At 34.4% G+C, this 52,080-nt stretch overlaps 2 protein-coding genes and 4 pseudogenes across 4 annotated transcripts; 5 read left to right on the top strand and 1 right to left on the bottom strand.

Moving 5' to 3' along the window:
- The first annotated feature begins 222 nt into the window (after window positions 1–222).
- On the top strand, window positions 223–4,471 carry LOC120151736 (annotated as a pseudogene).
- A 1,103-nt stretch (window positions 4,472–5,574) lies between these two features.
- On the bottom strand, window positions 5,575–7,720 carry LOC120151760 (annotated as a pseudogene).
- A 3,836-nt stretch (window positions 7,721–11,556) lies between these two features.
- On the top strand, window positions 11,557–15,974 carry LOC120151759 (annotated as a pseudogene).
- A 1,096-nt stretch (window positions 15,975–17,070) lies between these two features.
- Window positions 17,071–21,142, top strand: LOC120151762 (serine/arginine-rich splicing factor RS2Z33-like). Of its 2 annotated transcripts, XM_039164125.1 has the most exons (7): window positions 17,071–17,108; window positions 17,778–17,896; window positions 18,410–18,449; window positions 18,601–18,696; window positions 20,050–20,246; window positions 20,374–20,460; window positions 20,579–21,142. In XM_039164125.1, the coding sequence occupies exons 2-7, from the start codon at window positions 17,790–17,792 to the stop codon at window positions 21,018–21,020; spliced, it is 969 nt and encodes a 322-aa protein (XP_039020056.1). In that variant the 5' UTR covers window positions 17,071–17,108; window positions 17,778–17,789; the 3' UTR covers window positions 21,021–21,142. The 2 variants fall into 2 exon arrangements, with proteins under 2 accessions (XP_039020056.1, XP_039020057.1); XM_039164126.1 differs by lacking the exon at window positions 17,071–17,108 and having other exon boundaries at window positions 17,807–17,896; window positions 18,212–18,449.
- A 2,433-nt stretch (window positions 21,143–23,575) lies between these two features.
- On the top strand, window positions 23,576–37,392 carry LOC120151758 (regulator of nonsense transcripts UPF2-like). 2 transcript variants are annotated; one of them, XM_039164123.1, is made up of 18 exons: window positions 23,576–23,671; window positions 26,793–26,883; window positions 27,027–27,114; window positions 27,448–27,650; window positions 28,734–29,078; window positions 29,244–29,348; window positions 29,526–29,653; window positions 30,518–30,694; window positions 30,826–30,907; window positions 31,445–31,744; window positions 31,841–32,038; window positions 32,157–32,258; window positions 32,484–32,735; window positions 32,819–33,037; window positions 33,864–34,034; window positions 34,802–34,987; window positions 35,573–36,046; window positions 36,376–37,392. In XM_039164123.1, the coding sequence occupies exons 2-18, from the start codon at window positions 26,821–26,823 to the stop codon at window positions 36,874–36,876; spliced, it is 3,594 nt and encodes a 1,197-aa protein (XP_039020054.1). In that variant the 5' UTR covers window positions 23,576–23,671; window positions 26,793–26,820; the 3' UTR covers window positions 36,877–37,392. The 2 variants fall into 2 exon arrangements, with proteins under 2 accessions (XP_039020054.1, XP_039020055.1); XM_039164124.1 differs by having other exon boundaries at window positions 23,583–23,671; window positions 26,816–26,883.
- A 5,668-nt stretch (window positions 37,393–43,060) lies between these two features.
- On the top strand, window positions 43,061–44,645 carry LOC120151763 (annotated as a pseudogene).
- The last annotated feature ends 7,435 nt before the right edge of the window (window positions 44,646–52,080 follow it).

The following is a 52,080-nucleotide window of genomic DNA, read 5'->3' as shown; positions in this document are numbered from 1 at the left end:
TGAAGGGTTGCCCGGGATATCCCGGGTTTCATGAAAGTCCGCCCTTGTCTGAATCATTCAGAATGTACTTTAATGTTGAATCATTCAGAATGTAATTTGATGCTGAGTCAGTCAATACTGAATCATTAAGAGGTACGAAACAAAAACACTGAATATTAAACGGTTCAACATTCAACGCTGAATGATTTTATTCAGAACCAAACAAATAGCCCCTAATTAACTTTTTGGGTTGCTTTCCAGATTTTTCAATTCTCGCTATGATCTCAGCTATCAGTTCAATCAGGAACCATAATTGAGCTCATTCAAAGAACTTCTGTTTTTGGAAAAATCTTCCCAGAATTTTGCGTCTTCGTGAGGCAGGTAATTGGGTTCTTTTTCGTGTAGTTCCTTTTTTTCAGATTTTTTTAATTGAAACTGGTTGATTTTGGTTAATCTAATGTAAATAAATAGCTGACGGTGCAATTATTTCAGCTTGTAGTTTATTAATGATGTAATATTGGAATAAATTTATGACAGAATCATAGTGCAATAAATTATTTATGCATCATTTCTGGAAATGGGTGTTTTTAATTTGTAATTTTTTTTAATTATAGGCTATTTTCTTTCTAAATTAGGTTATAGGGTTTAGACCGTTTAGTTTGAAACGAATTTTCCTTTTCTGGAATAGAATTGAATTTTGATACACGTTTACATACATCAATGTTTGCTGCATTTTATATCCTGTGTAAGGGTGGACCTGGTGCCCGGGGTATCCAGGCAATTCCAGAGACGGATGATGCAGGTGATCCGAGACAGATGATGTTGAGCTGTCAGATTGCACCTTGATGGCGTTGAGATACCATGAATTGAAAGATCAACGCAAAGGCGGGAATCGATTGTGGCATGTTCTTCATTGGGGTCGTTTTGAGTATATTTCAGTCTTTTAGCAATAACTTTGGCTACATGTGTCAGAATCGCGCATAAGTCCTCAATCCGGAAAGCTCTTTTCGACGCGCACGCTCTCCACATGAGTTATGCTCCATGTGACCTTTTTTTCAACCTCAAATTCTGCTCCGAATCGTTAGATTTAGATTTTTTACTATTTATGGTAATATTTCGATTGTCAATTAAGAAGTCAATTTAAATCCGATTTAGGTCAGATTTTTTTGGAGATTGCTTATTTATTTCGAATTTCAATTTAGAGTGATTTTCGAGATTTTACTATTTTTGGCAAAATTTGAATAAAGACGATTTTTGGCTATATCAGTCTGACTTGTGGATTGATTTTAGATGGTTTTGATTTTATAATATTTTATTAAATCTTAAAGAATTTTTTTCTCTGATTTTTTAGGCGAATTTTCTCTTGTGAATCATCTGTTGAAGCGCCTGCAAGATAATCACTATTCTATCTAACGTCAACGAATCTCCATGATGCCCGAGATATCTCAAACAACTCCTCCACAAATGTCACTTTAATATAAACTATTGCAACTTTTTGAATTTTTATCCTAAGTCTACCTATAATCCTGTGGATAATTTCGTTCTACGTCAACTGTTCCCAACCTTGCTGTACTCCATGACTTTTTCTGTCTTTTCTGAATATGTTATCTGTAGAGTGGATGAATTTTTCTGTCGTTTACGAATCCATTATAAGTTGAGAGATGTGGATACATCCCAACGACTTTTGTTTCTTTTCATAGATTTAAATTGTTCATATATGCTTTCATCATTTCTTCTTTTAATATTTGAATAAAGGAGTGTGCTGGTTGATCCACTTGTAGCTTGTTGTGATGCATAAAGCGCGTTTATTGGGGAAACAAAAGAAAGATATAAATGCATATATGGGAGTTTTGGGTGTAATAATGAAAAAGCGAGTGGAAATGGTGCTGTGTTTCCTTCAGTTTTCGATATTTTAATTTTGCGTGCCTTCCATCTTTTATCTTGTTTCAGGTTTTGGATGGTTCTCACTTGTTGAAAGGGGGTTTGTCTGTGATTCCTAAGAGATGAGTCGCACAAAAAATGAGAGGGAAGATGGAATTTTCTATAAGGATCAGACCGAATCGTCGTTGATTGATGATGGCAACTGTGGAGGAGGAGGCTCAGGTGGCGGAGTTGTTCTGAAGAAAGGACCATGGACGACTGCTGAAGATGCAATTTTGATTGAGTATGTGAAAAAGCATGGGGAAGGCAACTGGAATGCTGTTCAGAAGCACTCTGGACTATTTCGTTGTGGAAAAAGTTGCCGCTTACGTTGGGCAAATCACTTGAGGCCAAACCTGAAGAAAGGGGCATTTACTCAAGAAGAGGAGCAGCTGATCATTGAACTCCATGCAAAGATGGGAAATAAATGGGCTCGGATGGCTGCACATGTAAGTGTTCAATTACTGTAAATGTACTAGTTTGTTTTAATGATTGATTAAATACATTAATTTATTGAACATAAAAAAAGTGTTAGATTACTACATTTACAAGACAAAGACTTTGAACAATTGATTGATTACTAGTTTGTTTTAGTCGTGCCTTAAAATGAATAAACCTCATCATTAGAATTATGATTATTTTGTCTTAGAAGTTGAACCATAGCAATTTATGTTTTCCAGAGTTCTGTGGCCACTATTCCACCTTGGAAATGCTAAACACTTGCGCAAAGCCTGAAAAAGTTTCACTTACCAAATTTGTATTCATCTGTGATCTGTCTTTTAGGTGTCTGAAACTTTTTCTTTGCGCTGTTTTTATTTTCAGTTACCGGGTCGTACAGATAATGAGATAAAAAATTATTGGAATACCCGGATTAAGAGACGTCAGCGTTCTGGGTTACCTCTCTACCCTCCTGAAGTGTGCTTGCAAGAGTTGCAGGAGAGTCACAGTACCGGTGCATTTAATGGAGGGGATAAAGGACCTCATGATATCTTGCAGAACAACAGCTATGAGATACCTGAGGTCATATTTGACTGTTTAAAGGCAAGTCAAAATGTCCTGCCTTATGTTCCTGAACTTCCTGATATGTCTACAAGCAGCATGTTGATGAAAGGTCTAGGTTCTCAATATTGTAGTTTCATGCCACCAACAATCCATCGCCAGAAGCGTCTTTGAGAAGCTACAACCTTTTACTCTGGTTACACTGCTGCCGTTAAATATGAATTCCCATTGTTTGAGCATTTTCAGGATGATATCTCGGACAAGGCTGCTCGATCCTTTGGGCTGCCTTTTCCGCTTGAACCAGATCCTGCAACAAAGAACTCCTTTCAATTTGGTGTATTCCCGGGTAGCCATGCCCTTCAAATGGCAATTTCTCTGCTTCAGAGCCTGCTTTCGAGGCTGTGAAGTTGGAGCTCCCTTCACTCCAATATCCAGAAACGGAATTAGGTAACTGGGGCACATTTTCTAGCCCGCCACCATTACTTGAGTCTGTTGATGCTTTTATCCAGTCACCACCACCAACCAGCGGAGCAGAGTCAGATAACCTTTCACCTCGTAATAGTGGCCTGCTAAATGATTTACTTCATCAGTCAAAAACTCTAAGCAGGGCAAAAACCCATGCATCTGACAAGAGTTCAAACTCTACAACTCCCGGTGATATTGTTGAAAGTTTCACTTTCAACATTTGTCAGACAGAATGGGAAAACTGTGGCGAACCTCTTTCTCCAATGGGTATTTCAGCAACTTCTCTTTTAAGTGAGTGTATCAGTGCAAGCGGTAGTTCGTTGGATGGACAGCCACCCGCTGAAACCTTTACTGGTTAGTACCTCTCTAATCTGGACTTGCTACACATGATTACATATTTTTACAAAAATGTAAATGGAAATCATACTTTGATATCGAATGATATTCCTATCAAGTAAAGTGGATTCACATATTCAATATTTTTTTAATCAAAACTATGGAATCCGCAAAAACTGGATTGGATTTTGGCTACTTTTAGCTATCCGTTATCATCCCTACTTTTTACTAATATTCCAAGTGTATTGTCGAGAAATTTTGATGCTCAACTTCTCTCTATTGTTTTCCTAGTGTTTAGTAAGTTGATTTTGGATTTTTTTTTTCAGAGTCGCATGTGAAATCAGAACCAGCTGATCATATTTTGACCCCCGAGATAAAAAACAAGTCTCCTATTCGGTTGGATAGTTGTTGCCATGATACATTACTTGCTTCTAGTTGGCTTGAGCAGGGTTGTGGTTACGATAAGGACCAAACGGTCATGACCAATTCCATAGCAACCCTTCTTGGTGATGATTTGAGTAGTGAGGACAAGAATATGGCAGCTGGAACATCTATCTCAAGTCAAGCATGGGGCCGTGATTCTTGTGCATGGAATAGTATGCCTGCTGTCTGTCAAATGTCCGAACTTCCTTGAGACCCGCTATCTCAATTGTATGAACTTGGAAGCTTCTGCTCTTTGTTTCATTCATCGAATGATTTGTTTGATGTGTGTAGTCAAGCGGGCCTGATCCAACAAAGTTCATTTGGGGCGAGACTAATATGGTATGAGCCATGAATGTCCGGTTTGTTGTGTTTGATGTTTCTTTTCCTGTTGAACTGTGAATGCGTATGCCGATACGGAACTCTTAGGTATACAAATGCATTCAAGGTGGTGTTGAAATTTTAGAATAATTGTGCAATTTCAGCATGGAAAATTCTAGTCCCATGATTTTGCTGTTTGATGAACAGTGTGTCTTAGCTGATGATGATTTGTGTAATATGACACTTTTGGATGAACACTATTGCTTCAGTTCCTCTCTTCTCATTCAGACAATCATTTGGTACCTTTCTGTACTAGCAGACTAGCAGCTGCTGTTTTGATTAGTATTTCTAACACAACTTGCAGTTATCCTAGTTTCTCGATAAATATTTTTTTATTAAACTAAAGATGATTATAAAATTTAAGTATTTTTAACCATCTGATAATAAATGTTCAATCATTCTCGCAATCACTGGTGTGCTCAAACCCGCAATTCATAAGAACTTCAATAATTCTTTTAACCACTGAGATAATTTGATTCATATTTCTCGATAAATATTTTAGATTCTCATATTCCATAATTTATATCAACTGGCCACAATTTTAATAAATGTCCCCCCACAACCTAATTTTGTAATACCAGCCCTTCACCCGTGGCCATCTCCAATCCTAGTCCTTCATCAAACCGGACCAAGTCTGGCCATCAGATAGTGATGAATCTTTCTGATTCTCCTGTAAATATAATTGCATACCCAAATACATGCCTATATATACAGTGAATATAATGATGCTCACGACATGTAAAAGGCAGCATATACGAATTATAATCCGGTAGTATAAGATAAATTTAATGATTTGATCAAACAATGATCGAAACCATACAGCTTTAAAACAAAAGTAGCTATTGTTATTGGAATCCATGCAAAATACTGCTACACAGAAAACCATGGCAATGTAGGATATTATATCAATAAATAAGCTATTTCCTGCTGAAAACATAAAGCTACGGGACCTCAATAGCATAACAGAATCCGGAATATAGGAACTAGGGAAAAAGGTGGGTTTCACTACAAATATGTTGTAGCTCGAGCAAGTTCCGAGATGCTAAGACAAGTTCCGAGTGAAGATTTTATTGTTTCGTGGCACTGCCAGAGTTAATCATGTGACTAAGCAGTGCTTTTATTGCTTCTGAAGTTTTCCCTCAATAATGCAAATTTTTTCTTGCATTGATTTACAGTCTTCCCTGGAACAGCGGTGGCCACCCGTTCCCAACGCTGAGGGGTTTCCTTTGGGAATGTCTTCAGAGCCTGAACCAGTGCTCTTTCTTGTACAGCTGACCATACATCTTGTTCTGAACTTGATGAAACACCATTGCTGGAAGCCACATCAACAGGACTACTTGCAGTTTTACCAGAGTCCCCGGGGCTGCTTGTCTTGACAGCCGTGTTTTCAGTCTTTGAAGGTGTAGAAACCCCTTGAACTTCCTCCCTAGTAGAAAGTGGAGAGGCAATAGACACTGCTGGTTTCCTCTTTTCTAGAAAAGAATCGAATGCTTTGGTAGCATCAGGCTTCTGGAGGAGGACTGTTTTGGTGGCTTTCAGAATTTCTTCCACAGATCTACCTGTACCAATGAACTCAGAAATAACCTCCCACCTCCGAGATGTACCTTTTGGATATTTCTGGGTTCCTTTCCTCAAAAGCTCAATCTCTTCTTTGGTCCAAGGTTTCTCCTTCTTCTCAAAGCTGCTTGATAGGATATTTCCATTGGACTCCACAGAACCATTCGGCTGTGACTTGTTCGTTTCATCTATTTTTTTCTCATTCGCTTCATCTATTTTTTTCTCATTCGCTTCCCTATTGTATCCACGAGCATCTTTAATTATTTTAGCCCGCTCTAGTGCTTCTTTGTTATCCATTTTATCACATAAACTTCTAAGCTGCTCAATGCCAAGGGTCATACATAGGCTTTCTACATCATCCTCGGAAAGATCAAGCAAATGTTGTGATAAAGCAGGTGCAGAAAGTGTTCGAAGGCGAGTTCTTTCTTTGCGGAGAAGCTTCTTCTCTTTCTCCTTTATTTTCTTATGCTGTAAAGAAGCTTCAGCCGCTCGTTTCTCCTCCTCCTCTTTCCGGCGTCTCTCCTCTTCAGCAGCCCTAGCAGCTTCTTCCTCCTGCAACTGCTTTGCACGAACCTTAGCTTCTTTTTTCCTCTGTTTCTCAGCTTTCACTTCTTCCTTTCTCCTAAGTATTCTCGGGTCTCTCTTATAGGCATTGTCAACAAGTGCACGTATCCGAGTATATTCCTCCTTCCTAGCCTTCTCAGACAGTTTTGCATTCTGCCTCTCCATCCACCTTTTATGGTCACGAGACTCAGCTTGTTCAAGGTCATACTCATCTGCATGAGGGAATTCCCTCCAGCTTTTAAAATAATACCAAAAATTATAGAAATTGTCGACATCTTTTAGTGGAGTACTGTCATCTCCCAAAGTTGGGATAGGTTGGGCCACTGACCATCGGCCATTCCTCATGAACGCTGGACCAAACACCTTGAAGAAGTCTTGTGGGGCACATTCAGTAGGAATTTCATCATCAAACTCATCAGTGGAGTCATAGATTCTTCTCTTTACAGGATCGATCAAAATCTCATATGCTTCTTGGACGGACTTGAAGTGATTATCTATTTCATCCTTCTTCGCCTGTTTTGCAGCCTCGGTCTCCTCTGCAAGAAGAAGATTTGCGAGTTTGTCAGGATGATATCTCAAGGCAGCTTCACGATAACTTTTCCTTATCTGATCCTCAGTGGCAAGATATCTCAAATGGCTCAACCCAAGCAACGCATAATGATCTTGCTGCTTGCCATCAGCACCAGATTTCTTTTTCCCTTTGCTGCTATATGAATCAGATGATGGCATATACATTCTCCTTATCATTACCAACTTTCTGGTCATCAACTTCCTCAGTATCCTCCTCTTCACAACCAAGGAGTTTAAGAGCAACATTATGAAAAGCAAGTCCAGCAGGTTCATATTTTGAAGCCTTAACAGGAAGACAATTTGAAGAGACATACAGTGGCTGTCCTTCCACAAGCTCCTGAGAATACGTTAAAAGCTGAATGCTTGTGTGGACCGCCATAAAAAAATATGGTGGGTACACAAAACCAAACAGGATGAAAAATGAGAACCGATAACCAGGAATAGCTTTTGTCTAGTCAGTACCTAGTTTAACAAGTTGCCAAACAATCTGCAAAAGTAGCAATCAGTACAGATCATGTTAAAATGGTCACAACAGATATATATATATATACACACACACACACGCGCACACACACACACACACTAACTAAAATGATGCAGCCAGCAGATAATTTCATGATATAAGCTGGGTGACTAGGGAATATATGGTTGACTAAAAAAACCAAACTGCTTCATTAGAGCTAGCAATGTATGAATAAAATAAAATAAACTGGATAAAAGTAATTTAAACCCATATATGCTAGATTTTCTTAATATTTATATCTTCAAGCACAAACCCCGAAAGCTCAATCCTTTCTACAATGAAAGTAATCACCCAAAACTAGATTCATTATTCTTGTATAAGAGCACATGAATCAAACAATTCAAAATAACTTAGCAAGCCACAAGAATCAAATTCAAACAGAATCTTAAAACTAATTTACTAAAGAAGCCATGTTTAAGCAGCGAATAAGCTCACAAAGCCTATAGCTACGGGAAATTGGAATGAACTGACTATCACTCCTTTTCCCTTCAAAACACTTTTCCCTCAATTTTCCAAACAAGATAGATAAAAGGCTTTTAATCAATAATGAACAAAGATACAACAAGGCATCGAAGGTTTGCAACTCGGTAAATTTTTACCTAATGGGTTACAAGTTTTTAATTTTATTATTGATTGGTTATTTTTCTATCAACTTGTTCAATTAGCTTAGCAAGTTGACTGATACGAATTAGAAGTTTAGAACAGAATCTTAAAATTGATTTGCCGAAGAAGCTAGGTTTAAACAATGAATATGCCCATATGGGGGATGAATGAAACAGGCCACCACTCCTTTTCGCTCAAAGACCCCTTTTTTTCTTTCTTCCAAACAAGTTAAAGAAAAGGCTTTTAATAACTTAGGAACAACTTCTATCAAAAAAAAAAAAACTTAGGAACAAGGATCCAACTAGTCATCAAAGGTTTGCAATAAAGTAAGAAGTTTTGACATGGTGAATTACAAGGATAATTCTTTCTTTGTTTTAATCATTGATTGGTTAAATTCAAACAATTAGCTAAGCAACTCAAAAGAAATAATATAATGGAAAATTGGAAACAGAATCTTAAAACTAATTCATTAAAGAAGCCAAGATTAAATGGAGAATAAGCTCTTAGGAAAAGGCAAAACAGACAATCAATTCCCTTTCCCTTCAAAAACCCAGTTTTCCGTCCTTCAAAACAAGAGAAAGAAAAATATTTACTGTGCCTGGAGGAGATGAAAATAGCGGAGTTGCGGTGGTGGTAAGCTCGAGTTCTTTCAAAATCTTCTTCATCTTCAATGCCATTGCTCTCTTCACCTCTTTGGCCGTTGTCGTCGTTCAAATTACATTGGTCCGAGGTGAAACCAAAGCTGAGAAACAGGTGGTGGAAGTGATTAACAAGTTGATGTGGTTGGCTTCTGTCTGTACTTCAGTTGCCTTTATGGCCTCCTCGTATATAGTGGTCGGCCGGAAACATGAGTGGGCTGCAATTTTGGTTACTGTCGTTGGGGGGTCTGATAATGGCCGGGGTTCTTGGCACCATGACTTATTTTGTGGTGAAATCGAAGAGGACTACACGGAAGCGGGGAAAGAATTCAAGGAGAAGCGGATCCAACTCTTTGCTTCATTCCGACTTCACTAATTCGGAAGTTGAAGTCGATAGGATTTATGCCCTCTAATACGCTCGAATCTATAGCTTCCGCCGCCAAACGAAAAGATGAACGTTAGAAATGATGCATAAACCGATGTTCGAGCTTCCGAAAGGCGGTCTTTCATCAACGATGCATCACTTCACGTGCAGAATATCAGAGCTCGAATATGACTCGAGATTTCTCGGAACACTCGCAAACGCTGCACTGCGGATGTTCGTCCGGCCTGGCATTATCACGAATCACCCAGTTCATCGGATTCGAACCAGGCGTATGCTTTTAACTCTTCAATAGTGTCAATATCTATCAAAGCCCTGGCTATGAAATGTATGAATGATTAACTTTTTGCTGGGACTAAACTGTATTATTAGTACAATAAATGCTTGTTTTGCAAATGATAAATACTAGTTGGACTAATCCACGACTATCAACGAATCGGAGTTATTTTACTTGCGCATAATTTTACTAAGAATTAATACCAAAATAAGTGCCTACACTTATTTTTTTTTAATAGGTGTCTAAACTTTTTTTAACTCATCTCGGTGTCTAACGTTTTTGTATTCTCCATTAGCGTTTTAGGTGTCTGGACGTTAACCGTAGTTAAAAAAACTCGTTAATTAACATGTGTCAGGTTCTGGTAATTTTAAAATTTTTATTTAAAATAAAAAATTGAAAAAAAACTATTTTTTATCAAATCTTGAAAAATTCAAAATTTTTAAAACCTTAATTTTATTCTCTTTGCCACCGCCTGCCACCATTAACACAGACAATCGGACGAACACCCAATAACATATGATCGACCAACCATCCATCCACAAACAAAACCCTCACGCTTTTGCAACCAATCAAACACCAAATCTCCCTAAAATTTTAAATTCCTAAACATAAATCGTTAAACCAAATACCCAAATTCCTAATAATAATCTCAAATTTATTATTAAATTCAACCCAAAATATAATTAATTGAACATGGGATGATGGGAAGAGCACAGGCGAAGGGAATGATGGGGAGAGCACCGGCGAATGAGAGGGGAATGCGGCGGACTGGGGGTTGGAATTTGACAGAATATTTAAAAAAAAATTCTCAAAAATACTATAATATGACACATGTAATCTAACGGAGTTTTTTAACGGCAGTTAATGCTCGGGCATCTAAAATGATAATGTAGAAAAGGCACCTAAAATTGGTAACATAGAAAACGTTTAACACATGGATGAATCAAAAAATAATTTAAGTACCTATTCGAGAAAAATGATATAGTTTGAGCACTTATTTTGGTATTAAGCCTTTAACTAATGGTTAAACTTTCGTCTGAAACTCGTATATTTAGATTTCTTTTGACTCATCGACGTTGAAGTATTTTCATCTAAATCCGAATTGAGAAAAATAATGTCTTGATACTAGGCTGATCAGACGGTAGAGATTAAGTAAAAGTTTTAACTTGAGTTTGTTAATTTAAAAAAAAACCAAAAAGAAAAATAAATTGAAAAGGGAGAAAAAGGATGGGAAAGAATGATATTAAAGTTTTAGGGGGAAATGAGAAATAAAAAAAGTTCAGAAATGCAATATCTTTGTGATGATTTAGGAACTAATAATAGACTTAAGGATCCATTTGAAAAACTCTAAAAAAATTAATTCATAAATTAAACGACTCTATATCAATAACTAAAGGGAAAACTACATGTTTAGTACTTAAATTATTAGTTTTGATTTGTTTAAGTACCTAAACTTTCAATTTTTTCAAAACCATAACTAAGGTTTAATTTTTATTTTGTTTTAGTACTCATCGTTAAAATTTAATGTGTTTAATACCTAAACTATCAGTTTTGATTCGTTTTAGTATTTGAACTTTCATTTTTTTAAAAACTTAACGTTAAATTTTAAATGTGGGTAACGAAATGAAACAAAGACTAAAGTTTTAAACATCGAATACTAAAATGAAACAAAAACCAAACTTTACATATGTTTTTGAAAAAAATGAAATTTTAGATACTAAAACGGATTAAAACTGATAGTTTAGATACTAAATGCGTAAGTTACCCATAATTAAACGTATAAACTGTAGTCCAATTCGGCCCAACCCATGATGTTGCAGAATCAACTGGATTTTATGTAGACAGAACAGCTATTGAAACGGCGTCGTTCCAAGGATAAGATATCAATTTATAATTATATTTATTCCCCAAAAAAAATCCTGAACCGAGAGCGAGATGAATATAGCCTAAAACCCAAACCGAAATCCCTAACCCTAAAAAACAATGGAGAAAGATAAACACGCATCCAAACGGTCCCGAGATCGCGACGGCAGGCACCACCGTGACTCCGATCGTCACCAAGACGACCGCGAATCCTACCGCCGTTCGGACCATAGATCTTCCGCATCGCGCCGTGACGAGCGCGAGAGATCCTTCAATAGGGAGGGTTCGAGAGATAGGAAGCACCGTGAGGGTTCCTATGAAGAAGTCGAAGCGAAGAAAAAGAGGAAGGAGAGAGAAGAGAGTGAAGAGAGAGGGGAGAAGAGGAGAAAACTTGGAGAAGAATACAGAAGGGAAAAGAGAGAGAGAAGGAGGTTTGGGGATAAGGCTAAAGAAGACGATGAAATTGAGTTATCCAATGGCGCCAGTGGTGGTGATCAGGTACACAATGTGAGTCTTTGAATTCATTTTTTTGTTAGTTTTATCTTTGCGATGTTTGCCTTCTATTGTTTGCTTGGCTGTTGGGAAACTGAAATGAAAAATGAAGTTTAATTCAAAAACTAGTGACAAATTTAAAGCCTTTAAGACTAAGCTTGTTATAACTTAGAATTTAATATGATTTTGTTTTCTATATCATTTTTCTTATGAAATAGAGAAGAAAATATTTTAATTAAGTAGCAAATATAACAACTTTGGTTGAAAACTAACCTTATTGCTTTATTGTTAGTAATCTAATCTGAATATATTTAAGTTTCTCTTGATTTTTATTTACTTGGAATGAGTATTTTCATAATGTTTCAGGGTAGGAAGTTTTTTTTAATGTTGTTTTCTGGGATTTAAATGGATATTACCAATGAGATGTGCTAATAAATGCTGTTTTAGTCCATTGTAATAAATGTTGCCCGTGAATTTCACTAGTGAAAGAGAGATCTAAAACCAAAAATTAGCGACTGTAAAGTCATGTTGTGGATACTATTTAAATGCACTGATTTGAACATCAAATCTCCTTGATAATATGCATTTCTTTGAAATTGCTACTCCCACTGTGAGTCGACTGTTGCATTATGGTATACATTCGGTTTAGATGGTCCTTGGTACTTATTTATTACATAAGTTTTTGACCTTGTTTATCGGAATTTATTTTTCCTAGTTCTTTCCTGGACTGCCAGTTTCATCGATTTATGGGTGGAGGAGTCATAGTTGTTGCCTTCTTACATTTGCGGATAATTTGAGGCTTGTAGTAAATAGAAGTTCATAATATATATGACATTATTCAATGTTGATCCAACTCTTCATTTTTCTTTAAGTATTTGTGTTGCACCATGTTTGAATTTTGATGCATACTGAGTACTGACCCTTTGGATACATGGAAATATTGGAAAAATTTAATATGCTCATGACACACACTAATGTCTGTCATTCACATCTGAGTTTGAATAACCTAGCTTTGATGAACTTTCAAGGAACTTACCTGTCTTTTGTTGTCCTATTATTAATGTTTCACCATTTTTTATAAATTTTATTATATACACACTAACTTAAGCATAACTTAGATATTAGCTAACATCACATGATAGTATGAGATATGAAATGTATAATAATGCACGATATTATTTGAACTGTAGAATGGCATCTGATTTCAATGGATTTATGTTGAAATTATGCTAGTTTAAAATTGATCTAAAGTTATATCATATTGCTGAAATCCTAAGTTTGTATGCTGATGTAATTTACTTTTTTCCATGCTTGAAGGGTGCTGCTCAGGCATCATTATCGAAGACTGGTCACCCTCCTCCTACCAAGGTATCTTCAATTTCTACTGCTGAAAATAAAGCATATAGTGTTACCGGATCTCATGAGGTTACTGGATCTAGTACAGATGTCTCTTCATGTAATGGGAAAAATGGTGCCAATTTCTCTCTTGATGCCTTAGCCAAAGCAAAAAAGGCTTTACAAATGCAGAAAGAATTGGCTGAGAAAATGAAGAAGATACCTGCAGTAAGTTCATCTCTCTTTTCAAAAAGGAAAAATTCCCTAGTTGTTCTAAATTAAAAATATTCATGTTGCATTGGTATTGTTATGTGTAGTTGAACAAAGGCCCTAGCTCGAGTTCAGTAGGTACTACTGGAAAAGTTCAGGGACAAGTCTCATCAGCCCCTCCTGCCTCTGCACCTGTTGCTTCTTCAATGCCATCTACTACTGGCATGGCTGCTGTTCCGGGCCTTGCATCAGTACCCAATTTAGAAGCTGTTAAGCGTGCTCAAGAGCTGGCTGCTAAGATGGGATTCCGCCAAGATCCTCAGTTTGCTCCTCTAATAAACATGTTTCCTGGACAGGTGCAAGTAGATGCTCCAGTTCCTCAGAAACCTACCAAGGCACCTGTTCTACGTGTTGATGCACTTGGTAGGGAAATTGATGAACACGGTAATATCATAAATGTGACAAAACCAAGTAATCTTAGCACCCTCAAGGTTTGTGAAATTCGTACTCTTGGTGCAATCATTGTTATTTTCTTATTTCAGTGCTATTTGTGTTACTTTCAAGGCTGTTATTTAACTTGAACCATCTGATTTTTCAGGTCAACATTAACAAGCAAAAGAAAGATGCATTCCAGATCCTTAAACCTGAGCTGGAGGTGGATCCGGAAGCAAATCCACATTTTGATCCTCGGATGGGAATTGATAAGAATAAGATTATTAGACCAAAAAGGATGACTTTTCAGTTTGTAGAGGAAGGAAATGGTCAAAAGATGCAGAGATCATCAAATTGAAGGTATTATTTGTTTTTATTTCTTGATTCTTCCATCAGTTTTATGGTCTGTTTATTACAGAATCAATTTGGAGAAGCGAAAGCAAAAGAGCTAAAGGCAAAGCAAGCACAATTGGCAAAGGCAAAGGCTGATATAAATCCCAATTTAATTGAGGTGTCGGAAAGAATTATAACGAAGGAGAAACTAAAAGACCCGATTCCTGAAATAGAGTGGTGGTAAGTTGATAATCCTTTAATCAATTCTATCACTTAGGAGACCTTGTTTGATTTAGCATGTCATCAAATTAAACCCGAAAAATCCTTCAGTTGGTTATTATGTGTGAGGATTGAGGAAGATATATTTATTGCTCAAATACAATTCTTTGTAATGGTTATTTTTGTTGTACTTTCTGCTTAAGCTGTAAACAGATGTTCAGAACTCTTGCCTTCTTGATTATGTTGTCAATATTCAAGCTGAGAGTTGTGTGCCTCTTCACCATGTGTATAAAGCCAAAAAACTTTACATTTACTTTTGGCATCATATGTAATTTCCATATTAAAAAATCTAAAGGAATCATTGCTATCTATGTTACTAGGATTCGGGTACAGGTGTTGGGTACGGGTATTTTTGTTCTTTTTAAAAGGTTTTTCCTTTTTATTTGTGGGTCCTTGGAGGCTTGGACCATGTTTGCATATCTAAGTTTGAATATTAATAGTTGGATCAACATAAATTACAACTGTTAGGTTATTTCATTCTTTTACATTACCTTTTTCTTATTGTTTTTGGTATATTTCAGGGATTTGCTTATTCTGGTTTTGGGCTCTTACGATGACATTGCTGATGGTGTGCTAAGTGAAGATAAACTGAAGAAGGAGAAGATTACGATTTATGTTGAGCATCCTCGTCCAATTGAGCCTCCTGCTGAGCCAGCTCCTCCCCGCCACAGCCCCTGAAGCTAACCAAGAAGGAGCAGAAGAAACTTCGGACTCAGCGACGTCTTGCCCGGGAAAAGGATAAACAGGAGATGATCAGACAAGGCCTGGTAGAACCTCCGAAGCCGAAAGTTAAGTTGAGCAATTTAATGAAAGTTTTAGGCTCTGAAGCTACCCAAGATCCAACTAAGCTTGAAATGGAAATCCGAAGTGCTGCTGCTGAGCGGGAACAGGCTCATGTCGATAGAAACATTGCTCGCAAGCTTACCCTGCTGAGCGCCGTGAAAAGAAGAGAGAAAGCTTTTTGACGACCCAAGTACGGTGGAGACAATCGTTTCGGTTTACAGGATCAATGACCTCTCACATCCCAAGACCCGCTTCAAAGTTGATGTTAATGCCCAAGAAAACCGTTTGACTGGTTGTGCCGTGATCTCAGAGGGCATTAGTGTTGTAGTTGTGGAAGGTGGAAGCAAATCCATTAAGAGGTATGGGAAGCTTATTCTTCGACGAATCAATTGGGCTGAAGCTGTAAACGAGAATGAAGAGGGAGATGATGATGAAGACGAAGAGAAACCGCCTAACAAGTGCGTGTTAGTTTGGCAAGGCAGCGTCGCGAAATCAAGTTTCAGCAGGTTCTCGGTCCACGAGTGCATCACCGAAGCAGCTGCGAGAAAGGTGTTTGCCGCTGCTGGAGTCGGCCATTACTGGGACCTTGCGGTTAATTTCTGTGAGAATGATTTTTGATGATTCTCTTAAAAAGGCTGCCGAGTTTAACAAGAACTTGGATTTTCTCTAATCATATGAATTGTTTGTATTAAGAACTACTTCATCGGAGCCCTTTTTTCTCCGATCATTGTTGTGAATTACTTCGAGTTCTGTCTGTCGAATGTTCGGATTCAGGTCGAATTTGAGTATCGTAATATCAATAGTTTTGTCTAAACCAAGTTCTACATGAACAAAATTGGTCCATACACTTCAAATATTCTAATTAGCTTTCCGACTATTAGTACCGTTTTAATTTATGTGTTTTATCAGTCTAACCATTTTCTTACCAAAAAATCAGTTTTTTGGCTATATCGTGCTAAGTAGAAAGTTTTCAAATTAACTTTACATTTTCTTACCATATGTAATTTATGTGTTTGAAAATATAATATCTCTTCGGCTATATCGTGCTAAGTAGAAAGTTTTCATTGAGAGATTTATCTATTAAAATTAAGTTTATAATGTGAATTAATTCAAATTAATAAAGATGAAGTTTTAAAACCGGAAGAACAATAAAACAAATATTAAAACGTCATATAAACCAAAACCAAAACGTCATATAAATCAAAACCAAAACGTCATAAAATATCTCATTAAATGAAAAGTATTGTTAGTGAAGTATCAATCGATGTATATTGTTGATGCGATGTTTTTATATATATTTTATTACTAACATGTTAAATGTCATGTTATTATTATTGATGATATATCATGTGTCACGTCACTTAAAATGATGACATAATATATATCATATTATTAATTAAATATATGTAAAATATAATATTAGTAATATATATATCAACAACATACGTTAATTAATAATTTTTTATCAAATAAAAGTTATTTTGATAAAAAATTAAAATGTTTGGTTAAACTATTTCTGGAAAAGAATAGGGGCTGGTATGACCATGGAAGATTAATTTTAAAATTAGGCCCTTTCTTCCTCAAGCCTATAATTGTCATTCCAGGCAGGGGTCCTTTTGTAATTACGTATCCTCTGATTTTTCAGCGTCGAATGATCCTTATCCTTGGGGCTTAAGAAACGCAGCGTTTAGTTAAGCTTTCTCGTTCTCTTCGAAAAATCTAGGGTTTTTCATCTTCTCCTTCCCCTCTATCTCCTGAAATTTAATCGTAAGCTCCATCTTCTACTTCTTTTTTAAATTTATACTTTAATTATTTCTTTTTTAATTGCCATTTAATTTTGAATTCTCATGCTCTTACGTCTCTGACTTCTTGGTTTTTTTTATAGATATGATAAATCGTCGAGCTTGTACTTTTTAAAATTTAAATTCCGACTTTTTCATATATTTTTCTTATGACTTGTAATTGTAGTTTAAATATGTACGGAATTGATGCTTTGGCCGATTAGCCTGTTAGAATTGAGAGCTGAAAAATTAAATCCCTTCCTCAGATTTGTTCCTTTTGAACCTTATATTTATTTAATTTTGCTTGTGTATTTATGGTATCCATAATAAAAGATAACAATAAACTATGGGTTTGTTTCGATATTGTTTGATTGTTAGCTTTCCACAGTTGAATTCTGTGTGCAATTGGATATGCATGGTTTTATTAATATATAGAAGGTTCCTGTTAGAGTTTTTATTACATTTTAGTTGTCCGTTAAATTGAAAATCTATTTCTATTATCTGTTCTATGATGGAAGCAAAAGCTTGAGCTTTAAGGTGACTTGAGCTTAAAGTAGATTGTTGATGTCATTAATGATGATTGGAGTGTTTTATCATGTAAATTTGTGTGCCTTCCCCCCCCCCCCCAGGATTCTAATGGCAACTTTTAATGCAGGGAAAGGAAAAAATGCCTAGGTATGATGATCGCCGTGGTGGCACTCGCCTATATGTTGGTCACTTGTCGTCGAGGACAAGATCACGTGATCTAGAGGACATGTTTAGCCGATATGGGAGGTAATGGAATCTTTTTGCTATGTTGAAGAGTTCGTGAGTTTATCCTACTTATTAGACTGGTTTAAAAGCTGTGTTCATTTGACATACTTTGTTCAAGTTTCCCCCCCCCTTAGTTTGAGTTTTCATGGTTCTATTCTTTTGCATTGAAGGCCATTAGGATTGATTCTGGGTGTAGTGACAATGATGTACGAGAAAATAGTCTCATTTACGAAGCCCTTAATGTAGAGCATGACCCCTGGTCCTATTCGAATATGAGTGAGAATGTTGCAACCCTCCATGAGTCAGTCTGGTTTAACTCAAATGATCTTGTTGAAGGTCATAACCTGGAGGTCTATGGTGAGAGGGTGACCTTGGTGGATTTGGCGAGTCTTTCTATAGTGTTATTGCGTGTTTTTATCGAAATGGCAACAATCTCAAATGTCGGTGTTTTTCGTTCATCTGTGAGGGGCGAACTATCAACCCTTGATAATTGTGTCATGATGGCCTTACTGTTTGTGGCACCCGTTTGCGCAGAGTACGTGATGTGGATATGAAGCGAGACTATGCATTCGTCGTATGTATTTCAAATCTCTTCCAATTTAAACTGAAAAAACTCTTCTTTGTTATCTATAATTTCTTCACCATATATTGAAAATATGATCTTTTTCTGTGGATCTTTTCTTTGTTCGTCTTGTGTGTGTTTTTGTCTGCCTCCTTGATAACAGGAATTCCGTGAACCTAGAGATGCTGATGATGCAAGACATTCATTGAATGGTCGAGACCTAGATGGAAGCCGTATCATTGTGGAGTTTGCCAAGGGAGTAAGTTTTATGATAACTTCACTACCATAAGTTTTCTAGAAGGCAGTGGATGCTATATGAAACCGAATGAGAAATTTAATATTATTTGGTTAATGTTTTTTAAGTAGTCATTTGCCTAATGCCGTCTGATTTTTGGATTGTGTGACACATTCAAGTTTGCATGTTCAGTTCTGTTGCTGCTTAGGGTGCTAGTAATATGTCTAAATGCTGATGTGGATTTCTGAAATCAGACAATGTAGACCTATAGATATAAATAATTAAAGCAGCAAAATATAAGATGCTTGTGGCTTGGTAATAAACTGATATTCTCATGGATATGCTTTATGATCATGAGTTTGATGTTTAAATTAAGTGTAAGTAGCTGCTGCTGCTGGGAAGAAAGAGATTAAAAGCCTTTTATGTAACCAGGCATTAGAATATCATTGTTGCCACTCGGTCTCTTTATTAGAAACTATAAGAAGATTGTTGTCCTAGACTTGACTCATTAGTAGGGGTGTGCAAAAAGATCCTATCTGATTGATCCGATTCGTTGATCCGATCTGTTTTTTGATTTTTGGATAATTCGGATAGGATATCCGGGGGAAAATTCGGATAATTGGGTTGGATACGGATTGGGTAAATTCCATTTTCGGATTATCTGAAATAAATTGGGCTTTTAGATTTTAAATTCCTTTAGCCCAATTAATAAGTAACCCTCAACTCATTAAAGCTCGGTTGCCTTGCTCATGTAGAGCAGTGGGAAAAAAATTTCCTCGTATAAGACTCACCGTATTATTTCCTGATGTAGGGTCATTGCTATAGTATCAAAAGGACGCTAAGAACACCGTGCGACTTCAATTTTTTTGGTGGAAGACGCATAGATTACCATGCGTCTTTAGTTTTGCCAAGATTAAATACGCATAGCAGTCATGGAGTCTGCAACTAAAGACTCCATGCAATCCTGGAGTCTTCTAAATGTATTGTAGCAATTACCCTACTCTGGGAAATAATGCTTAAGGTGGATTATTTTGGAATTTTTTTTTGAAGAATTTTACCATTATCCCATTGAAGCTCTAACCCAATAAAAATTAGAATATTTAATTATTTATTGTGGGTAGTAATTAAATATATATATAATATAGTAGAGGTATCAAATAAATTACATTAAATCACAAAATTTAATTTTTTTATGTCAAATTAAATTTTATATTCGGATCGGGATATTCGGATATCCAATTTTTTTGGATTGGATATGGATCGCTATTTTAGGTTTCCGAAATTTTCGGATGTCCGAATTTTTTGATCGGATCGGATCTGATATCCGAATTTGCACACCCCTACTCATTAGTGTATCTGATTTGAATCGCAATATAGGTGCCCCGCGGCCCTGGTGGAGCTCGAGATTATGCTGGAAGAGGTCCTACTCCTGGCTCTGGCCGCTGCTTCAATTGTGGAATTGATGGTCATTGGGCTCGTGATTGCAAAGTCGGGGATTGGAAGAATAAGTGTTATCGCTGTGGCGAACGAGGCCACATAGAAAGAGACTGTCAAAATAGTCCAAAGGAGCTGAGGTCATTTCCCTTCCCTCTCTTTTTGTTGGTCTGACCAGTTTGCTGCAAATTGGAGTTTTTTCCTACCATTTGAAAAACTTATATTTTGTGTACTTGGGAGTCAATTTTATTTGTTTTATTGTTGCAGCCGTAGACCTCGTAGTTACTCTCGCTCACCTAGTCCCCGACGTGGTCGAAGCAGAAGCCGCAGTTACAGCCGTGGCCGTAGTGACAGGTTTGTATTGAGCTCTACCTGCGTCAACAAGATTCTGGTTGAGATACGCAAATTGTTTTGGTCTTGTAAGCTGGTCGGGCTCATTCTTTTTTGTGTTGAATCTCTCGACCTTCCACAGTAGGTCAAGATCACCTGTGAAGCGAGAAAGGAGTTTCGAGCGTGATGATAGAAGATCAAGGAGTCCCAATCGCCACAGGCGGTCTCCATCCCCAACCCGAGGGAGGAAGCAGAATCCGGTGTGCGGTGGAAGAAGCCCCTCCCCAGCCCAAGGGAGGAAGCAGAGTCCACCGCTCGATGAAAGAAGCCCACAAGAGAGGCGGAGCCCATCCCCAAAGGATCACAGACATGCTAATGGTTCGGATTACAGTGCGAGTCCCAGGGGAAGTAGCAGAACTCCAGATCGTGAAGCTGATGCTGAGGACAGGCCTTATAGGGGATCCAAAAAGGAAAACGGCCAAAGCTGCAGCCCCAGCCCGCCCCCTAGGGAGGACCGAAGCCCAGTTTACGATGATGAAGACGACGATAATCATGCTTCTCCGAGACGCAGCGAGTCGAATTAAGCTGCGGTGGTTTGAATGGTAGGACCTGGTTACAATCTGTGTTTGCTAGAACTTTTGAGATCTTGATGTATATTTTGATGGATTAGTTTTGCGTTATAAGAAATTAAGCACTTTTAAGATTTATTAAAGGCTTAATATAAAATAAAAATAAGTGACTAAAATTAGGTATCTAAGTTATAGACCTGATGTTAAAACTATTTTTCGGTAAATTTAGATGTTTAACAATTTCAATGTTATATTTTTAGGAGCCTGGGTTGTTATTTTAAATTTTATCGTTAAATAACATGTGTTGTTTTTATATAATTTTAATATTTTAATTTTTTTTAAATTATCTAAGCGTTCCGTGTTATTCAAGGTAGAATTTAATGTTTGTTATAATTAAAGTAATTAAAAGTGTAATGTTAAAAAAATTTAACTATTTAAATAAAAAAACTGATATAATTTGAATATTTAATTTTGTATTAAATTATAAATGATTTTTTTTATATTATCTTGACAAAGATTATTCTATAACCGAACTATTATGATAAAAGTAAATATTTTATATTAGATCAAGAATAAGTATTTAAATTATTTTCTATATTCTTTGGTATTTTATTTATTAAAATACATGTATAATGTTAATTTCATTTGTTTTAGATCAATTATCCATTCAATAAATGTATGACAAATTATTCTTTCAATATATGAATGATATATAATTTAAAATTAGATAAAGTATATAAATATTTTATCGATTATAAGATGTTATTCTATAAAGTTTATTATAAGGTGTTATTTTATAAAGTTTTTTGATAGAACATTTATAAAATTTATTATAAAGTTTTATCAATTATAATGTTTATTTAGTTGAGTCTCTTGATTATAATAACGAATTGCCTGTCCAACTCAGTTGGTAGAGCGTAATGCTCTTAATCTTGTGGTTGTGGAATTGAGTCCCACGGTGGGCAATTCATAATTCTGACTGCCGGAGGTCTTCCACGGAAGTTGCTCTCAATTTGGTATTGGGGCAGCTTACTACCTTACTCCCCTCACCCCATTACATATTGGAATAGGGTCATCTAATTTTTTTTTCTTGATTATGATAACCTTATAATAAACTTTATAGAATTAGATAAAGTATATAAATGTTCTATCGATTGTGAGATGTTATTTTATAAGTTATTATTTTGTTGAGTCTCTTGATTATTAAAAGTTACTGAATAATCTATTAATTATAAACACTACTTTGTTAAGACATTCGATTATTAAAAATTATAAAATATTTACCAGATTATACATATGTTTTCTTAAAAATTGACAATTGTCTGAACTGGACGTTAATTAGTTGATTGGGATATGAACGTTTCGGGTTCAAACATCACATATTTTAATGATATAAACATTTATTATCAAATGATTAAGAACCTTAGATGGGAACAGAGAAGAGATTGTGAATTGTTTGATGCATAAACAAAACCAATTGAGCAGATATCATACAAAAGTTCCCTTCTTCTCTGGGAAAATGAAGTTCATCCCTTTTGTTCTTTTATATTTGTACAAGTTTTTGATGTGTTATTAAACCGTAACGTTTTGATTCGGTCTCATTTTGCGTAATAATTAAAGGGTTAACTACACGGATGATATTTTATATTTTTAATTTGATCGATTTTTAAATCAGTCACTGATTAAAAAAAAGTAGGTTTGATTCTTTACTTTATCGGTTCATTCTATTTTAATCTCGCTAGTTAGTTTAATAGAAATGTTATACGGCTTCGTCGTGATTAATCTTGATCGACTTGGGTATCTGACTTTGGTGGGTGAGTCTTCCAATGGGGATTTTCTGCATACACAATGACTTGAGACTTTACTTAAGTGATATCAAATTGGTTACTACTTGAACCAACCCCGTTGATTTATTTGAATATACTTTTAATAGAATTTTATGCTCTTAACGGGTCGTGAAATAAAATTTAAAATAATTTTTCAATTTAATTCGTTTTCTATAATATATTAATTCTAATATTAATTTTTTTTTAAAAATTAATGTTTCATGTCACTTAACTCGATCAGCTAATAATCAATTCGGTCTAATTATATTTTTATTTAAATATATATTTTAATAGAGCTCTCGAATCAAAATGTGCCCGTCGAGAAAAAGCTAAAGTCGGGTAGGTGGTAAAGGAATTGATGTTATTTTTCAAGGTGTTGGGTTCGAGGGTATGAGTGTTCAATATTAAGTGGTTGAGAGTTATCTTCGAACAGATAATATATTGCACTAAAATAGATCAAAACTGATAGTTTATGTACTAAACACGTAAAGTTCTTTATAGATACTAAAATGAAATGAAAATTAAACGTTTGGCATGATTTTAAAAAACTGAAAATTTAAGTACTAAATATGTAGTTTACCCATAAAAAACAAAGTCGGGTACCAGAAAATTCCAAATCGGATTCAAGTGCGACCCGATACCCGATTTCGAATGCCTTCGGAGAAAAAGCTTCAGTTTATGTATTTATTTAATATTATATTTCTTTGTTCTTGTTGAGAAAAACAATCGGGTTCGTTTCAGAAGATTTCTTCAAATGCCTCACACCTCATCTCCCTTCCTTTAATTCGTCTCTCTCTCCTTTACTTCGAATCATTCTTAGCTTCTTCCCCAAAGTTTCAGGTAAAACCCTAACTCTCTCTTCCCATCTCTCTAAGATCCACGGAAAGTTTTTAACCTTTTTTTTTTGGAAAATAAGATCCATTTTTTTATTATGTTTTTTAATTTAAATATAATGATTTCAGTGAAGTAAGATTCCATGATTTTGAGTTCTTTTAACGATTTATTACGATCGTTACTGTTAAATATTTTAATTGGTTTAGTGAAGTCGTGAGTGAGAAGAAGATTGATTGTAGGAGTAATTATGTGATCCCCCCCCTTTCAATTGGTTGACTATTTTTTATTGTTTGGAAAGAAGTGACGAGGAGTGGAAGGACGAGACTTTTGTTTACATTTTTTAGTTTGAGATCGAGGAAAGTGGTAAATAGGGGGAATGGGGTTTTAGAATTACGTGGTCTTGATTATTTTATGCATGTATTTTTAATGGTTATGAAGTGGTTTGCGCTTCCAATATTTTTTCTGATGTAAACATGCTATTATTTGTAGAGATATAGTTGGCGAAATAGGACTTGTGCTTCTGTATCTTGAGTCTTTCTTCACAGCTTCTGTGCTGGAATTTTGGGTATTATAGTTTATTACTATGTTACTTGGACTTATGATTAAAAATGTTACTTGGACTACGGCGTTTTAGTTTTGGACGCTTATATGCTCATCCCCCCCCCCCCCCCAAAAAAAAATATTTCCATGTATTTGAAGTGTCCTTGGAGGATCTTATCCACATTCCAATTCCACTTACAATTTGGATTTCGGACATTACCTTCGGACACGGATTTCAAGAAAATTGAAAACTTGGATAATCATGGATTTATAAAGTAGTAATTGAAAATAAATTGTTCCAATAGAAATTACCGTGTTATGGGGTTGGCTACAATGTTTTGTGCAACATAGCGTAGGATTTAAATGCTGGATGAGATTGTTTTCAAGAATTTTAGTTCCAAACTAGCCGGCTGGAAAGCTAATTGTCTCTCATTGGCGGGCAGGACAGTTTTATTAAAGTCGGTGTTAACATCCCTACCAATATTCTTCTTATCTCTTTTTAGAATGCCTTGTAAAATTGGTAAGAAGCTTAATTCTTTAATGGCCAGTTTCCTATGGGGGGATAATGAGGACAAAAGGAAGATACACTGGGTTAATTGGAAATCAGTCTGCACGCCTCTAAATTGTGGTGGCCTTGGTGTTCTTGATGTGAACATATCTAATCGGGCTCTTTTGGGAAAATGGGTGTGGAAGTTCGCCAATGAAAAAAATACTTTGTGGAAAAGTGTGTTATGTTGCAGGCACAAGGTAAGTAGTAATTCCATGTCTATTTGTAAGGTTTTTTCGCCCAAATCTTCTTGGATTTGGAGAGGGATTGCCAACAATTTCTTGAAGAACGACTCGGAGGGTGAACGTATCAGATCTAACTCCAAGTTGAAACTGGGAAATGGAAAGTCTATTGCATTTTGGACGGATTCATGGGCTGATGAGTCTCCTTTAAAATATCTTTTCCCTAGAATGTATGCGTTGTCAACAAATAAATGGGGTATGGTCGCTGAGTTTGGAAGTTCAGATTCGAACGGTTGGGTGTGGAACATCGATACCAGAAGGAATTTGTGTGACTGGGAGTTGGATCAGTGGCTGGATTTAATGACAAAACTGAAGGACTTTAAACTGACTGATTCAGTTGAAGACTTTCTTTCTTGGTCTGCAAGTGGGGATGGACTGTTTTCAGTGAAATCTTGTAGAAAGGAACTCGGCAAGGTGTCTGGGGAGTCCGATTTATGGGTAAAAGGGGTGTGGCAGGGTTTATCTCCTCCTCGTGTTGAAGTCTTCCTGTGGCAGCTAGCTCATCAGAAAGTGGCAGTGAGAGAGGAGTTGGTGAAAAGAGGTTTGCAGCTAGGGGATGAAATTTTATGTCCGTTTTGTAAAAAACAGGTGGAATCAGTTCAGCATTTATTTATTTCATGTGATGTTGTTTGGGAACTTTGGAACAAGATAGCAAGCTATTGGGAAATAGCCTTAGTCCTTCCAAAGGATCCACCTTCTTTGCTATGTTCTTGGGGTGAGCTGAGGGGGAAATCGTTGATTTGGAAATTTATCCCGGGAGTAGTATTTTGGTCGATATGGAAAGCTAGGAATGCAATGGTGTTCGATGGTTCCCCCTTGGATAGGATGTCTCTGTTTTTTATTGCTAGATTCAGGTTATCTAAATGGTTTCTAGCCAAGTATCCTAAGTGTCCTATTCAGGAGGATGTGCTGATTGGTGATCCATCTCTTGCAGATGGTATTAAAGCTCTCAACATTTACAATTTTCAGGTTTCTCGCTGGATTCCACCCCCTATGGATTTTTGAAGATGAATGTCGATGGAGCTGTTAGACTTGATGGCTCAAATGGAGGTATAGGAGGTATTTTGAGAGATTGGAATAGCAACTCCCTTCTGACTTTTTCAGAAAATGTAGGTCAGGGTCCCCCGCCGGTTGCTGAGTTAAAGGCTATTAAGAGAGGCATTGAAATCTATATGTCTTCTTGTTGGGTTAAGGTTGGAAGGTTGATTGTGGAAAGTGACTGTAAGTCGGCTGTGGAATGGGTCCATACACCAGCTATGGCCCCAGTTTTTATCCTCCCATTAGTTAAAGAGATTTCATCTTTTATCACGGACAGGGTGCACTCTATTAGACTGATTCCAAGGGTGTGTAATGGGGAGGCTGATAGTTTAGCAAAGATGGGAATTGGTTGATGTTTAGTCGTTTCCAGTGCGTTTTATCGTTTGAGTTTAGGTTTTCGGTTATGTTGAGTAGCTTAGTCTGTTGTGTTTTTTCAGTATGGTGTCTACGTTAAATCTTATGTAATTTCGGAGGAGTAATAAAGTTTCTAAGGCACTCTTTTCCTCCTTCTTTGATCAAGAAGGAGGTTTTTAAGGAGGCCTGTCATTCTTATCAAAAAAAAAAATCTTGAAATGCATGATTCTGGACAACCTAAAAAGATCCTTTTTGTTGCTACTGGCCTCTTTTTTTCTTTTTCAATTCTCTTATTTAAGTATTGTTTCTTTAACTGTTGTTACAAGCCTTATAGAAGGTTCTGTATAGCTCCTAAATTCATAATTTTATTATGAGTTTATTGATTATTGATATTTCAGTTATATAGGAACTTATTTTGATTAATAATAGATGAGATGGATCATCACGAAGATGAATCTCGGGCTGGAGTTGAACAGCATGGAAAACAAGGTGATGAGGTAAGATTAATGGCCTAATTAATTTCATGTGAATGGATGAATAAGGTTTACTGTCTGATCATTTGTTCTTGTTCTCAGAGTGTTTTTCTTGATAAGAAGTTACTTTGATACAGTAGACTTATATATTTTCCTTCCAATTTCAGGAAGCCGTTGCTCGCCTTGAGGAAATTAAGAAATCTATTGAGTGCAAAATGGCTCTCCGTCAAACCAATTTGAATCTTGAAAGGCCTGGTTAGTAAATTTTACTACATTTTAGGGTTTTTATATGCCCATTGCTCGTTATGGAAGTGGTTAAGTTTGTTGAATTGATTTGTATATCGTATAGTGATGTTAGCCCGTACTAGATATGCATGCATACATGATACATATATATTTGTAGATTTTCTTTCTAATTCATCTTAATAAGTTGTGATTATATTTTGGACTGGTTCTGTACAGCAGCCCTCATTATATTGCCATGGAAGCATTTGCATTTTATCTATTTTTTAACATGAATTCAGTTTCTCTGATATTGATACGTAAAAACTGTCAGGTAGATGTTAATATTTTTTCCCGTGGTTCTAGACTCTGTATTCCTCAGGACTTTGGATTCTAGCATTAAGCGCAATACAGCTGTGATTAAAAAATTAAAGCAGATAAATGAAGAGCAGAAGGAAGGATTGATGGAGGAGCTACGAAGTGTCAATTTAAGTAAATTTGTTAGTGAAGCTGTCTCTGCTATTTGTGATGCCAAGCTTAAGAGTTCGGATATACAAGCCGCAGTTCAGGTAGCTTTCATGAATAAGTTTGATCCAAAAATTGTATGGTTATATGTTTTAATAAATGCATATAGATTTTATGGTTATATGTATTATTTAATCGGTTAATTTGCTGCGAGTACATAGTCTTAGAAAAGATCTATGTTATTTTCTATCCACACATGCAAAGTTAATATTAGCATATTTGGTTTAGTTTTTGAATGTGAAAGTTTCTTATATTCTCTTCAGCTGAAAATTATGCATGGTTTCACTAGCCAAACCCAAAGACTTGGATGTCATAACAGTTTGAGCAAGGTGATTAAGCTGCAATCATGTAGGTCATTTTGATTTTAAATAAGAAAGAGGAACATTAGTCTTTTGCGTCCAAATGGGTTGTATTAGTTTCTCGAGTAATTTTTTATCTCTTTCAATTTTCTCGTGTGCACCTGTTGAGGTTTTGCTAGCAGACTTGAGTTTTAATGAAGATTCGACAATATAAGCTATGAATATTTTTTATTCTGTACAGTTCAAAGATCTATAGCCTGGTTCCTCTTATTATTTTAGTGGTCAATTTATTTGTATTTCACCTTGTCAAGTTCTGTGTCTGTCTGATAATATGCCCTAGTTTATTGTGTATATATATACACACATATACTATATAAGTATATAATAACCTCCCCTGGTTTATGTTAAGTATAACAGGATTTCTATCGCAATTGTCTATAACCTTCCCAGTTCCTTTTTATATAGATTTCTCTTCTTTTTTGGTAGTGTAACTTGTTCAATGTTTGCAAATATGTTGATGGATATAGGTATAGATTTCTTGGTATCATGAATGACATGCATTTCTGTGACATCTGTAACTGCATGTATCATTTAGGTTTGCTGGTTCTTTAATGTTGAGTTCTCTTCATATTCTATGACTTATGATTTTGCCTGCTCAAAGTTTGTAAATGTGTTGATGGATTATTCACATTTGTTCTCTGTAATATAAGAATATACTTATTTGCAACATTAATAGTCTATATTTTTCCTAGCTAGCTTTTTATTGTACACCAAACCATTTATCCTTTTTAAGTTTGTTGGTAATTTACTATTGTCTATCTGTCCAAGATCTGCTCTCTGCTTCATCAAAGGTACAAAGATTTCTCACCAAGTCTGATACAAGGGCTCCTGAAAGTCTTCTTTCCTGGAAAATCTGGGGATGATTTGGATGCAGACAGGAACTTGAAAGCAATGAAGAAGCGTAGCACTTTGAAACTTCTTCTGGAACTGTACTTTGTTGGAGTTATAGAGGAAAATGGTATTTTTATCAGTATCATTAAGGATCTTACTAGCACAGAGCACTTGAAGGACCGTGATGCTACGCAGACAAATTTAATTCTTCTTGCTAGTTTTGCTCGACAAGGGCGAGTGTTTCTAGGACTTCCTATTTCTGGTCAAGGAATTCAAGATGAGGTTTGTCTCTCTTTTTTGTTCTTTAGTTGGCCTGAAATTTGCATTTGTTTTATTTCTGTAAAGATATCATGATTTTCATTTTGAATTTTAGGTTATTTGTAGCTTTGGTTTTGATGATGAAAGTTTATGGTTTGACATGTTTTATATGTTGACACTTTGCTACAGTTCTTTAAGGGCCTCGGTATCACAGCAGATCAAAAGAAAACTTTTAGGAAGGCATTCAATGTATATTATGATGCTGTCACTGAACTTCTTCAGTCTGAGCATACAGTAAGCTTTTGCAATTGAAAATATTAACTTTAGGGGAAAATAAGTCATGAGGTTCTTATTTGAACTTATCCTTGGCAAGAACTTTTGTTTATACTTGATAAGTTTGACGGCTTGATTCTTTCATTATCTTTTGCTTTCTTTCCCTCTTCCCTAATTAATGGGGTTTTTCTTTTATAGTCTCTTCGCCAAATGGAGCATGAGAATAATAAGATTTTAAATGCTAAAGGAGAGCTCAGTGAAGAAAATGCAACTTCATATGAAAAGCTACGAAAATCTTATGATCATTTGTACCGCAATGTCTCATCGTAAGTTGCTTTATGATGTCAATTTCATGGACTTTTTATTTAATGGGAACTGGACTAATGGGTCGATTGATTGATATTAAGCTTTCCATGGTGAATATGGTATCTTTTGTTTTATTCTAATTAGTGTACATATTCATGTAATGCCTGAATGATTAATGATGTTGTGATTAACAAGTTTATGAGCCTTTTCTAAATAACTACCATTTGACATAATTGGAGCCAATTGTACTTTTCTGCACTTCAAAACTTAAATTATTAGCTGCTACTAGTTCTTACGCGCACTACATATAAATTAAGGTTTGGATATTAAATGCTTCCTCAGATGATTTGCATTGTGTGTACCTAAGATGGCTCTTCTATTATGAGTCTAGGGTTTAGATCTCTTATGACATTCAGATGAGCAATTGTATCAAGAATTGTGGCAAAAATGCTGGTTTTGGGCTTGATTCATTGTGCCTCTTTTGTGAACTTTTAGATTTAGTGATTTCTTTGAATAAAGATTGAAGTGCAATGGAATTGTGATGAAGTGTTTTTCTATTTGTCAAGACCAGTGTAGATACAATTTTTTTCACTTAATAGCAACTTTATGATGTTGGAACTCTAGACCCCAGTTTAATTAGGGTCGCTTATGTCCCACCAAAGTTAGCGGCTAACTTATCCCAGAAAAGAAAAAAATTGGTGGCTAAGATGATAAATCACTGTAAAACTGTCAGGTTGGTGCTATTCAACCCCTCTTCAAAATTTTTAGTTTTCCACTATTGAATTTTTGTATCAAGCATTCCTTTTGCATCACGAGTAAATATATGAGTTCTTTTTACTTGCAAAAGAAACCATCCATAACTGATTTTTTATTGCTTATTGCAGTTTAGCAGAAGCACTTGATATGCAGCCTCCGGTAATGCCGGAGGACAGTCACACAACTAGGGTTACCACTGGAGATGATGCTTCATCTCCAGCATCTGGAAAAGAGTCTTCGAACCTTGAAGCTATATGGGATGATGACGACACTAGAGCTTTCTATGAATGCTTACCTGATCTTAGGTATGTTGTGGTCTTTATTTAGTTAGTTAAGGAGAGACTTTCTCTATTGGGCCTTTCATTGATTTTTTTTTTTTGGAAATAAAAGATGTATTTTCATGCTTTTAAGAGCATTGTGTACATGTTCTTCACAGAGCATTTGTCCCAGCAGTATTATTGGGAGAATCTGAGTCCAAGGAAAGTGAGCAAACATCAAAGGCACAAGAGCAACCAACTGTAAGTAGATCAAAATTTTGAACATTATCATTAGTTCAATTAGGATCAATTTGAAGCTAACAATTCCTGTAGGCTTGTCTGTGCTTCTATGCTGCCAATAATACACTGTTCCTTTTGTTTTAGCATTAAGTTTTGATTGAGTTCAAGCATCAGCAGCTTCTGCTCTAACATTTCATGTTCGATGCTCATCTTTGCTCCACCAATCATTACCAACCATGATCCAAACTTTGAATCTGATTGTTTAACAAAAGAGATAAAAATTAAAAATGAAACTAAAAAAGATATTATAGAAGAAAAGCATTTTAACGTAGCAAACCTCAAAGGTGGACTGAACCATTTCTTAATTTTTTAACTGCTGTGCACCCATCCTATGCCCGAAATTCATTTCCTTTTTATCATTTTGGTGGCTAGGTGGGGCAGGATGAGTCAGTGATGGACTTAATGACTGTTTAAATTTCCTTTCTGAAAGATCTGATCTATGACTCATAAATAGTCCTCTCTATTTGATGGTTATTGGTGATTTGGTGTACCTTTTAGGAATCCTCTTCTGAAGCAGATCAAAGTACTCCAGTCACACAAGATGCTGCGGAGGCTTCTGCAGACTCTGGTACTCTGCAAGAAGGTAAAAGTATAGAGAAAGGGAAGGATAAAGATGAAAAAGATAAGGAAAAGACCAAAGATCCAGACAAGGAGAAAGGGAAAGAGAGAGAAAAAGACACTGATAAAAAAGGTGAAAATGAAAAGGAAAAGGTCAAAGGTAGCGAAGGGACAAATTTGGATGCTCTACTGCAAAGACTCCCAGGTTGTGTGAGTCGTGACCTTATTGATCAATTGACGGTAATATCTTTTTTCAGTCCTACTGTTGAGTGCCGCTTTTCGACGGGGTATTATTCAACTTTAAAGGATCATTGCATTGTTCATTGAAATTTTCAGGTGGAATTCTGTTATTTGAATTCAAAATCAAATCGGAAAAGACTTGTGAGAGCATTGTTTAATGTTCCACGGACTTCTTTGGAGTTGCTTCCATACTACTCACGCATGGTTGCAACATTGTCAACTTGTATGAAGGATGTTCCTGCTATGCTCTTGCAGATGTTGGAGGAAGAGTTCAACTTCTTAATTAATAAAAAGGTTTGCTTCCCTGTGGACCCCCCTGTTCTCTTTGCAACTGTCTTCATCTCTACATTTATTTCATTTTACCGGGTATATATAATTATAACTTATATTTCAAAATTGAAATTAACTGCAGGATCAAATGAACATTGAAACAAAAATCAGGAACATTAGGTTTATTGCAGAACTCTGTAAGTTCAAAATTTCACCGCCTGGTCTTGTCTTCAGTTGTCTGAAGGTATGTGCAAAACAGCTAACTGATAAATGTTGGTTTATATCCCCGCGCTTATTACTATGATGATACTTCCTTTCTTATGGGAGTTTATGAACTTTTTGAAACGACCAGAATTATAAAAATTAGGAGCAATCAGCTTGTTGCTCTCATTTCGTTGTCTTATAAGTTGGACGCTATAAATCCAAACCTGTTCTGGATGCTCTCTTATTCTATTTTCCTTTGTACCAGACATGTTTAGATGATTTCACTCATCATAACATTGATGTCGCTTGCAATCTTCTTGAGACTTGTGGTCGTTTTCTGTATCGTTCTCCTGACACTACCATCAGAATGGCTAACATGTTGGAGATATTGATGCGCTTGAAAAATGTAAAGAATTTGGATCCTCGACACCGCACACTTGTAGAAAATGCTTACTATCTATGCAAACCGCCTGAAAGATCTGCACGGGTCTCTAAAGTTCGTCCTCCATTGCACCAGGTATAATTTGCTTTTCCTGATAATATACTCTACTTGTTTTGATGTTAAACCTCCTTACTGAGTTTTGTCAAATACTTTTGCAGTATATTAGGAAGTTATTATTTACAGATCTTGACAAGTCTTCCATTGAGCATGTTCTGAGGCAACTTCGTAAATTACCGTGGAGTGAATGCGAATCATACCTCTTAAAGTGCTTCATGAAGGTTCACAAGGGGAAATATAGTCAGATTCACTTGATTGCTTCTCTCACTGCTGGTTTGAGTCGCTATCATGATGAATTTTCTGTTGCTGTTGTCGATGAGGTTTACTTCCTGAATTTAGTGCTAGTTCTTCTTGAGTTGAATTTTGATTCTCCTATATCTATGTTATCTGTAGAATACATTCTTCATAACTTGTTAAAATTCCTTTTAGTGTATACCTTTTGTGAACAATTGAACACTGTGGTGATAATACAAAAAAATCTGCCAATTAGGCCTATGTTTCAATTTTAATGTATAGTTTTAACCTGTAGAGTTCCTTTTTTTTTTTGGTAATCTATTTGCCTTGGTTTTCAGCTGAGTCCGTGGAGAAATTCTTGCTAACATGATATGATGGTCTTGAGGAGGTTTTCTTGTGTTATGCCTGCTCTAGAGATTCTATTATTTTGTTGTGTTAGGAAGGTAGGATGCGGGAAAATAGATGTCTCATGACCTGGACCGTTAATTTTGTTTTTTCCCCATGGTTTTAGTTGGGTATTGCTTTGCAAGGTACCTTGTTGGTTTGTTAGATATGCTTGGAGAATGCTGCCCTTTGAGAAAGTTTTGATACTTTAGGATTTGACTAGGCCTTTTTGAAATTAGACTTTTTTGTTCAACCTGAGTGTTGATGACTCCAGTGTGAGATTCTTTTTTAACTAAGATGGAAATATATTGCTATAAAGCCATGAGCTTCTATCATTAGAACTTATATTTTTATTAGGTTTTTTGCCTAGCTTCTGAGAAATTTGTGTATCTTGTTCCTGTCTCATCTTTCCTGTTGATGGTTATGGCAAATTCAAGCACAATCTTCCTTGCAGATAAGAGTAGAAGCACACACACCCATGAATTTTTCCCGTGGTTTACTCATGGTTGTTATATTCTGTACTTTCAGGTTCTGGAGGAGATTAGAATTGGCCTGGAGTTAAATGATTATGGGATGCAGCAGAGGCGCATTGCTCATATGCGTTTTCTTGGGGAGCTATACAACTATGAGCATGTTGATTCTTCTGTCATCTTTGAAACACTCTATTTGATTCTTGTTTTTGGCCATGATACAGCTGAGGTATCAAGATATCTGACTTATTGATATGATTATCAATTATATAGGGATATGGTATGCTTGCTAGGCTCGGCAGTGGTGCTTTCTAGGCACTTAAGCTCTCTCTCTCTAATTTGGTCTCTAAAACATTCATGTGTGTTTTGTTCCTTGAGCTTCTTTGGCAATGCATTCAAAGAGAGGAATTAATTTTGTAGAACATATCTGCTGATGCATTGCTGCTTCTCTGGGGATTATGATGGGTTGGGATTTAGGAATTTTAGGGTCATGCTACAGAAGGGTAGGGTTTTCTGAATTGTTTAGGTTTGATTCAAATGAGTCTTGATCTGTTAAAAGAGGGTTTGATTTGAGAAAAGAAAAAAAAATTAAATGAGATTTCTGGTTAGTTAAAAATATAGGATAAATGAAGTTTAGAAATGCTGTGAATGATGAGCCCAATAATAATAAACTCAACTCATGGGGACTACTAGGTTTTTAAACTATTAAGTAACATGTTTAACTGTAGGGTACATTGTCTCGCAGAACTTGCTGAAATTATTTTATCACCTTTGAAGAGTAATATACAGAACAATCCTAATAGAAAATTTCTAATTCCTAGAATTGAAGTTATATAGAGAAAATAAGGATTTCAAATGATTACTTCATTAATTGTTCGGAGATAAGACTGTTTATAAGAGTTTTAAACGATTTTGTTGTTATTATGTGTAAGATTTTGTACTGAATGTCGTTTGATTCAATTTTACTTGGTCTGATTTGATTGTCTCTATTGTTAGCAAGATATCCTCGATCCACCTGAGGATTGTTTTCGGATCAGGATGGTTATTACTCTTCTTCAGACATGTGGGCACTACTTTGACCGAGGTTCTTCCAAGAGAAAACTTGATCGGTTCTTGGTACACTTCCAGAGGTATATTCTTAGCAAGGGTGCGTTACCACTGGATATTGAATTCGATTTGCAGGTAAGCAAAATTGGAATGTTTATTTCAAGTTCTAGAATTTGTCCTTTGCTAATCATAGGAAAAAGAATGCTTTCTCTCTTTTTGGTGTGATCAAAGCCTGTTGAAACTGTTTTCCATGCTTGGCTACCTTTTTTAATGGGCTTAATATAGAGGATGAACTTGCATTATTAGTCCCCTTTAATACTGCAAGTGCTGACATGTTTCACTATCGACTTTTATCCATGCAATGTTAGAAAACCTATCTTAGCATTGGCGTAGAATACTATGTTTCTCGTCTCTTCATTTTCCCCAAAGTACCCATGTCCAATGGGGTGTGATTCCTCAACTATATTGGAAAAGATTGGAAAAAGGTGAGCATATCCATGTTGGACACATCCATATCCGACACTCACTTCCTAGTCAGAAAAACATAGATGTAATGCTTAATTGTCAGTATGATCTCCACGTGGTTGGTTACAATAGAACTTAAAATTTGTGGGCAAGTTAATGGTACTTCTTTTATGCATAAATATTTTTTCGTTCAGCCTCTTTTTGTATGTTTTGTTCTAAAAGGTGTCCTGTGATGTATAAATGCGGTAAATGCAGGACTTATTTGCCGAATTACATCCCAACATGAACCGGTATTCATCTATGGAAGAAGTTAATGCAGCTTTAGTAGAACTTGAGGAACGTGAACATAGTGCTTCAACTGACAAGACAAGTAACGAGAAGCACTCCGATACTGAAAAGCCTTCTAGCAGGACTACTTCCCATTCCATCTCAGCTGATCAACCAAGCATTTTGAATGGTTCTGAAGAAAATGGTGGAATGCATGAGGAAATCGGTGACGGTGACAGTATCAGTGAATCAGGGAGTGAAACCATTGAACCAGAGGGACATAATGAAGATGATTTGGATGAAGAGAATCATGATGGTGGGTGTGATTCTGATGAGGAGGATGAGGAGGATGGTGGACCTGCTTCTGATGAGGACGATGAAGTTCATTTCAGGCAGAAGGTAGCCGAGCTCAATCCTCTAGAAGTTGCCAATTTTGATCAGGAGCTCCGGGCTGTAGTGCAGGTAAGCTCTCATTTTTAATTATCGCTGTTATGTGTTTATAAGAGAAATTATCCAGTTTCTTATTGTTAAACAGAACTGCATTCAATGCGTTTCCAGGAAATCATCCCCACGTATTTCACCCTGATACAGACACCTTTGCCCCTATTCGGCCCTTTCACAAAATCCATTCCATCCAAGCTTGATATTCTAGCTTGCTTTGTGAATTTTATCCCTTTGCCGAGACTAAGGTCTACTAATATTGTTAAATCTTTGTCTAATGTGGTCAGTGAGTTCAAATTATGTAAGAAATAGTTGGCTTGCTGTTCATTTCGATTCGATTTTAATTACAGGAGAGCATGGAGCAACGCAAGTTGGAGTTGAGGGGCCGACCTACATTAAACATGATGATTCCGATGAACGTATTCGAGGGTTCTAGCAAAGATCATCACGGAAGGCTTGTTGGAGGGGAAAGCGGTGATGAAGCATTGGATGAAGAGTCTGGAGGGAGCCGGGAGGTTCAGGTGAAAGTTCTCGTGAAGCGAGGGAACAAACAACAAACAAAGCAAATGTATATTCCTCGAGACTGTACGCTTGTCCAAAGCACGAAACAGAAAGAAGCAGCCGAGTTTGAAGAGAAACAAGACATTAAGAGGCTGGTCTTGGAGTACAATGACAGGGTTGAGGAAGAGAATAACGGACTCGGAACACAGACATTGAATTGGCCAAGTGGAAATACTCGAGCTTATGGCCGTGGGAACTCATGGGAAGGATCCAGCAGCAGGATCGGAGGATCCCGTCATCGCCACCATAGCCATTCTGGAAGTGGATCTTATTATGGAAGAAAAAAGTGAGATTCATGGTAAAATGTTAAAAATTCGGATGTCTGGGTATCAGATTTGCACCTCTATTTGCCTAAACATTAGACAAAGGATTGAGAACAACAGTGGCTTGAGCTCTCAGAAACAGCCATATGATTGAATGATCCTCTTTCGAGTCCGATTTGAAACGGAATTTTGATGATACATTGCCGGTTAGCCGGAAATCGGCCTTCCTGCAAAAACTGTTGTTTCATGGGTTTTCTCATATAGGCAAGGTACGCGATACGTCTAACATGCTATTTTACTAGATATTATCCGTCTTAGTTCGGAGTACGTAGAATGGATCCCGATGTGTGGTTTCCAGGACGATGAACTGAAAATAAGCTTTTTCGGAGTGCGGAAATTGTTCGTGTTTCCGGTCTTTACTGTTTATCTGTTAAAGAGGGAAGGAATGGATTTGATTTATTATGGTTTATGTTACCCTAAGTGGTGAAGGTCACTATGACTTGTGTTTGATATATAAAATATGAATGGCACTCATTTGGTGTGTATAATTTCTTTTATAGTTTACATGTTAGCAAACACTAAACGAACGAAACAAACACCTTAAAAGATATATAAACGAACGTGAACACGATATTAAACATTTAAATGAACACAAACCGAACTTGAACACCTTAAAAGATAAATAAACGAATACAAACACGGTATTAAACATTTAAATGAACGCGAACATGACTTTATTTGTTTGAACTTAGTTCATTTACACCCCTATATGTGTGTTTGTAATGCTCATTTTCTTTTATTTATAATTTATTGTTATTATCTTATCCAATTTTATAACACTACAAATGAAGTTTTTTTATTTGGAATTGTACTCGAATAGAAAAATAATTTAAATATTACTTTTCTAAAACAACAAATGCTTATTCTATCCGGTTTACGTATAAATAGACTAATTTGAACCTGTCTCTATAATAGAAGGACGTTAAGGGCAATTTCACCAGTTTAGATCAGTAGGAGACAAGATGAATCTAAAAACCAAAAAATCTAGCCAACACATGATTTGATTCTTAAGGTGCATTTGAAGCAATTTGCAGCTAATATTGGCTTTTAAATCTTTTAGCCCAAAATTATTAAATTCGTACATCAAACCTTTATTATTCATTAATTGAAGTAAGGCCCCCTGTGCTTTTCACTAAAGTTGGATTAGGGTTCATCATTTCTGTTTTCCAGTTTATTTTTACTAAAAAGATTCCTGATTTTAATGAAATGATATTATTATCATTATTATTCTCTTAACTTCAACCGGTAATTATAGATTCGATGTGATTTTTTTGTTTAATCATTGATATTAAATTTTTTGATCGATTGAAATGCAAATATAAATATATTAATCGATCGAGGTACGAATCAGACGATCTCATTGATTAAGGGATTGCTAATATTACTCGACGTCTGAGTTTGGGCACCACGTTTGTAGGAATGTGTGAGCCTTTATTGATAAATTGTGAGCGTCTTTTGAACATATACTATATTATGTTTCATACAAATCTAATTAAGGATTGCGGACGTCGGTTTTATTCAAATGTACATCCCTAGCTCCGATATTATGCTATATTAAGTAAAATTAAAGAATAAAGGGTAAATTACGTGTTTAGTACCTAAACTATTGAGTTTGATCCGTTTCAGTACCTAAATCTTCAATTTTTTTCAAAACCATATATGAAGTTTAATTTTTGTTTCATTTTAGTACCCATCGTTAAAAACTTTAGTTTTTGTTTCATTTTAGTATCCCGTTCAAAAATTAACGTTAAGTTTTGAAAAGATTAAAAGTTTAGGTACTAAAAATAACAGTTTAGGTACTAATAGAATTAAGTTTTTTAACGATGGGGCATTAAAATGAAATGAAGACTAAACGTCATATATGCTTTTGAAAATTTTGAAAGCTTAAATATTAAAAATGACCAAAAATGATAATTTATGTACTAAATGTGTTCTTCTCCATTTTTTTCAAGCTTCTAAACTCATCATTGATGGAAGTTGGACAGGGCCATAATTTTTCTAAAATTGTGGGGCTTATATATCCTTATGGAATAAAAAGCTTTTAGCCTTGAGAAATTATTTTATTCTTGTGGGGACTAAATGATTGCAAGTAGGCCAAATAAATCAATCAAATTATCAACTTCATAAAATTTCAAAAAAAAAAAATTACGACAGCCTTAATATACAACTAAAAAAATATATTATCGGAAATGTTAATATTTTTTTAATATTTCCGATTAAGCGCTACCTAAAACATTATTTTTTTTACCGGAAATGTTAATTTCGCTACCTCATTCCAGTAGCAAAAATAACATTTTAGGTAGCGCCCAATATTAACGTTTCCGGTAGAAAAAATAATGTTTAGGTAGCACTTATCGGAAATGTTAAACATTTTAGGTAGCGCCCAATATTAACATTTCCGGTAGAAAAAAAATAATGTTTTAGGTAGCGTTTTACCGAAAATGTTAAAAAATATAAACATTTTCGAAAACATCTTTTCTTAGCCGTATATTAAGGTTGTCATACCTTAGACATCCCCGTATTTTATTCAGATTTCAAATTTTAATAAAAAAATCGAGTTTAATTTAGCTCGATAAAAAAATAAATTTTACTTGAAAAATATTTATATATATATGAGACTATTAAATGATCTCAGTGGTGAAAATAATGTGTTTTTTTCCTTTACGACTCGAGTTTAAACGGTTGTGTCTGTAGGGTTTGCGCATGTTGTCAATCTTTAAAAAAGATACTGAATCAAATTAGTCGTGCTTTGACACGTTGATATTTACGTATCAATCGTACTTAATTAGGGTTTTTAACCTAAACATGTTTTTAATAATGTAATAGTTTTTTTGTGTGTTAAACTTACTAATAAAAATAAAAAATAATTAATAAAATAAAAATACAAAATAAAATTAAGCCACTCATTTTACATGAGAATCAAATTTATCTTTCCAACATAAAATTCTATATTTTTATCATTTCAAATATGTGCATTATGATCATTTTTTATGATTAATTTAGTTGTGAGCTAATGATGGATAACTAAAGGGAAAATTTCTTCAAAGATCGGGTCGAATTGGAGCGTAATAAAAAAAATCCACTCTTTTATTCAAGGGTAAACTATACTTTTAGTACCTAAACTATCCATTTTGTTTTGTCATGGTACCTAAACTTTCATTTGTTTAAAAACTATACCTAATGTTTACTTTTTGCTTCATTTTAGTACATTGTCGTTAAAAATTTATCGGTAATTTTCATGGATAAATTACATCATTCATCACTCAACTATCTTCTCACTCCTATTTTAGTCATTAAATTTTAAAAAATTTCAATTTAACTAAACTTTCAAGTTACTCCTATTTTAATCACTCTACTTTGTTTTATTAATATTTTTTGTGTCACGACATTTTTATTATTATTTTATTAATATATAACTAAAATAATTTTTTTGGAAGTTAGAGTGATTAAATTTGGAGTAATATGAAAGTTAAATAATTAAATTAAAAGAATCTAAACTTTAGTGACCAATACAAGAGTGAGAAGATAGTTGAGTGATGAAGGATATAAATTACCCATAAAAAAGGTGCCATGTACAACTCACCCGTTAAGTTTTTAACGGCGGGGTACTAAAATGAAAAAAAAAGTAAACATTAGATATGGTTTTGAAACAAATGAAAGCTTAGTTACTAAAACGAAACAAATTTGATAGTTTAAGCATTTAATGTGTACTTTACCTAATTATATTTAAAATAAAAATAATATTCTTTTGTAAAATCAATGATATTTGATTCATTAGTCGATTAAATCGAATTAATTATGGTAGATACATATTATGAGGGTGATCCTCTCAACTTAACCTTCTTTATTTATAATAACAAGATTCGAACATTTAACTTTATTTAGACGACCTAATGTCAGATTAAATAACCTAATCCTAAAAGGGATTAGAAAGCTAAATTCTAACCCATTTCACTGTAATTTGCATCCCTAACAACAGGCCAATGCTTGTCTTTTGAACATGTTTTTATTATTAGTAATAGTATATATTTAATTAAAGTTTTTTTAAATAAAAATAGAATTTATGTTGTTTTTCTCAAAGTTCGAAATTGCTGCAAACACAATTCACTTTGGTCCCCTTTGTTGAAAACAAATTGTAGGCCATGATCTGCCCCACCTACAAAGTATAGTTTAAAGGTAAGTACTTTTAATAATATTTTTAGTTGACTTTAGACCCAAGAAAGAATATTAAGTGGAAGCATTAAAGTGTAAATTAAAGAATAATTGATAATGAAAATTGTTTTTTATTTAAATATTTTTTAAGAAAAATAAAATAAGTGTACCACTTTTCTAAAAAATAGTTGTCAAATTAAAAAAATTAAAGAACAACACATTCTATCATAATGAATTAAAAATAAGAGTAAATTACAAATTCCATCACTCAGCTTTCTTACCACACCTATTTGGTCACTCGAGCATTAACAACAAGTGACATGGCACCTACGTGTGCTGACATGGACTATTTATTGCTGACACGACATCCACTTGTCATCCATATCATTTTGCCTTTTATTTCCTTTTATTTTATTTTATCTTCTTCTCTCATGGGGGAAGTTATGCAATTTCGTCCTTGTATCATGTTGGTGTTGAAATCTTCATTCTGTAGCATCTTCTCCGACCACTCAAGACATTGATGAACTCGTTTCATTATCTTTGACCACTCAATCAATTTAGATTTTTCCAAATTCACATTGAAACTCATGAAACTCAACCCAAAACTTAAAACTTATGAAACATTAAACCACTTCGATCTACAATTTCCACCATTCAATCAGCTTGAACTCAAAATATATAGCTCACTTCATCCTTCTTCACCTCCCTACCGTTGAGATTTGAAAGCAGATGTTACATCGTTGAGAAATTAAAAGAACCCAAAATTAGGGTTTCTTCACAAAAGTGATAAAAGTTTTGAGGTTATTTCATGATTTTTAAAATTCAAATGTCTATTCATAACGACGGTAGTGTGAACAAAATAGGAGTAAATCGAAAGTTCAATGAGTAAAATGAAATTTTTAAACTTTAACAACCAAAATAATGAAAAGAAAGTTGAGTGATGAAATTTGTAATTTACCCTAAAAATAAACGAAACATATGAAGGCTTTTGAATTCATTTATCTAATTAAAATAGTTTTAAATTATTAATGTTATTCAATATGAACACACAATTTATGGGGTTTTCCAGCTAAAGAGAGTCATGATTTTGCCTTTATGTAGAAGAAACTTTTTTGCCTTTGCATGGTAATGATAATTTATGATCACCTCATGAAATAAAATAAAATAAAATAAAATAATAGAATTATGTAGCACAAGAAAGAGATTTAAAGAAGAAAAAAACATTCCCCTTTATACTTAAAATGATTAAACTAATAAAGAAAATAACTCAAATTTGATAATTTTTTCATTAAACTATAAAGATGAAATTTTCAATGCATTATTATTATGGTATTATATAATCGATAGCGGAATTAAATTAGAATCGAAGTTACGTAGATATTTTATAGTGCTATAGGTGCATGTGATCTAAATTTGATTAAAAATAGACTTAAAATGAAGAAGGGTTGAGAAAAAAATGAAAAAAATGTAAAATTAGGGGACTAAATCAGAAAGAGAGAAAATATATGTCAAAAGAGGAAATGAACTAGATAAGTATTCTATGATGATTGAAAAGCATGTGATTGAGATTTTGATTAAAAAATTAGACTTAAAACAAATGAGGTTTTGTTATTATTTAAATAACAAAACCGGTAAAAAATTACCAAACATCAATATTTTTAACGTTTCCGGTAAAGTGTCCAACAATAACAAAATCGATAGAAAAATTAACAAAACCGGTAGAAATAATAATGTTTATGGTAATTTTTTACCGATTTTATTATTATTTTTTTAACTGTATATTAAGGTTGTTGCATGTGATCATTTATCGAGATTGGAGAAACAAGAAAATTAATAATTAAATCACAAAACTATCATATTACTTAGCTAAAGGTCAAAACGACGTCGGTATTTATATATCTTCCTTTTTCCCTGCTGTATTTATATAACTTCCTTCCCCTGCTTTCAACTAAAAGCAATTTCCTCCGTATATTCTCAACTCCCTTTGCTTATTTCAACAATGGAGAACAATGAAAAATGCGCACAATTCTCATCTTCTTCTTCGCCGCGTTTTCCTTCTCCCAACTCTCAATCTCCTCCGCGGCCCGCTTCTCCCGCTCCGCTGCCCACGGTTGTCCTCAGCCCTTGCGCCGCCTGCAAAATCCTTCGACGCCGCTGCGTCGAGAGGTGCGTTTAGCTCCTTATTTTCCTCCGACCGAGCCTTACAAATTCACCATTGCTCATCGAGTTTTCGGAGCTAGCAATATCATCAAATCTTTGCAGGTACAAAATTTCCTCTTCTCTTTTAATTTTCTTCTTCAAAACTGTCATTTTTAACCTGTTTTTAACAAAACTAAGATCAACATTTTCATTTATTTTTACGAGTTTTCTTTCAAAATCATAATTATATTAATAAATATAAATTATTTCATACGTTACTGAGAATATATTAAGACGAAAATGTACTAATGGAATTATTTATAATTAATTAAACATTCCAAATAATTACTTAATTTAACAATTAATTTAACAAGGGCAGAAGTTTTCTCAAAATTCTAGTTTTCATGTTCATGATTTAATTTGGATTAAATTGGATAGTAGCTCAAATTTGGATTAAATCCAACCTATTTGAATAGTTAAATTATTATTTAATATTTGACCAACTTGACCTCGAACTTTGATCCAGATCGACCCGATAATCCATATAATTGTTAAAAATGTAAAAGAAATACAATTAAGGTAAATTTGTGTTTAATACTTAAATTATCATTTTTGATCCGTTTTAGTATCTACACTTTTAACTTTTAATTTTTTTAAACTACACCTAAAATTTATTTTTTTGTTTCATTTTAGTATCCGTTCAAAATTTGATGTTAAGTTTTGAAAACAATTGAAAGTTTACGTACTAAAACAGAACAAAATTAATAGTTTAAGGACTAAATGAGTTAAGTTTTTAATGACGAGATGGTAAAATGAAACAAAAAATAAATGTTAGGTATAATTTTGAATAAAAATTGAAAGTTTAGGAACTAAAACATATCAAAATTGGTGATTTAAGTACTAAATGTATAATTTAACCATAAAAATATCACTACCAAATAATAACTTTAACCAAACCAATCTAAATTTACAAAATCTTATCCAAAACTTAATTCGAACAAGCCGGAATATATCAAATCTTGATAGATAATCAAATTTTTAAACATGCTCAATTAATTTACAAACTAAAAGTGATTCTCTCTCTCTACCATTTCAGGAACTTCCGGAGTCGCACAGAGCCGACGCCGTAAGCAGCATGGTGTATGAGGCGAGCACTCGGATCCGAGACCCCGTGTACGGTTGCGCCGGGGCCGTATGCCAGCTCCAAAAGCAAGTGAGTGAACTCCAAGCGCAGCTCGCCAAGGCGCAAGCCGAGACCGTCACGATGCAATGCCAACAAGCCAATTTGCTAGCGATTATATTGGAAATGACTCGATCCAAAGAACCCAACAACATCAATTCTCAGCAAATTGATACCACTTGTTTTCTGGATGACAATAATCTTGCTTCAGCTTGGGAGCCTCTTTGGACGTGATGGACAATTAGTCATGATAATTATAGATATTAAGAGGGATAAAGAATTAAATTAAATTATCTCATTCGTATTTGTATTTGTATTTGTAGTTAGAGTATCTTCAATGAAGTAATTTAGTTTTTGTATTACTATTTGTAGTTACGAATTTTTGGTGGGTGAGTTTCCGAGCTAGGGATGGACCAAGGAGAGCGGGCGGTCGCCCCCTGAAAATCTAAAATTATCATATATTTTAAATTTTTTTGTGTATTTTCTACTAAAAATTTGTTTTCCCCCTCTAAAATTTTATAAGTTTAAGTTCGCCCCCTAATAAAAAATCCTATGTCCGTCCCTGCTCCCAGCGGAGATTTTTTTTTGCATACACAAGGACTCAAACCTGAGATCTTACTTAAGCGATATTAAACTGCTTATCACTTGAACCAACTCTGTCGGTAAAATCCAAATTTGTTAAAAAAAAGGAAACAATACAATGAACTAATTGCAAAGTTACTTATAATAATGTGTGGTATTATTTACTTTTTGTTCTTTTGGTCTAGGTTTGAATACATTCTAATGTTTGACTCTCATTATGCATGGGCTTGTTTAGATTTATCATAATTTATATTCAAATACATTCTAGATATTACCTTTTTACAATGTAACGATTCCCTCATGTCCGATTCAATATGTATTGACTAGAAGATTTAAAGGTTGGTTTAAGCTAAAAATCGATCAATTTGATATTGATTTAATCTGAAAAATGGATCAATTTAATACTGATCTGAATCGATATCCAACTCGATTCGACATATCATAGACTAAAACTAAATCTAAACCAGATCTGATATTAACCCAATCGAGCCAAAATTGAATGTTGTTCAAACCTAAAATAACTCAACCCACACCCGATCATCGTATTTGAATAATCATTTTTATTAAAATAAAAAATACATGAAAATCATTAAATCAACATTTTTTTTGTTATATACAAAATTAGAGGTAGCAATATCCTTCATATTTTTTAAGGTATAATGATAAAATTAGTCTTTATTATTTGTTTAAATGGTCTCTTTGACTTATTATTTTTTTAGAGTATTTTAATTTCAATGTTTTAATTTTTTTGTTAAAATAGTCTCTGTTGAATAAAAACTGTTACTTGACTAACAATCAACGCATGTTATGATGACGTGATACATATCATATGTCATTACTTTAAATGATGTGATATATATCAATTTATCATTTTGGGCGACATGTCACATTATATACATAACATTTTAGATGATGTGACATATATTACGTCATTACTTTGGATGATATAATACATGTTGATTGAGTGCTTTGAGTTTTGTAACATGTACAACATTATTTTGAATGACATGACACATACTACATCATTACTTTAGTAATATTATATGTGATGTATAAACAACAAAACACGTGAAAATATCATCTTAACGATATGCATCGACCGTTATCAACTAATAGTTCCATCCATCATGAATTACTTTGACCAAAAATTAGAACAATAGAAACTAAAATACTTTAAAAATAATAAGGGTCAAAATGAAATTTAGACAAAAATTAAGGGCTAAGCTTTAAATTAAAGATTAATACACTTTTAAACCCTCTATCTTCAAAAATATTATAACAACAGTGATACTAAAACTAAGATTTAAGTGCAAAAAATCATATTGAAGCCGCTAATAAATAAATAGTTGTTTCCACCCTAAAACCTTCAACAATATACGAAAACCCTTGCCCGATCTCCTTTCCTTATCACTCTTAACATTTTCCGATCGGCCGCCATCACCATCGCCGTCACCGTCACCGCTTGGTGATCGGAACTTCATCGTCGTATATTTCCTGCTCTGTCTCATCTTCATATCCTTAAGCTCAATCTCCATCGGGAACCTTCCAACTCCAAATGCAAAAAAATACCACCTTGATTTAACTGGAGTCGACACTTTCTTGACCGGAAAATCAAACTTCTCATCACTGAATTTCCCGTATTTGTTCTTGGAAACCGAAGCCGGCATTGAAAACGACTTGTTGAAACTCTGTCTCTCTGATTCTTTCGTTGATTTTGATGAAGGAAATGTTCTCGACTTGTTGAATAATGAAGGCGACGACGATGAAGTTTTCCAGGGAAACAAACAGCCGTTTCCGCAGCTGAAATTCTTCCTTTTCTCGTGATTTTCTCTCTCGGTTCTGAACTTTGGTATCTGGGATTTGTTGCCAGCATTGGGTTGACTTTCTCTGGAAGAAATGATTTTCCCACAGAAAATGATGTTGTTTCCCGGGGAAATTGAAGCCGAAGCAGGAAGATCTTCACTGGAAAACTCAAACGAATCGCCATTCTCATCTTGCTTTGGGGAACAATCATCATCGTCGTCCCAGAACTCATTTGAACGATCACTTTCCATCACGAGATCGCAAAGAGAAAGTGTTTCTTCATTGTATTCATCACCAAAATCTTTCCAGGAATCTTTGATTCGTTGCATGTTTTTCCCAGGCTTATGATTCAACTTCCCAGCGCCTATTGAGAGAAGTACTAACAAAATCAAGAAAGATGAACAACAAAGTATACTATCACGAAAACAAGGGTTGTTTTCATGAAAAAAGAAGTTCTAATGGAAGAACAAGTTAGAAATACATACACATATATATACACACAATATATATATATTTAGACGGCTTCTAGAGGAATACAAATAAGCCAGCTTTTAAAAAATAATCCTAGGGTTTATGGTTTAATATTTATCTAGAGAGAGAAAAATGTTTGGTTGATGTTGGAATCAGGGTTTTAAATAGAATTTGCGGTCATATTTTTGGTCGCGTTGTGTTTATCACTGTTGCAGATATAACGGATGCTATTGCAGTCACTACAGATATCGCGATCGTGAATTTTTTTTTGAAAGAGCTGAATTTTTTAATAAAAAACCCATTTTTCAATTAAAACAACGTATTAATAGTGGAATAGTGGTTCGCTATTGCTACGATTGACCGCAATCTATTAAATTGCGGTCGCGATCCGCCGCTATTGATGTGATCCCGCTTAACACCGTTATTTTCCGTGAATAGCGGTTTTAGACACCGCCACGACTGTAATATAACGGCCGCGATACCGCTATTCGGTCGCTATTTGAAACCCTAATTGAAATTTTCAATTATGTACCTGAATTGAATCTTGACGTTGTGGATAAAATAAACTGAATTGTAAAAGTTGTTTGCTATATTGAGAATTGATGATATTTAATCTAAACTAATCAATTAATGGATCTAATACAATCGTATCGATTATTAAAAAATATATAATGATGGTCAATTTCACTTATAGTCTGTTATTAATAGGGGTGTGTATTTGACATTAACCAGATGATTTCTGTCCCGAACCAATCTTACAAGCATGGGCAAACTTGGAATTATTATAGCGGGGTTAAAATATTTTTTATTTTTCATAAATACAATTTTCTTAATTGAGGATCTGATAAATTTTTCTTTATTTATTTTTAAATATATTTTTTCTATATTAATAATAATTAAAAATATAACTCCCTTGGCCCCGCGATGTTCCAACCAAAACTTATAGGGTTAGTTTAAAAAAATCGAGTTCATGTCAATTCAGGTTCTTTAGAAGGTAAGGTCAGACTGGATTTAGATTAGGATAAAAAAGGTCAGACCTAAGAATAATAGTATAATTGACCTCTATATTTATAGATAATTGCTATAATACTCTTCATCTATATAATTTTTCAACTAAATCCCTATTGTACTTAATAAAATGAGAATATATATATATATGTATGTGTCGAGTCGAATTGAATGCAGGTGCGGATGCATATTTTTATCTTAAAAGTTAAGTCGAGTTTAGGTCCGGTGAAATTTCTCTAAATTCAAATTGTCTCGGACGAAGTATAAGATATGTTATGTTCCAAGGTCGAATGACCGAAAATCTCTACCTGACCTATAATAATCCTAATTCTAAGTGAATTAAATAATAATTTATATATTTAGACTTCTAGAGGGTGGCTTTTGTAGGCGAATTTTCTTTTCATGGGATTGAATTTATTTAATAATATAATAAAATAAGATGTTATTTAATAATAAAGTGTCTAACATAATTAAATGGAAAATATTTATTATAATATATTGTTTTTGAAGAATGGTCAAAGTACCTTGAGATTGTGAAGGTTCTAAATTAGTCAGTTATTTGAGTCCAATGGACGAAGCATACCAATGCGAATTTGGAATATTTTCTAATTTATAGAACTAAAGTTTCTTTAATCAATTCAGAAGTTATCAAATCTATTGAGCTTTTCTTAAAGGATGGAAGAGAGTGTCGTTGTTCGTAGAAATCTCGAATTCAAATAGTTATGTTTTTAGAGTATGTGTGCGTGCGTTCGTTATTAATTGACTAAAGAATATTTTGAACAAATACCATTCTAGACTGACTAAAAAGAAGTCGTCATGTTATTTTTACCATGTATAAAAAGCTACTCTACAATAATTTTACACCAACGTATTAGATAGAGGATAAAGTACATAAATGGTCTCTCGACTACATGGTATTACTTTATTAAGTCCTTCAACTATTAAAAATTACAAAATGGTCCTATGACTATAGAGTGTTGCTTTGTTGAGTCCCTCGAATATTCAAAGTTACAAAATGGCAACCGACTATTCATAATGTTTCAAATTATTCCTTTTCCATTAAAAACTGATGATTGTCAAAGCTGGAAATTAACATGATGACTAAGATATGATAGTCATTTGAGATTATGAGATCATATTTTATCATATCACAGTCAACAAGTTAACGTCGAGCTTAGAATATCGTAATTTTTTTACGAAAAATAACGAGTTTGGAACATAATAAATAGTCAGGTGACCATTTGTATTTTTTAATAGTCAAGCTACTCAACAAAGAAAACACACTTAGTCAGAGGACCTTTTATAACTTTTAATAGTCGGATGACTTAAAAGCAATATCTTATAGTCAGGGGACCATTTGTGTAATTTACCCTTAGATAAAATGGTCAAATTTGATGGGCTTTTTATAGAATTAATTTAGCAATACTTTTTCCTACAAATCGGTCCCTTTATTTACTAATTTTCAACACAATTTGTTCTTGCAGGTCTTCCACGTGGTGAAGGAAACCTACTTACTTGGAGAATAAAACTAGAAACTAGGAATACATACATCGTTGACTTAAATAGTAATGTTTAAATTGCAATAATTTAAAATTTTTAATTAAGTACTAGATATGGGATTGAATTCTTTCCAGAAAGTTCAATTATTCTTTGAAAATTTTTATTAAATACAAAATATCTCTAGGCATAGTCAATTTTGATTACCTAAATATAAAAATTAAAAATATATAAATATTTTAATAGAATGTATTTTTCGACATTATTTATTTATCAATAGTTATTATTTTATTTACAGTTTTAATATTTAATTTAGCGTTTTAAGTACATTTTGTCCACTTTAGAAATTTTGGTCTTTTTTGTGTATGTGAACCATATGTTAATGTTTGTGTTGTTATATGTTTTTTCGAGTTGTCCTTCCAGTTTCAAGATTCGTTCTGATTAATCTGGACTAATCCAGGTCGTACATTTGGCATGTTGTTTATTCGTTGAATCGCTTAAATAGAGATTATTTTATGGAATAAGGTAATATCACAAAAATAATAAAATTTATTGAGTATTAATGTTGGGGTACTCTCAAAATCTAAGTTCAACTGAAGCAACTTGTGCCAATTAATCTTATAGTTTAGTAACTTTTAACCTATTTTAATTTTTAAATTATCATTTAATCGTGATTTATCTAATCAAATACAAAATGACAGTTTCAAATATAGTTTAGTTTGTTAATTAAATATTATTTAAATATACTTTATATTTTTAGGATTCGTCCTATTTTTCTTTCTAGTCGTCTTTTTCAGTCGTCGTTAGCCTTTTTATTCTTCGATTTGTGACTAGCGATGACATCAGTCTTAATGTTGATCGTCGACCGTCGATATTCATATTTTTCTTTGATTTATTATAGTGTATTTATTTGTTTGTTTTAATAATTATACCTTTATGGAACGTCTTCTTATGTCTTTATGATATTTTCTCTATCTTTATGTCACGTTTTCCGTCGTTTGACCGTTATTTTGTTTATCTTTTTTTGGGTTGATTTGGCATTATTACGATTGATCGAGACGAGACTTTATTTGTTATCATGTTAATCTTGCCTACTTTTGACCATCGATTGGATTTGAATACGTGATTTGCATTCGTGGATACTATTTTGACGTCGCTCAATTATGATTACGATTTGTTGGTGACCTTTCAATATCTTCATCTCTTTTGTGATTTGTTTATCGATACGGTCAGATCTGTTCATAACTACCTTTATCCGCGTTTATTGATTAGGTTTTTAACTTTTCCTTATATAGTCTTTGTAATCTTAAAAGTGACTAGTCTTCTCGTGTTTAGCAAAATATTTTACTATATGTTTAGTCTACGATTGTGTTTATAAACATTCGTTCTAATTTAGATATTTTATTCTTAATAAAATTAACGGATTCTAGAACAATAAAATTAACTGAAACAACGGAAAGTTCATGGGCTTCGCCTTTTGATTTCACACTTCAAAAACAATAAATAAATTAATTCAAATCATTCTTCAAGAACGTGCTTTGTTGTTAGGCAAGAAATTTGGAACTTTAGATTATTCATTGAATTTAATTTATTAAAATTGAATGTAAATATTTATGAGAATATACTTATTTTTAAAATTATTTATAAACTACTCTATATTAATATTTACATTTAAAATGTTCTCGAATCTCTTAAGAAATCGGTTTAATATCATAATTAAGTGTATTTGGACATGAAAGTTGTACAACCAAACGACATCGGTAGTAAAGAATATTGTTAAAACATCATAAATATCCGAGATGTGAGCGTTCAATATCAATGATTTTTTAAAGAGATATTGCCTTATAACTACAGATTACTAAAATAAAACATATAAAAATTCAAAAATTTCGCAAGCTTTAATACCCCACAAGTATTGATACGATGTTGATCGTTAAAATCGAGCATCCACACAACCAGGGTCGTGGGTAGGTTTTCGGGGGCCCTGTACAAATTCTTATAAAGGGGCCATATTTTTTAGATATATTCGATTTCGAGGGCAACAATAGTGGCATTTTTTTGAAAAAAAAAAACGTCGCAATAGGGTCCATCTATAGTGGTGTTATGGAAAAACGCCACTATATATATACTTTTAGGGCATTTTTTGGGGCTGCACAATAATAGTGGCGTTTTTGAAAAAAAAAAAACGTCGAATAGGTCCATCTATAGTGGCGTTTATTGGAAAAAACGCCATATATATATACTTTTTGGGCCCTTTTTTGGGGGCCCCGCGCGCGTAGTTCGCGCCACCCAGCCACGCCCCTACACACAACTATCCATGCATCATTATCATTTAAGGG

The sequence above is a fragment of the Hibiscus syriacus genome, unplaced genomic scaffold (genome assembly GCF_006381635.1).
Source record: "Hibiscus syriacus cultivar Baekdansim isolate YM2019G1 unplaced genomic scaffold, ASM638163v2 tig00111069_pilon, whole genome shotgun sequence".
In the NCBI taxonomy this organism is placed as follows: domain Eukaryota; kingdom Viridiplantae; phylum Streptophyta; class Magnoliopsida; order Malvales; family Malvaceae; genus Hibiscus; species Hibiscus syriacus.
Note: the sequence above shows the minus strand (reverse complement) of the source record. Positions and strands in the feature narration are given on the sequence as shown.

Excerpts from the sequence above, each read along its gene's own strand:
- LOC120151762 (XM_039164125.1), top strand. The coding sequence starts at position 17,790 with ATGCCTAGGTATGATGATCGCCGTGGTGGCACTCGCCTATATGTTGGT. Across the intron at positions 17,897-18,409 it reads ATGTTTAGCCGATATGGGAG|AGTACGTGATGTGGATATGA; the intron begins GTAATGGAATCT and ends CCGTTTGCGCAG. Across the intron at positions 20,247-20,373 it reads AATAGTCCAAAGGAGCTGAG|CCGTAGACCTCGTAGTTACT; the intron begins GTCATTTCCCTT and ends TTATTGTTGCAG.
- LOC120151758 (XM_039164123.1), top strand. The coding sequence starts at position 26,821 with ATGGATCATCACGAAGATGAATCTCGGGCTGGAGTTGAACAGCATGGA. Across the intron at positions 26,884-27,026 it reads ATGGAAAACAAGGTGATGAG|GAAGCCGTTGCTCGCCTTGA; the intron begins GTAAGATTAATG and ends TTCCAATTTCAG. Across the intron at positions 31,745-31,840 it reads ACCTTATTGATCAATTGACG|GTGGAATTCTGTTATTTGAA; the intron begins GTAATATCTTTT and ends TGAAATTTTCAG.